The sequence below is a fragment of the Myotis lucifugus genome, unplaced genomic scaffold (genome assembly GCF_000147115.1).
Source record: "Myotis lucifugus unplaced genomic scaffold, Myoluc2.0 scaffold_549, whole genome shotgun sequence".
Lineage (NCBI taxonomy): Eukaryota > Metazoa > Chordata > Mammalia > Chiroptera > Vespertilionidae > Myotis > Myotis lucifugus.
Window position 1 is genome coordinate 147029 of NW_005871597.1, and position 72089 is coordinate 219117.

General features: G+C 41.2%; 1 protein-coding gene across 3 annotated transcripts; it reads left to right on the forward strand.

Annotated features, from left to right (window-relative positions):
• Positions 1 to 6579: 6579 nt before the first annotated feature.
• DCUN1D4 (defective in cullin neddylation 1 domain containing 4) lies at positions 6580 to 51647 on the forward strand. Of its 3 annotated transcripts, XM_023745481.1 has the most exons (11): positions 6580 to 6598; positions 6876 to 6946; positions 7123 to 7162; positions 14757 to 14871; positions 17905 to 17996; positions 23503 to 23573; positions 26787 to 26878; positions 33267 to 33375; positions 45959 to 46063; positions 48106 to 48208; positions 48300 to 51647. In XM_023745481.1, exons 4-11 carry the CDS (start codon positions 14801 to 14803, stop codon positions 48353 to 48355), a joined length of 699 nt encoding a protein of 232 aa, XP_023601249.1. In that variant the 5' UTR covers positions 6580 to 6598; positions 6876 to 6946; positions 7123 to 7162; positions 14757 to 14800; the 3' UTR covers positions 48356 to 51647. The 3 variants fall into 3 exon arrangements, with proteins under 3 accessions (XP_023601249.1, XP_023601250.1, XP_023601251.1); XM_023745482.1 differs by lacking the exon at positions 45959 to 46063; XM_023745483.1 differs by lacking the exons at positions 6580 to 6598; positions 6876 to 6946; positions 7123 to 7162; positions 14757 to 14871; positions 17905 to 17996 and adding an exon at positions 21889 to 23128.
• The last annotated feature ends 20442 nt before the right edge of the window (positions 51648 to 72089 follow it).

Below are 72089 nucleotides of genomic sequence, written 5' to 3' on the forward strand. Positions count from 1 at the left end.
GACATTTGCAACCATAGTAAAACAAAGATTTATATTTTTGATATTTATTTTATATATTTAAATGCCATTTAACAAAGAAAAATCAACCAAAAAAATGAGTTAGCGTGTCACTTCTGACACACGTGTCATAGGTTCGCCATCACTGCTACAGTATTCCCCTGTTATCCATGGGGGATAATTTCCAAGACCCTTGGTGGATGCCTGAAACTGCAGATAATACCGAACCCTATAAAGGCTATGTTTTATCTTAGGCATACATGCCCTTTCACTTAAAGGAAGCACTTTACAGCTCCTCTTTGGCATATCTGAATTTCTAGCATCACTGATCTTGAGCTTTGGGGCCATTATTAAGTAAAATAAGTATTACTTAAACACTAGTACTGTGATACAGGACAGTTAATCTGATAACCAAGATGGTGGCTATTACGTGACTAACGGGTCATGAGCTTATACAGTGTGAATGCACACTAGACAAAGGAATGGTTCACATCCTAGGCAGCCATGAGATTTCATCACACTACTACTCAGAATGGCACACAACTTAAAACTTATAAGTTGTTTTATTTCTGGAGTTTTCCATTTAATATTTTTTGGACTGTGGTTGACTGGTCAACTGAAACCACAGAAAGCAAAACCATGGTTAAGGGGGGACTACTGTGCCTTTATATCAGGCAGTGGCAAACTACAGCCCTTGGGCCAAATCTGGCTCACCACCTAGTTTTTTGTTTTTTAAAAAAATATATTGATTTTTTACAGAGAGGAAGGGAGAGGCATAGAGAGTTAGAAACATCGATGACAGAGAAACATCAATGAGCTGCCTCCTGCACACCCCCTATTGGGGATGTGCCTGCAACCAAGTTACATGCCCTTGACCGGAATTGAACTTGGGACCCTTCAGTCCGCAGGCTGACGCTCTATCCACTGAGCCAAACTGGTTAGGGCGTCCATCTAGTTTTTTATAAAGTTTTATTGGAAAACAGCCATACTCATTTGTTTGTGTATTGTTTATGGTTGCTTTTGATCTACAATGGCAAAGTAGTTGCAACCGAGAGCATATAGCCCAGAAAGTCCAAAATATTAATGATCTGACCCTCTATAGAGGGTTTACCAACCTCTGCTTTACCCTATATATTGATATCTGATAGGGCAAGTTCTTCCTCATTCTTTTTCAACAATTTCTTGGCAAGTCTAGCATGATTGTTCTTTCAGATGAACTTTAGAACCAATCTGCTAAGCTTGTCTGACTCCCTCCCTTTTCCCACCTCTTTCTTGGGGTGGGGAACTGGGAGGCACAAAGCATAGGAATTTGATTGCATTTAATGTGTAGTTTAGTAAAGGGAGATATGTTTGATTTACAATACTGGGTCATTCCATTTCAAGAATGTAATATCGCTACATTTATGTATTTTAGTAAACTTCCATTGTTTCTTCATTTGACTTTATATATTTAAGTTTATTCCTACGTGTATTATTGCTTTTTGTTGCTGTTATAATTGAGATCACCTCCCAGCTGTATCTTACAAGTGACTATGGTATAAAGGAAAGGTTTTGTTTTTTTTAAAATATATTTTATTGATTTTCTACAGAGAGGAAGGGAGAGGGATAGAGAGCTAGAAACATCGATGAGAGAGAAACACTGATCAGCTGCCTCCTGCACACTCCCCACTGGGGATGTGCCCGCAACCAAGGCACATGCCCTCGACCGGAATCGAACCTGGGACCCTTAAGTCCGCAGGCCGACGCTCTATCCATTGAGCCAAACCGGCCAGGGCTAAAGGAAAGGTTTTGATTTTATATGCATTCAAATTGTTTCTGACCCTCTTATGGAAGTAAACTTCTATTAGGAGTGTTAATTTTTAAATTTGATGTTTTTTTGGTTGACAGTCATTGTCTGAACTTATCCATAATTGGTTCATTTTGAATATATCTCCGTCTATATTGTGGGTAGTGTGGGGGAATGGACTTTGACCTCTCAGTGACATTCATTTTTTTCTTTTATATTATACTAGTGGCCCAGTGCACAAATTCGTGTACATTGAAAGAAAAATAATTAGAAGAAATATTTTAATATTGCTGTTCACCCTTTCTCTATAATAGAAGTATCAACAAAATTCACGATTGACAATGACAGATGGAAACACATGTGTGCGATTGGTGCCAGCAAGAGCTTTATATGTATCGCACATGTGTGAGTCAACTTAGCCTTTTATAGATATAGAATAAACTTGCTTAATTAGACCTGCTTTCTGATTTAGCTAAATTTTTTCCAGCCCAGTGAAGCACCCCAGCTTCTCGTACAGGTAATTATCAGCAACACAGCAGTAAATATCAATATGAAGCAGTTTATTATTATAGATCATGCAGGGAGAATAAAGGATAAAATATTTAACTGCAGCAGTGTTTGACTATATTCTGCGCAGTGAGAAAAACCTGAAGTCATTTTCAAGGTCCACCATTTCTTCTTTTCAGTTGGGTCAAGTTTCTAAGCTTTCTAAATCTCCATTTTCCAGCTAATAATAATAAAAAAAGGATTTCACTGAGTCTCCTATCTACCTACTCCAGGACTTCTGTGAGGATCAAATGAGATGAGGCACAGGAAAATGCTTCACAGACATTTGGTTAAAGTGTAATTGTTTCCACCTGGCTATAAAGCAAGTCGGGTTCCTGGGCTGAAGAAACTGCAAGGAGGCTAGTTGCTAGGGAGAGGAAGCCGGGCGTTGCTATGTGATGTCATTATCCGGCACCCACAGTGACCGTTTCTGGGCTGGGCTGTGGGCTGCGTTTTGCACCATGGGGTCTCGGCAGTGTCGGCTGCGATTTGGTGGGCTGTCGCTCCAGGGTGGTGGCAGGGCCTGTGTCCCACTTGGGCAAGCCAGGTGTTGTTTTGTGGGTGCCAGCTCCGCAGTGCCGTTTCTCTGTGCGCATCTTGGCAGCTCCTGCATTGAGCGTCTGCCCCCTGTTGGTCATTGTGTGTCATAGCGACTGGTTGGAAGGTGGGAAGGACACTTAGCATATTAGCCTTTTATATAGCTAGACTAGAGGCCTGGTGCATGAATTTGTGCAACAGTGGGGTCCCTCGGCCTTGCCTGCGGGATCGGGCCGAAACCGGCTCTCTGACATCCCCTGAGGGGTCCCAGATTGCGAGAGGGTGCAGGCTAGGCTGAGGGACCCCACTGGTGCATGTTCGGGGCCTGGGAGGGACACAGGAGGTTGGCCAGCCGGGGAGAGACCATGGGAGGGCTCCAGGGTGTGTCCAGCGGGTCTCTCTCAGTCCTGATCGGCCGGACCCCAGCAGCAAGCTAACACCTACCGGTTGGAGTGTCTGCCCCCTGGTGGTTAGTGCACATCATAGTGACTGGTTGACTGCCCACTGGTGGTCAGTGCACATCATAGCGAGCAGTTGAGCGGCCTTAGCATATCATTAGCATATTATGATTTGATTGGTTGAATGGCTGACCAGACACTTAGCATCTTAGGCTTTTATTATATAGGATAGATCACAGCAAACGGTAATAAAAATAAGCTAACAAACAAGCACTAGAAACTTTATGCCCAGTCAGCCTTTGTTGGATATTTAAAAAATACCCAGAAAATAATTTAGGCAAGCTATTTATCAAGCAGACTGTGCCTTTTTACAGAGTCATTTGTTGCTTTTAATACAGAATATAGAGTTTGCTTATCACACAGGAGAGTCAAGCCCAGTCGCTGCTTTCCTGTGGAGAGCCATTTGATCATGGAATAAAGTTGGCTTAGCCTAGCATTATCTTTCGGAATAGAAATATGAGCCAGAGATTTTTATGAATCAGTTAGTGCTTTCCTAAGTATGTTCTCTGTAAAGCATTTGCTCTTTACCCTTAACATCTATTCTTTGAGGATGTGAAATCTGTTTTAGATTTTAAGGTCTATTTACTTGCCCTAGCACTGAACAGATGAACCATAAATTTGATATGTGTTAACTTTTGTGGATTTATTTTTTAAGACCATTTTTGTCTTTTTTCCTTGAATTTGTGTCTCCTCCTACTTCATGAAACTAAAGGAAATTTTTTTATGTTGCTAGTTCCTTTTGTTTTGTGTGTGTGTGTGTGTGTGTGTGTGTAAAGTGATGACGAGATGTTGATGGTAGTTGACATCTGATAGGGAAGTGGAGAATTGCTGAAATATATTTTGTGATTTGTGAAATGAACCTTGTTACTCTCCTTGCCTGTAAAGTGAAACTTCATGTACAGAACCTGGTCTTAAACGCTCCTGTATATTTTGTTGTGGAAATTGTCATTATGAACATCATGGTATATGCATATGGCAATGCCACCAGAGGCCCTGGAGATGTACGAGGCCATGTGCCTCATTCACAGAGGAGAGAGCGCCAACTTTGAGTTTCTGAGATGGGGCTTTATTGGACCTATGGAAATTAGACCATTTTAGATAGATAGCTGTGTGGTGTGGAAAATGGTATAAACAAATATAGTGGTAATTGATATCTTTTATTGAGCACTTAGTATGGTCCAGGCATTGTAATGAATGTCTGTCACACCTAAGCTTTGTAACCTCATTTTACAGACGAGGACATCAAAATTTAGGTTAAATAACTGGTAGACCTAAGATTCCAATGAGTTGTCAGAGTCCAGAGAGAGGTACTAAAGCACAGTAGTATTTGGGTAGGAACTGTGTGTGTGTGTGTGTGTGTGTGTGTGTGTGTGATTACATGGATGTGTGTGTATGTGTAGAAGGATTTAGCGATTTTGTTTAGATTCTCTTATGTGAATTTTGACAGTTGAGTTAACATCAGTGGTGAAAAAATTATAGCATGGAGCGGGACAGGGCCTGGAAGCCACATTGCTCTATGATCTTTGGCAAGCCCCTTTCTCTTCCCTCCTGTGAGGCCTCAGTTAAAAAAAAGAATTCAGATCCTTGAGTTTTCTGTCTTTGTTTTTGTTCTTTTTTTGGGGGGCGGGGGGCAAGAATTTAACTCAGGATTTAAGTTCAAGATGATAATAGAATGTATCATTTGTCTTCCTGTTTTTAAATTGGGAGTATAAAAAGGGGAGTTTGGCTCAGTAGTAGATGCAGGGGGAGGGGTTGGTGTATGGTTAAGCTCCCCATGGCCTCTTGCAGGCCAGGAGAGAGATGTTGCTTCTAGCTTTAGAGATCTCTATCCATGCTTATTAAATATAAACATAAGTAAGTGAATACCCACATGTACATATACATACACCCACACACCCCTAATACTTTAAAACTTCTCTGTGCAATGCACTAATTAAGATGGAGAAGGTTCTGTGCCACATTATGTCACCATTTACTTTAAATATGGCGAAGCTATTTAGATGCCAAACAATTAACACTTGTCTATATTGAGACCCCTTTAGAGCCTGGGGCCCTACTCTGCTTGTCTCTCAGCCAAAAACACTCATGGAGCATTCTCATTGGCTGTGACTGTGCTGTTAGGTGTTTGGCTGTGGCCAGGTGGGGCCGGAGCAGTACATGTGTAGCATCCATGTATGGCCGGCTGCTCCTGACAATGGAGTGTGAATGTCAGGGCTCTGCTGCCTGCTGGCCCCTCTGCCCTGTTAGGCCAGCCAAGACCTGGATTCCTGCCATGATTTAGAAAAGAAAGTAAAGCTTTCTAAATACTGGCAGGAAAATCAGCTTGCTTTCCAGATTCAAAGCAGCTGCCCAGAGTCCAGTCCCCCTGCACAGACAACTTGTATTGTAGTCTTCTCTTGGCATCCGATACATGTCCCAAGTAAAATGTGGTTGATAAAAAATTTAGGTTACAAATATTAAGGGTGATATATTTTCTTTTTTATCAGAATGGCATAATTTGGAGAGTTGCAGTATTTTTTCAAGGTTACTTTCAAGACTAACCTTTATGATAGTAAAGACAAGCAACTAATGTAAATCTTGATATTTTGTGAAAATACATCTGTTGATGCTTATGAAATTATTTATAGACTTCTAACTCACTTTTACATAGCTTAATATGTATGCAAGCATAATTTATAAAAGTCATTTGACATTAGAAATTCAAAAGCCTAACTGTTTAACTGAAAGTTTTATATTGTGCAGGATTCTAAGATGGAGCAACTTAATTCTTCTCGTATGTCTGACTTAGAGTGTAATTTTGCAACTGTAGGAGATGATTCAATAGCTGATGCATTCTTTGCTTTGGCTATGTTTCTCTGAGTGTGATTTCTGCTTCTGTGTTTCTGTCTCTGTGGCACATTGAATATTGTGGTACAAGTAAGCATAGATTCCATCACAGGGCTCAGCCTACCACACTCAGAGTTTGCAGGATAATTCTTTGGTTTGTCTGTGTTTCACTAATAGGAGGGGGAGGGGCTTAGATTCCTTTTTTTTTTTTTGCTTTCTCTGTTGTATTAGAGCCAAAAAAATAAATATACTGTAAGAACTCTTGAATAGTTGAGATGCTTTTCTATTATTTTCTTGTTGGGAGCTTGATGTTTTGCTAGTAACTCTGGGAAGAGAAAAGGAAAGAGAAAGCCGACACGTTTCATTTGAGATCTGTCTTCTATTTCTATAACTTGTTTAATTTGCTAACATTGTTGATATTTTTCTATTAAGTTTAGGTTCATTACTGGTAGGATTTTATCACTATTGAAGTATTTTGTTTTACCTTACAATTCACATGAAAATTTCATGAACATTTGGTTGGGAACTTAAATTTATTGTCAGACTATTTCTAGGAGATAGGTCAGTAGTTGCATGTCGTATTTTACTTAATAAGTATCAAGTTAATGGAGATTCAGTTGTATCAAAACATTTGTTTATCATTACATCTGAGCTTTCTTCTTTTTATAGTCTTTGCAGTTTGGGAAATAAATGACACTGAATTTTCCTCTTTTTCTTTTTTAAAGACTTTCAGCTGAATTCTCATCTCTCAACACTGGCAAATATTCATAAGATCTACCACACCCTTAATAAGCTAGTAAGTCAATCTTTCAATGACAAAACTACCAGCTGTTTAAATAGTTGTTTTAAATGTAGTTGATAAAAAAAATTAGGTTACGGATATTAAGATATCAGCTATTTATGAAAATATTGAATTTTAAAACTTGTTGTGATGGTGTGATTTCTTGGTAATAGTGAACATATTTCTTGCAGAATCTAACCGAAGACGTTGGTCAAGACGATCACCAAACAGGTATCTATAAATGCTAATACTACTTAATTTTAAATAACCTTCCTAATTTAAAGTTACAAAGGAGAAATACTAGCTGGGAATGCTCAACATGGTAATACATTCCATTAACAAGTTGCTACTTGGTTGAGGATTTTTCCAGTTGTGTGAGGCAGCCATTTACGGTTCCTTCTCAGTGGGAAATCTGTTCTGGGACTTGGCTATGACAGACTACTTCCGGCCCTTTAAAGGGGACGAGGATTCTCCCTAGTGGTTTCAAGTTGTCATTTCTCTACTGAAGTATTTTAGTTCATACTAAAAAGTCACTACAGTAATACAGTTTGAAAGGTATTCCATAAATGTTTGTTGAATTGAGATAAAATGATTTGATAGCTAGGTAGGGAGTATGTGTGTGTTGTATAGGTCCTGAGGATTTATGAATGGGAAAATTGAAACTTGACTATTATAAATGATTCTCTAGCCCTGTTAGCATTCTAATCACTCGGGGTGGGCTTGTTAAAACAGATTGCTGGGTTCCACCCCTAGTGTTTCTAATCCTGTAGATTGGGGTGGGGCCTCAGTTTGCATACCCGACAGGCTCCCAGAGATGCTGATGCAGGAGAACACACTTTGAAAACCACTTCTCTAAACTGTTGATAATCATAGAGTTTAGAACTTGCACTTGATCTGTAGTTTCTAAAACTTCCAGCACAAATTAAGTATATTTAAAATTTTTTGAGAATTACCACAATAATATATGACTATATGCTTGTTGGTGAATTTTGAATAGCCTAAAGGTAAATTTAGAAGTAAAAAGTGACAGTCCTCTCACATCTCCCAATCCAACCTTCCCCCAGTTTAATGTTTGTTCTTTCAGACATTTTTATACATGCATATATTTTTATAGTAGTGGTTTTTTTATTTGGCATCAATGAGATCATACTGTACATACTATACAGTACAGTATCATTCTTTTTTCATTTAACAGTGTATCTTGGATGTTGTTGGGATTTAGAACTCCCCATCCTCCCCTCCAAATTGGTTCAGAATTAATTGAAAATTAGGTGCAAGATGGAGATTGAAGTAACAAGTTTGTTGGAAAACACAGCTTAGTTGTGCAGCAAAAATGCAGAGGCTTTTCAGTATTTATATACCTGAATTACTATACTAGTCTTACATCAATCACCGCCACAACGAGATAAGCACAGGCCAGCATTCCCTCTGTTTCTTCTCTAAACCCCACTGTGACAGTGGAAGGAAGGGGCTGGACTTCTGTTGGGAAGCCCATCTGAAAGGGGCTCAGAAGGGCTGGGCCCCTCTGGTCAGTTCCTCATCCCTGGACCACCAGTGAGATCACAAACTCCTCCTTCCCGGGAAGGAGTGAGACAAGGGGCAGAGACTGCCAGGAGTGTTCTAGAAGGCAGGCCAGAGTGTCCCTTTATTTCAATAAATACAAGTCAATTCAAAGACAGTCAAAAGCAGTTTTCTTAATAATTGAAAAGCAATGTATGCACATGGTTTTAAAAAAAATGTCGAAAAGATCTAAAACAAAAAAATGAAGGTTTCTGTCCTATTTCATTACCCCATTTCCCATCCCCACTATTACTACACACTTGACTCTCTAGAGGTAACTTTTACATTCTTATATTTGTTTCCTAGATGGTGATGATGATGATGATGATATTGATATTTTTTACCCCAAATAACAAGTGTATATCTGCATGTGCCTCTTGTTTTTTGTCACTCAGTATATCTTGGAGATATACTATAGCGCATTTATAAAGTTTTTGCTTTATTTTTTAATAAATGCATAGTTTTCTAATTCATGGATATATCATGATATGTTTCTATTGATACACATTTAAGTGTGTTCAACTTTTAGTTATGACCAGTAATGCTGAAATAAAATTTTCAGGGCCAGTTTTAATAGTTAAGAGAAAAAGCACACTTCTCTCCTGTTTTGGGACAGTAGATTGGTAGGCTTTGGGGATATTGTTAAACTTAAGAGTTAGTGTAGTTTTGATTTTTAAAACGGAATTTTGTCTTTGTAAAGCCTTTAGGTTGTCCCCCCCTTTGCTAAGGTAATAAAACCTCTAAATTCTGAATCTTGTACATTATATAGTTAACTTTGAACTTCGGATTAAAGTGAGTGAGGTTACTATAGTAATTTCACATTTACATATTTAATTTGAATATGACAATTTAATAACAGTAAGTTAAAATTAAGGAAAATGAAAGTGGACAATGTATTTAGCCGCATGCCTCCTCTCTCGCCCAGTGGGCATAGTGGATATGTCTGGTGTTTGATGTATGACATGCTGTTGCAGTGCCTGGTACCTCGTAAGTGCCTGTCAATGTCAGTTAGTGTTAGTAATTTCTTAGAGTTGCCAATTTCATTAACATTTCTCCATCTGGTTATAGCATCACTTGTGATTACCATACCTATAATGACTGTACTTTAAAAAAGAAACAACATAAAATCTATACTGTTTGGAAATCTGAGAAAGTTAATTACTGTAATGTCTGTTTGAATCTCTTGGCCCAGCAATAGTCTGAGCAGTAGCTATAACAACTGTACGTGGAAGAGCCAAACTCTAAGTGCAAAAGAGGCTACCATCTTCCTGCTCTGTCTCTTCTATCACTTTTCCTTGGTGCTTTCAATCTTCCTCCCATCAAAAAAATAAAAGTCAGACAGACAGAGTTAATGTTGGAGAAGTAGCCCAAAATACTGGGAATGAGGGAAAAAACCAGAGAGGACAAAAAATGATGAAGGAAGAGGATACCTGTCAGAATCAATATTATTTAGAGAGAAAGGGATTTTTTTGCCTTAAATAGTGGGATAAAAATTGCTCATTTAGACACTAATAGTTTTAAGCAAGCAAGTAGTTCAACGATCTGTTCAAGAAAATGAAATAAAATATTAGGTACTGGTAAGGTGTCTAAAAATGCAATCTGTTTATCAACTCAAATTACTATATCTGTGACATTGTTAAGTCAAAAGTGAGGTTGAAATAGCTATCTAAAAAGTATTGAAGTGGCACAATGAGCCATGTAAAATGTTATTATGTGAAAAAGGCTGTATGATACAACAAAGTCACTAAAATGAAAAATTAAACAGTAAGATTTTTATATTGAAACATGAATTTATACTGTTTGGGAAATTCAGAAAAATTGTCTAATTTTATAGACCTTTTATTTGGAGATGACTAGAAATTGGGCACATAATTTTATGTGTTTTACTGGCAATGAATTCTAAACAGGACTTTTTTTTTATTTGAGGCCCACAAGTGAAAAGATTTTTTTAAAGAAGAGAGACAGTGGAGTAACTACTTAGCATTTATTGAGAATAGCATGCTTAGTTAAACCATTATCATAACAACAAGCTTGATAGTAGACACTAAAGGGCCTTAGGATTGAGGCAGGTAAACTCAAGTTGCTCTTTAAAATTATTTTCTGGGACCAAATATTAGGATAGATCTGTTGGAAAAAATTGGCAGTATTTCTAATTGTTTAATGTGGAAAGAATGGCTATATTCATTCAGTTCCGGATATATTTGAAATAAAGTTGGTTAATAGAAGAATTTATTTGTTCTCTTTGAACACTGAACCAAAAGGAAATAAACTTGAACTCAAATTATAACCTTTGGGTGAAAAATATAAACAATTTATATTGCCTTCCTAAGGATCATATAAATAGGAAAGCATGAAGAAAGAGCTTCTAATGATGGGAGAGTTGGGAGGGTTTTCACTCACTCTTCATCTAATACAGAAATAGACCAGAATATCAATCAAGATAGTAATATTAAGGAGCCTGAATCATAGTTTGGGATTAGTAGTTGGGATTATTCTTCTCATCTTCCTCGTTCTTTATTATTACAAAAAGGCTTTCTTCTTTCATATGTTTCTGCCAAACATTTCTTACCAGCTTTAAGGTAGCTTCCTAAAATCTTTTTATTACTGCGTTTCCTTGGTGATTGTCAGAGAATGAAAATTTGTAGCTCTGATAATTTCAAATGAATTTCTGGGTTTCTTAAAGTTTGTTAGTAAATTGCTTTTATTTGAAATGTCAGCTTTAATATTTTGCCTGTAATGTCAGATTGTTTGTACTCAAGTACATACTTTAAAGGGTTAAAGTAGCTCATTCTTTAAAGAAGATAAACATTCCATAGCATTCTTTATTTGTTTACTAAACTTTTTAAAGTTTAAAGACAGTTTAATTGAAGTAGATTATGATGCAAGTTCTGAGACAATAAAGTCTAAATTTAACTATACAAATAAATACAAATTTGTAAAACGTTTACTTAGATTTAAGTATTTTTATTATAAAAAGACATCACAGAGTTATTTTAAGATGCAAACATTCTAGAATATATGTTTTAAAACATCCTACCTGCCAAGAAACTTAAAGTCAAGTGCTTGTTTTAATGAGAAATGGAAAAAAATCTGAAATTATGGTGTATAATCTATTCATAAGTGTTTTATTTCTCTGGAAATGTACTGTGTTTTTTGTTTGTTTTTAGCAGAATTTGATTTACACATGTTTTAGGAATATTCAACAAACATTGAGAGTTTGATGTAGGACTCTCAGTACATGTATCTCATTATTACTACAGTAAGATACTTTATCAGCTGCTGTGTGTGCACCGGTGACCCAAACCGGGGCCCTGCAAACCAAGGTGTACCTTTGTACATGCAAGCAAGATCCTTACACATATGTGTTGCCCAGTACCTGGCACTGGGCAGGCACCCCATTCAGGCTGGAGTCTTGTTTTATAACGGAGTAGTGCTTTTGGCTGGTATTTTCTTGAAGCATATTATCCGGGTAACTTCGCACAATTGTGGAAGCCCAAGTATAAACTGGGATTTAGGTTCTAGTCCTGACCACAGGGTTGTGACTGTTAGTTACTGACATGCTCTCCCTGCCTTTCGAGTAGCTTTATAGAAAGAGTTGTCCACATTCAGTAAGTTTACTCCCTCACCTCACATCCTTCCCCAGCCCACTGCAATTTAGCCTCCACCATCACCAACCCATTACTACTGGACTTCATTGCTGAGTGCAGTGGGTGCCTTCACTGCTTCCTGAGCTGACTTCGGTGTGCAGTTCACCACTCTCTTTTCCTATGGCTTCTAGACATTATCCTCTCCTAGGTTTTTCTCTGCTCAGGTTTTTACCTTCTTTCCCACCCCTTGGCTTTCCACACTCCCCAGGGCTCTGTCCTTGGTTCTCTCTGCCTCTCAGCCTCTGCTCTTCAGGTTAGTGGAGGTGGTTGCAAGTGGTGGCGGAGACCTTGGGCTTCGCTGCTGAGAGCTGGGGTTTGACCTCTGACCTCACCTGATGCTTTCCGTCTGTCATCTGATCTCTGTGGTTCGGGTTCTTCATTGTAAAAATGGGCATGCTAACAAATTCCTACATTGTAGGGTTATGAGGATCCACTGAGCACTGAGGTCAGCCTGAGGCCACGGGCATACCTCCATTATGTCACTTGGAACATGTTTCTTTATATCCCCACCATCTGTCTACACACAATGTTTGGAACCTATTGAATGGATGTATACCACAGTTCTCATTCTTTTTTTATATATGTGTGTGTGTGTGTGTGTGTGTGTGTGTGTGTGTGTGTATTGATTTCAGAGAGAAAGGGAGAGGGAGAGAGAGAGAGAAACATCCACAATGAGAGAGAATCATGGGTCGGCTGCCTCCTATACGCCCCATACTGGGGATTGAGCCTGCAACTCGGGCATATGCCCTTGACCAGAATTGAAACCGGAACCCTTCAGTCCGCAGGCTGATGCTCTATCCACTGAGCCAAACCAACTAGGGCCACAGTTCTCATTCTTCAAATGACACACCAGAGACCCAGACTAGGTCAATGATTGACCGAGCCACATAGGTAGGTGAAGAGTGGGAGCTCATTCATTAACTGTGGATCATTCAAACCACCTTTTGGCTCTTGTCCTCTTGGGTCACTGAGAGCCCAGGGCCTCTACCAGTGGGCCAGTGGAATGAGTAAGATTTGTGGTCCAGAATTGACACGTAGCACTTCTGAGACCGTGACAAGTACTTGGATGCCTGAGTCTTAGTTTTTCCATCTGTCAAGTAGAGATAATTACCTCTGCCCTGCTGTCATTCAGTGTTATTGACATAGTATATCTGCTAGCACTTGTGCCAAGACGGAGTATTTTAATTTATATATATAAAAGCCTAAGTCAGTGGTTGGCAAACTCATTAGTCAACAGAGCCAAATATCAACAGTACAACGATTGAAATTTCTTTTGAGAGCCAAATTTTTTCAACTTAAACTATATAGGTAGGTACATTGTTATTAACTTAATTAGGGTACTCCTAAGGCTTAGGAAGAGCCACACTCAAAGAACCGCATGTGGCTCGCGAGCCGCAGTTTGCTGACCACGGGCCTAAGCGACCAACCAAATGACTTGTCGACCAGTCACTATGATGCGCACTGACCACCAGGGGGCAGACGCTCAACACAGGAGCTGCCCCCTGGTGGTTAGTGCACTCCCACAGCAAACCTCCTGTGGTCCCGCCCCCTGGGCCAGCTGAACCTCCCGCAGCCCCTACCCCTGCCGGCCAACCTCCTGTGGCCCCTCCTCCCAGCCAACCTCCCCCAGCCCCATTGGGCCCTGGTCGCCAGCCAGGCCGAGGGACCCCACCCGTGCACGAATTTGTGTACCAGGCCTCTAGTTATCTTATAATTGTGACACCACCCGGGCATGAATTTGTATACCGGGCCTCTAGTTATCTTATAATTGTCTCATAATTTATAATGTTTAAGACAGTCTGAAACGAGACTGTCAGGGTTTGAATCCCACCTAACTCTCTCTGCCTTCATTTTCTCATCTGCATTGGCAATATTGATGGTTCTTTTTTTATATGCTTGTTATGAGGTTAAGAGTTTGAGTTAATACATGTAAGTGTTAACAGTAGGACCTGGCTCACAGTAAGGTCTTTATAAGTGTTCCATGTTGTTATTGTCTGTTATTACATTTAAATATGTTTTACAAAGTGAAGGGTATGCTTCTGAAAACCCTGAGTGAAAGGGCAAATTCTTTTTCAGGTGGCAGAAACGAACTAAACATTAACATGGAAATTTTTGCTCAAGATTATGTCAGGCTTCTTCCCCAAAAATCCAAATCCTGTTTTTTTTAAACCCCAAACCCAGATGCCTCTTGAAGCTTAAGAATGTCGAGACTGCTACCCCTGTGTGTGTTTTGAATCAAAGTGACTGGCTGGCCTGGCCTTGCCGAGTGAAGTGCTTGCAAGAGATAGCAGTGCAGTTCCTTTCGAAAGAACACTGACATGCAGGAGGAGCTGAAAGCCTAGATGATTTATATTATTAGTGCTTTGGGGGAGTAAATTGAAGTTGTGATAACTTCTATTTCTGGTGTGGTTGGGGGGGGAATATTAACTTATTTGTGTGACTATAACATTTTCTCAAAGAGAAACTAAAAACGTTTGTTTTTTTTTCTATCTCATAGCATTTACAAATAACATTTAAACCATTTACAGTACCAGCCATGAAAACTTCTAGTTCGGGGGTATTATTTTGGAAGTGTTGGCATACCTTAATCTCGTGCCCTTTGACTCCTTGTTTTGTAGGAAGCCTGCGGTCTTGTAGTTCTTCGGACTGCTTCAGTAAAGTGATGCCGCCAAGGAAAAAGAGAAGACCTGCCTCTGGAGATGATTTATCTGCCAAGAAAAGTAGACATGACAGGTATGGCACAGACAGTAGGTCAGAATTGATGACACTGGTGTCATAGAAGCACGATGCTGCCTCATCCATGTGGGTCTCTAAATGGACAAATGCCAACTGGAACATTGTTTTGGTTCTGCATGGCAAACTTTCAAGGTGTAGTTATTTCATGTCACTTATTTTATGCGTGGGTTTATTAAAAAACACATTAGGTAATTTGACTTATTAGAAATTGTAGTTTGATCTTAATCCACTGATCCACCAAAACTGGTGTTGACTTCCTTTCCTTTTACGGGCTTGCTGTGTGTGCCTGCAGAGGACCTCAGCATTGGTATGTGTTTCACTAAACACCACCCCAGGAATCCCGTAATTGCCTTTGCAGGGGACCGGGGCTGACTGGCCAGAAAGCGGCCTGCACTGACTGCTCTGAGCCTGCCGGGAGTATTGGCTGTCCTGAGGTTTATTCTCAGAAGAGTGAGGATTTGTTAGAAACAGATTTGGTAGATAATTTTTTTCAACCACTTCTCTTTCAAACAAGTGAACTGTTAATTTTGGTAACTCCAAAGGTCTGTTAGACTTGTTTATTTTAGTATCATTTTTCTCCTCTTTTTTTAAAACTGAACAAACATCAGTTTTAATCCTTTCTGCCTTTTTTCATCTTCCTTTATTCTAGCTCTGTAGGTCATTTCACCAAAGGGCCTGAATTCACATCTATAAATCAAGGAGATTAGATGAGACTTTTCTGTTTCTTTTTTGCTGTGATACTTAATATGCTATACCTCAGTTGGAGGGATAGGGAGATGGACTCTGAAAATGTGAAAATAATGTCCCTGTTCATATCCCAAATGGGTAGAAAATATTATCTAAAAGAAGGTTAGTAGTGAGTTAGAAGAAGCCAGGTTACTTTATACTTCTGAGTGGTGTAAATGTGATTATCAAGGTATTGCCAAATTCTAATAATCACATTGCATTTTGGGACTATCTATGGTGTTTATTTATTTATTTTTTTATATATACATATTTTATTGATTTTTTCACAGAGAGGAAGGGAGAGGGATAGAGAGTTAGAAACATTGATGAGAGAGAAACATCAGTCAGCTGCCTCCTGCACACTCCCCACGGGGGACATGCCCGCAACCAAGGTACATGCCCTTGACCGGAATCAAACCTGGGACCCCTTGGTCTGCAGGCCGACGCTCTATCCACTGAGCCAAACCGGTTAGGGCTGGTGTTTATTTTTTCATCACGGCCTAATAAAATTTAGGATGATAAAGCCATTTAAAAACTGCTGGTGGAATTGCAGAAAGGTGTGGGAGACTTATTGACAGCATTGCCATGGCCACCCAAGGGAGAGGGGGCTATAGCATTATCTGAGTTTCATCCTTGTTATTTTTTTTTCCATGACATTTTTTACATACTATAATGTTCATCCATTTTAAGTGTACAAATTCAGTGATTTTTACTAAATTGTTAGAGTTATGCAACCATCACTAAAAACCAGTTTTAGAAGATTTCCATCACCTCAGTTAGATCCTCAATGCCCATTCACACTCACTCCGTTTCCATTCCCCTACCCCAGGCAATCATGAATCTACTTTACAGCTCTACAGATTTGCCTTTTCTAGTCATTTTATATAACTGGTCTTTTGTGTGTTGCTTCTTTCACTTAGCTTAATGTTTTTTGAGGTTCATCCATGTTATAGCATCTATCTTTTTTTAAATTTTATTAGCTGAGTGTTATTCCATTACTCTTTTTTATGTAGAGTATATTTAAGCAATTCAAACATTGTCATATATAGATCTCTAGACTATTGACCAATTAAAGACTTTTGAGTTGAGAGAGGAATGTTCAGGACTAGGACAGGAGCATATCTATTTGAACCTTTGGACAGTGTCCATCTTTGTTTCCAGGTATTATGGCTACCTTTTATTGAAGAAAACAAAACTGGTGGTATGCAGTTTAAATATCTTCCCACCCCATAACCATGTCTTTTTTGGTATTGAAACTCAGAATCTCTAATCAGAGGTATATACATATATTCTGGTGAATGTGTGGGTCATGAATAAATGCTCATTTAAAAAGAATTATATGATTTTTATATACTATGTAAATGAAAATTATATTCATAAATATTTATATATACCTATTTAGGCAATTTATATATAAATGAAGGGTAAGAAAAGTATATACTCACAATTTTTCTATCCAAATCACTATTTGTAAAGATACTGCCTCCTCTCCCCTCCCCAAGTAGGGAATATTTCAGTCCTTAGCCCCAGGTCATTATGAAATAAGAACTTCTTGCCGAAGGTCACAGGGTTGGAGGAGGAGGCTGCTGTGCTTTTGGGTTCGGTTTTTCAGCCTTTGCTGGCTATTTCCACAATAGTAGGGAATGATGAGAGAATGGCAGAAGCCAGGGGTTCTCTAAACTTCTCCTGAAGTTTTTAAGGTTATCCTAATGAAGAAACCATTCAAGAGACTTTGTGTGATCAACTATACACCTTATTATTTTTTTTTCCTGGAGGCTTGGACATAGTTTGATGTTTCTTTTTATTTTCTTATGTTCCCTCGAGGTCTCTAATATTGACAGGTTCTTTCTTACACTGTGCTCTTTGCCCAGCCTAACTCATAAGGCACAGAAGTCAGGAGAACCTAGTGTGAGACAGGAGTGAGTCGTAGGGTCATCAAAGGTCTATGGTGTTAGACATTTCTTGCAGTATCTCACTATCTTTCTGTACTTAGTAGTTCTAGTAGTGAGGTAGAAGGGGATCTATAAAATACCTGTTCTATTCAGTTCTTACTGATGATTTGTTAATCAGAGAAAAACCTGTTAAGTATTTACCATTTAATTTTGTATTGGGTGGGACTGTGTTTAAAACTGTAGTTATAAAAGCTTCAGCTTCTAAATTCAGGAAGTAAAATATTTAAAATATACTTGAAATACTGATTAAATAGATGTGTGGTTTGGTTAAGTGAATAAAAACTATCTGCTACTTAAAAAGAACTCAGAATCTTTACTTTAACTAACTTAAAACTGCCTTCTCAATTTCTAGCATGTATAGAAAATATGATTCAACTAGAATAAAGACTGAAGAAGAAGCTTTTTCAAGTAAGAGGTGCTTAGAGTGGTTCTATGAATATGCAGGTAAGTAATCACTTATATCATCTTAGACTGATCCTCCTGAAAGTAGGGACTACCGTAGAGGAGATTGGGAAATTAAGAAATATGTACTTTTCGAATTTGGTGTGTGTGTGTGTGTGTGTGTGTGTCCCTGTTTGAGGGCGAGAACATCATTGAAACAAATCATCAAATGTCCTATTTATAGCCAGCAGCTAAGCCAAAGAACTCAGAACACTAGAAGCGAACTGAAAAGATGAAATGCACTTGGGAGAAGTACTTTGGATTGCTAGGAAACCTATTCAAATGCTGGTAATGGGTGATTATTTGGTTTACACATTGAAGTTAAAAGAAGCTTTGCTGCTTTGAACCATTATGCAATGCAACAGAATTTCTTATATTAAGTGTTTCTATTTTGAAAGATCTTTTGGCAGAAAATGTTTGTTTTGTCATTTAAATGTGATAAATTCAGTCCCAGTTTTGCAACTTATTATAATTGGTTGGCTGGTGTAATACTGAAATCTAAGGTTTGGTTGTTTTTGTGGCTGTGTGTGGTGTAAAAGAGAGAAAGAAAAATTTTCAGACAAGTTTGAGCTAGAGGTTCTTTTTCTCATTCCTAGTTCTAACTTCCTATCAACTTTACTATCCCAGCATTCTTCAAAGCAACGTTCCTGTCATCAGTCCACCCTGCCCCGCCCCATCTCACAAATCCCTGCTGCCTACGGGATAAAAGAACTAGTTCCCTGTCTGCCCTTTGTCTGGAGTGCTTTTCTCCATTTTTCCATCTAACAAGATGCTCTGTACCTATAAAGCCCCCTAATTAGCCTAATAGCCCTTGTACTTCTCCAGGGCATTGTTCATCACTAGTTCTGATACCATTTTACTGGGTATCAAAGTGAGGATTCCCCCTCTGGCCTGATCTTGCCACCCTCCCTCGCCCTACCCCTTTTCTGGTAAGAGCCTTGCGCCTTTTGGCCACAGAAATTGTTCCAGGGGCTGACAGATAATCCAGGCCTGGCCAATCAGGCAAAATTTTCTGGGATTATCAGGAAGCTGAGAGAAGAATCTTTCTCTTCTGGTGTGGACTTGAAAGGATGCGATCCTGATTCCTGTGGTTCATTGGAATTTCGTGAGCTACCCCAATGTCTTTCTAGTGAATTCGCCTTCATTACTTGAACTAGTTTCAGCTAGATTTTGTTTGCAGGGCATAGACACTAGTACAAAAACTAACTTAATGTTAGACTTTATCTGTTTTCACATTTATGACAAAAGAACATGAATCTCTTGAAGACATTTGTCTTCCTAGTAAAAGTGTTTGAGCCCTGGGCTCAGTGGATAGAGTGGCAGCCCACACACCAAAGGGTCTCGGATTCGATTCCTGGTCAAGGGCACATACCTGGCTTTGCAGATTTGATCCTGCACTGGTTGGGCTGTGTTCGGGAGGCAACCAATCGATGTGTCTCACATCTCTCTCTTCCCTTCCTCGTCCCCCTCCCTCCCTTCTACTCTCTGTAAAAATCAGTGGAAAAAATATCCTCTGGTGAGGATTTAAAAAAATAAAAAAGGCACTTTTCCAGGTGTTTGGTACATGGATGCTGAATGAATGAAGAATTTTCTGATATTTGTATCATTTTGCTTTCTTCTTGGCTCACAATTTGTTGTTATGAAATGTATTATAAAAAGAATATTTTAAACATAAAAAGAACACTTAATCCCACCATCATAGCACAGCTATTTTGATTTTTTTGTGTGTCTTCCTTTACAAGTAAGCATAAATTTTTCCATAGTATTAGCCACACTTCTGTTTTCTTTAAAAAGAGAGCAAGCAGTCTACAATTTTCCTTCTTGTTTGCTTTTCTCTGGCCCAGAAAGATGACATTTGGGATAAAGCTTATGCCACATTCTTTAGGTTCCCTGAGGTCCTGGTTGGTTGGTTCCTGGTAGTCCATTCTCAAAAGGAGTTTCTGAGGGTGTGGCTAGCTCTATTTTTACACCTGCCTCCTTTCCTTCTTCTGTATCTTATCAGTAGGGAAAGTGGTTTGAAATTGGGAATACTTAAAAGTTCAAGTGGTATCTTTTTCACTTTTAAAATCCCAACTACATGAGTGAAAGCAATAGGTCAGTATTATTCAAGGATGACTTACAGGTTGTGCTGCAGAGTGAGTCTGTGGGAGCCCGTCTGTGAGGCCACAGCTCCCTGGAATGAGGAGGGCTTCACCACCCCTGGTGTGTGCACTTTCACTAGGAGCCAGCCAGCTGGTTTGGGCTGACTCCTGTACTTTAATCTGGAGAGGAGTGGAGGGGCAGCAGGGGCCTTGGTATGTAGTTGTTTCACATGGATGGACCTTCAGTTCTTTGCTGAGCTGTCCGTTTCACTCCTCACCTTGCTGACTGCTGTCATGGCTTCTGCAGCCTGAGCCCTGCTCTTCAGCTCCTGCCTGGCCAGTTAACCCCAGCACGTTCTATGATGTGGACAAAATCACTTTAAAGTGGGAGGGTAAGTGGGAGGACCACTTTTTTCTAGGTTATTGTCAGTATGTCTGCCTTCCAAATATATCTCCAGTATCTGTCACCTGGGCATTCCATAGCTTACTTTAGATACAATGGTTTTTTTAAACCATCTTCCTCAAACCCCACTTCTAACCTACTTTGTGTTAGTCAGTGGCATATTTGTTAGAATGTGATTGTTCAATTCTACAAGGGAATTGATAAATTCAGTATAAATATTACAATAATCCCAATGAACAATGTGATTACAGATAGATCTAAATAAGTTCATGAGAAAGATTAATGAGATGAAAGAAGTTGTTTTAAATAGGATTATGGGTAGCTTTTTAATAATGTTAATTGACAAGCTGTATTTTAGATTTTTTAGGATAAAATAATTACTTTTGGCAAGTCATACCATTGCAAATCCTACTGTTGAAAACTTGTTGCTCTTTCAAAACACACAGGGAAAATGCATACAATTAATATGACAGTGGCATTGCGTAAAATGTGGAAAAAAGGAAGAGCATGGGTAATTAACATTCCTGCACAGAGTACATCAGCAGACCTTTCTTTGAGGGCTTGCCATGTGCCAGGCTCGGGGGTGCAGTGAACAGAAGCACTGTGCTCATTTTCTAGTGTGACAAATGGACAAACTGAGAAGCATCATCTTTGTAATGAGTATTGACAGAGCGGGGAGGCAGTAACCAGGAGGGAGGGAGCAAGAGTCGGAGAGCAGCCTGGAGACTCCCAGGCCTGGTGCACAGGCACGGGAAATGCAGGTGGCTGGCCAGGCTCAAGAATAGGTTACAGTGAAAGAGCTTTTATAAAATCAGCCAAAATGGAAGCCAAAGAGATTAGAAAGTAACTTTTTATTTTCAGCTCTATGCAACCACCTTCCGTGAATCCTATTGGTAAATAACAAAAAGGCATCTTTTCCTAAAAACAAAACCTCTTAGCAAAATAAAGACAGATGGCTATTTCCTTGTGAGAATAATTATTCTTTAATCTTACAGCCTAAGTATTTTATAGTAGTAGAATGATGAACACACACACACACACACACACACACACACACGTTACACACATTACATTCAGTGGAGTAATGGAAAATGTGTCTGCTAACAAGAACAAAGTAGATGCAGAGGTATTCTCACAGGAAGATTTTCAGACATACTTAATGAAAAAAGCAAGATGTAGAATTTATAGATATAGCATGAACCCATGTGTATAGATAAATTTAAAACTGCTTTTATTGTGTATTTGCACATACATGAATACATAACAGAAAGGTCTGGGAGAATACACACCTAATTAATAAGGAAAAGGAGAAGGCAGGCTTTCTCTTTTTTGCAGCAAACTCCGGCGTTAACCTATGCCGCCATCTTCGAGTGAATGTATTAATGTCTTCTTGGTGTAACATATACATGAATGTGTGCATGTGGGTATATGGGCTCTCAAACCTAAAGCTAGCAAGGTATCAAATGATAAAAATGCTAATTGGATTCACATTTGAATCAAGAATGAGATAAGAAATTTTATTTGCCATTGTTTTGTAAGTTATTACATAGTGTTGTTAGATAAGAGAAAGAAAGAAGGGGCATAAATATTGAAAAGGAGGAGACAAAAATGATCATTTGTTGGAGATGAAATTATTAAATTATTGTATACCTGGAAAGCCAAAGAGAATTACCTGGACAAATTTAGAAACAGCAAATAAATATGTATGTAGAAACTTGGTTTGGGAAGGGTACTTAAAGGGATTCTTTAATAAATGGTTGTCTCTGGAGAGTACGGAGGGATTAGAGGGGAAACTTTTGCTTTTTAAATATTTTAATTTTTCGCTTTCACTTTTAAATGAGATTTTGTCTCGTGTTTATATGTTACTGTAGCAAAAAAGTAACTAAATTAAAAATTAAGTAAACTTTTATTTGACGCAATAACTTTTCCTCTAATAATCAAATTAAGAAAGTTGGGAATACATAGAAAAATATGTAAAATAAAAGGAGAAAAATAATGACTAGAAAAAGGTCAGAGGGGGACAAGGCTGTGGAATTAGGGTGATCCTGAAGAGACTGCTGGGGTAACCTCAGTGAAAGAGAGCCTGAATAGGTCAGTGCAGGATAGGTCCAATTAAGACATATTTGGAAGGAAAGAGTTTGAATATTGATTGGATGCGGAAAGTGGGTAAGGGAAGAATCCAGGGTGACTCCTAGGTTTCTATTTCTGGTGGTGCCACCAGTTGAGACAGAATACAGGAGGATAAGCAGGCTTGGCATGGAGAGATGATGGGCTCAGTGAGGTGATAGTAGAAAATGTGAAATGCAGGAGGAGTAGTTCGGGGCAGAAGATGAGTTTAGTTGTGTTAGTTAAAGAGGAGGTGATGTAGACAGCCCAAAAGTCAGGGGGAAAGTGTGGGCTAGAAAGAGATCTGGGTAGTAGTACCTGAAACCTCAGATATGGTTGAAATTTCCTAGGGAGAGTGTATAGAACGGATTAGGAGAGGTTTAAGGATGGAACTCTGCACATCACATTTTACAAGTTGGGAGAAGCAAAGGACCCAACCCATAAAGAAGTCAAGGAGGAGAGGTGGCAAAACCAGATGACAGAGGGCACTTCCAGAAGTCGTTGGAGGAGACAAGTTTTGTGAAGCGAGAACTTCAAATGGTCAGGTATCACAGAAAAATCCAGTAACATAAAGATGGACTGCTACATCTATTACCTTTGACAATTAGGGGGTTATTAGTGACTTTGCAGGTGACCTTATCTTTAGACATAAATTATGTCTATCATATGTCCATAGGTTGAGGGACATGGCAATGATTTGACTTAAATGATTGTGCAGAGTAGAATCCTTTAAAGATATGCCAGAATATTTTTCAATTTATACTTGATGATTTCTTTCTTCAGAAAGGAGTTCTAGTCCTTAATTGTTATTTGATTTTAGTTTACTTGGATAATAAATATTTTGACAATATAGTCCTGTCACAGTAGTAATAGTGCACATGGTTAGATTTAATTTATATAAGATTGCATTTCACCACAGGTACTGATGATGTTGTAGGTCCCGAAGGCATGGAGAAATTTTGTGAAGACATTGGTGTTGAACCAGAAAATGTAAGTCTAACTTATTAAGTTGAGTCAATCAGTTGATTGTTTTTCTTAAGTCTTTTGTCCCTTGACAAATAAAGCAACAATAAAAAAGTAATGGTGTATTTTTATGAAGCAATCTAAGAAATAGGTTTCAATTCTAATTTGATTTGTAAGTGAAATTTTTTGTTGGTATGGTGTACAGTCATTTTTCTCTCATGTTTAATTTCTTGTATCTAAAAGGTACAGTAGTAAGGTCGTTAAACTAGATTTTTAAAAAGTGGTGTGTGCATGTGTATCTACAGTGACAGATCAGCTCGGGGACCGGGCACAGCATGTATCCCTTTGTTTCCCTCCGCATTTGCCTCAGCCTCATGTAGTTTATCTAGGACTTTGAATAAGGGTTTTGCGGAGGTTGTAATTATCAAGAATTTTTCATGGCTCTTTCACTTCCATTTTAATTTACCTCAGAAAGTGATTGTTTTTTGGTGTAAAGGCCCTAAGTACTTCACTTAAAAAGTTTAATTAGAATTTATTTTATATGCTTAATTACTTTTGCCTAATTCTTATCACCATGTTATTGTTGAATATTTGTTCCTGTTCCCACATCTACTCTCTTATACTAAAATGAAAAATTTTGCTCATACAAATGCCCTGGATCATTAACTGTGCAGTTGAATATTACATTAGCCTTCAATTTTAACAAATACGCCTTAGATCCTAAATGAATTTATGACCTGGGAGTGATCTCGAGATCATCCCCTTCATTCAGACTATTTTCAGGATATCTGGTGCCCATGCATATATGTCATGCTCTTAAAGAAAACTAGGAATTGAGACTTCACACTTTTTTATTAAAACTTTTCTTTTTTTATCCTTACCATTTCTGTGTCTCTGTTCTCCTCCACGTCCCCCTAATAACATTTTCAGTATCCTAAAGAGCCTTTGGAATGTTGTTAACTTTATTACATGGATTTTTGTCTTGTATTTTAAAAATTAATGTGATCTAGTTCAGGTATCTAGATAAATTATTCAGCTTGGCGTAAAGGTTTAGGGACAACTGGGTCAGTAGCATTTTGCCTGATCTGGTCCATAGACACTCATAGACATAGAAAGTAACATTCCTAATGAGAGCTGCGTTGAGGGGGCAAGGTGTTTTTTTGAACAGTATGAGTGAGCTGGGCTTGAGAGAGGCTACAGAGATTCCACCAGAGAACATCTGTCCACGTCTGATCAGAGGGATGGGCTGCAAGGCCAGCGGTGAGGAGGTTAGGAGGCTGGGGTCAGGCTGCTTGTGTAAAAGGGATTGTGTGAGCAATTATACTCAGAGGTGGAAAGGCCTGTTGGTGTGAGGGAGTGCTGATGCTGGTTCTAACTGAAAAAGGGGATCCTCAGCTCTCCACAGTTCCTCACCTCCAAATAGCAGTACTCAGTAAAAGAGAGCTGAGTAATGAGTCCTTTTGGGGCAGTAATGAGTCCTTTAGCTCTCTTTCTGTAAAAATAGTCTTGAAATGTTGAATCATGTACATTGAAGACTCAAAGACCGAATTTAGAATATTTTAAAGTATTTATTACTGTACTTCAATTCTAAGATGCCACTAATAGAAGTTATATAAGTTGTATCATCACTAAGAAAGAAAAAATGTTGCCAAATAAACTCAGATATGCCATTAATTGGGGATACATTACAATTTCAGAAATGTTAACATTTGAAAAAGCAGCAAAAATAGTTTTTAAAAGGCCATTTGCATCAATGAGTAAGCACCTTAAAGTATTTAAAACTCTCACCTTGCCTGATATTTATAGCTTATAGAGTTGAAGCAGGTTGTAAAATTCAAGTCTACTTTCATTTACTAAGGTAACAGCAAGATCCTTTATTTAAGTAGTTAGCTTTCTTATTAGCCATTAAAAGAAAAGGTCTGTTTTGTGTAAAGAAATCCCCATGGCGAACGTCTGGTTTGGCAGTTTAGACACATTTCATGTGCTCTGTCTGTGTTCTTGTGTCTTCACCATTTTTTTAAACATGTTTATGTGGAATGTAAAAAATCTTTCTAATAGATGGTTGAATGTAGATATTGAGAACATACCAAGTTTGAATTTAAAAATGTGGGTTAGTTCAAGAGATGAGGAGAAAATCCTCTAATGTGTAAATATTTTGAAGAACATATAACTTCTTCTTTTGGGGAAATTCTTCTAAATAGCCCATCGGTCTCTTAAGTTACCATTTTTAACCTATTTACCAATCATTTTGTGAGGATGTACATAACAATGTAAAAGCATTGACTTACTAATCAGTCCTCATAATCTACCTAGTAATCTAGATTTTTGAAATCTAAAACACCTAGTGACTTTAAAAATTGATATGTACTGATTTAATTAATATTTGATGAAAGGAAATTTTAAACAGAAAAAGTACACTTAATCCTGCCATCATACTACAGCTGTTCGATATGTTTATATGGTGCCTCACAGGAAAGATTGGCCCTGCCGCTCCTCCTGGGCTCAGTCCGGGCATAGTGCTGTTTATGTGGGCCATTGGGCTACTTTACAATCATTCCCCCAGTCTACACAGTTGAATTTACAAACATTAATGTATTTGTGATACAACTCCACTGTATGTGTCTCAAGTGTGTATCTCACCTCCCACCTTTTAATTTTTTAACTCTGTCCTGCACCTTGCTCTTTTCATTTAATAAATCTTAGAGATTGTTCCCTATTTGTACCCATAGGTCTACTTTGTCATAATGGGGGCATAGTATTCCTTCATGTGGAATGTATTTGGCAAAGAAGTATGCAATAACTAGTCCCTTATTTATAAATGTTTGTTTCCAATCTTCTGCTTCTACAGATAGTACTGTGGTCAGCATTGTTGAATATACACGTTAATGTATATGTGCAGGTATATCTATAAGATAACTTTCCGTAGGTGGAATTACTGAGTCAATTACTGGTTTTAGTTTTGATAGGCACTGCAAAATTGCCCTCTGGGAAGGTTAATCTCTTTACACTTTCACCAGCACACATCATAAGAGTTTGTGTTTCTCCAAACCCTTGTCAGCAGACTAAATTATCCAACTTATAGATGATTGCCAATCTAGAACTCATTTTTTAAGTTACTCTGTTCATATTTCAGTGACTAAACTACCATGAACAGAAGCATTTGGTGAGATGTTAATGTATTTAATTGCTGAGGTCTGTTGTTCTGATTTGATTGGGCTTTCTTTTTTTTTTTTTAAACAGGTAGTTATGCTTGTCCTAGCTTGGAAATTGGATGCACAAAATATGGGTTATTTTACTCTACAGGAATGGTTAAAAGGAATGACTTCTCTACAGTAAGTCCTAAGACTGTACTGGGGGGTCACTACTCTCCCAAGCTGGTAGCCTCTTCTCTGGGATCTCAGGGAGCCTGGGTTGGGTGACTGGATGAAGGCCAGCTGATCTGGGCAGACTTCTACTGGGGCCATGTGTCATTTTTATATGATGAGAAGGGCTTTATGGTTGAATTTTAGCAATTAAAGTTTTTATGTGAGTGTATATTATTTATTTTCGTATTCTAGAGCAGCTCTACCCAGTAGGAAATAGACTAGCCTTTTCTTGTATATGTGAACTACATAGGTAATTAAAAATTTTCCAGTAGCCACATTTAAAAAGTGTAAAAAGAAACAGGTAAAATTAATTTTAATATATTTTATTTAACCCAAATTATTATCATTCCAGCATGTAATAAATAGTTTAAAAGTCAATGAACTATTTTGAATTAGCTGCATTTCAAGTGCTCAGTAGCCACATGTGTCTAGTGGCTACTGGATTGAACAGCCCAGGGGTAGAGCTTAAACAGCAAAGGCTTACTAGAATCTGGTTTATAGTTAGTGAGAAAAAATTGAGAAAAGTTTAACTTATAAGTGAAAATGTTTGATATCTTCTATTTTATATATTCTATATTAGCTTAGGGCAAAATTGGAACTTCATTACTCTAGTGATTAAAAAATAGTAATAATAAAGATTCTGTTTGTGTTACCTGGCCCAGAATAAGAAAAAAGTCAGTGGTTTTATGTGTTCCCTTTGTGCTTATGTGTATGTGTGTGTGGTGTGTCTGTGGATGTATGTGTGTGTGTTTGCTGAGAGTTTCATTCAAGAAAATATAAATTGTTATTCTATGTTATGCAATGAAGGATACAGTTGAGGTGGATGACTAAACATTTCAAACGGCTGGAAGATATATAGCTGTGATCTAGAATACTTGGAATAACTTCTCTTTTCTTTTTCACTTTAACTGGGAATAAGATTTCAATTTTTATTAGATTAAAATTGGAGTTGAAGTGGTTTTATTTAAATAATTTTGGAATTTTTGTCAACTTTTAGTATCATTGTCCATTTGTTATTGATAATAATGCTTATTTGTTTTGCACTTTAGTAGTTTATGAAGCCTTATCACTGTTTTCCCATGGCTATGGGGACAGTTCAGGCTTGAGCCTTGTGCACTTTACAAATAAGGAAACTGAGGCTCAGAGGGAATACGTGATTTGTGAAAGTAAGTGGCAGAGATGGGAAGAAAACCCAATACTTCTGATTCTGAAGTCACATTCTTCTTCTAACAACTGTTGGCTGATGGCAAATGAGTTTTAGGTAAAAGCCAAATCACCTTTTTACAAATACACTTTCCTATCAGCATATTCTAGAATTTTAGGGTTAAGTCTCTGAAATCTCTAAAATTGTGTTGTCATGTTGGCAAACTACTTATGATTTTAAGCCTTCAACTCTTTCATTGTTTTCCTCGCTGCCTTTCTTCGTGGCTTTCTGAATAGAGTACATGGTGGCTGCTCATTTGTCCTTTTTTTATTTTTTTGAAATATATTTTTATTGATTTCGGAGAGGAAAGGAGAGGGAGAGATAGAAACACCAATGATGACAGAGAATGATTGATCAGCTGCCTCCTGCACTGGGGTTCCAGCCCACAACCCGGGCATGTGCCCTGATTGGGAGTCGAACCGTGACCTCCTGGTTCATAGGTCGATGCTCGACCACTGAGCCACTCGGCCAGTTCCATTTCTTTTAAGAGAGTATAATATTTATTTTTTTATATAGCTTTAGATTCTTTTTTACATTTGCCTTTACAAAAGAATATTGCACGATGCCAGCCAGGCCTTGCCCATGTGTTTTGAAGGCCTCACCACCTGGGAAGTGAAATATGCAGTTCCTGGAAGAGGCCTACATGTATGTTGGGGGTGGGGAGCGCTTCACAGGCTTTTTGTTGAGGACTCTGCTTGGTGGCAGGTGGGTTCCTATAAAATGCAGGGTGTCGTTTCAAGCCTGATCCTCTAAGGGTGCTGAGGAATCTGCTTTCTTTTTGTGATATGAAACTCTTGAGACTGGTTTTCTCATCAGTGAGGTGGAGATAATTACTCAGAATAATCTGTAAGGTTCTTTGTAGTTCAAAAATAGACCAATTTCATGTTTTAAGAACCCCTCTCCCTGCTCCTTCCATCCTCCCTAGATTTATTATTTGTTCAGCAAATATTTGAATGATAGTGATGTGCCAAGCACAGTATTCTAGGTTCTGGGGAAACAAAACCCATGAACAAGACAAAGCCCATTCAGGGTTGGGGCTTAGAAGCAATGTTCAGGCAAAAGTAATAAGGTTAGTTCTCTTTATGCTACTTGAATTAACTAAATAAGTTCTGTATTTGTAAGGTGTGCACACTCAGTAAATAAAAAAACTCAAGCCAATCAGTTATATGCTCTAAATGGAAACTTTTGGATTCAAACTGGATTTAAAGTATGTATATGATAAAATATATAGTCACATATATAGTATATATATATATACATATGTATATATATATATATCTATATATATAGTGTCTATATACTAGTATATAATTTGATATAAATGCTTTTTAAAAAAAATTGTTGCTGTACAGTGGAAGTGTGCTAGAAATAACCCGTGGGTTTTGGAACCAGATAGTTTTGAATCAGTTCGGCTACTTCCTGGGTGTCTGGTAGCGTTTCTAAAACCAGGAAAGTGAAGTGATGAAATGTGGCATACACTTGGGCACTCAGAAACTAGCCTTGACACTGTGTAGACAGAGTTGTGGGTGTGGCCTCTCTGGTTCGGAAGAAGTGTCCCCACGCTCCCTAGGCCATTCTCAGTCAGGGAAGACACAGCTCTTGTTTTAATTGATGGTTTATTTATTGCCTTGTTCCAACATGCATTAAGGCTACTGCTGATGAATTAAGCTTTATAGTACTGATTTTCAACTGGTGTGCCACAAGAATTTTGAAAACATGCAATATCTGACTATTTAGTCAGAGGCACTGACCTCTTTTCCCTTTGATTATCAAATTTAAAAATGACAACAACCAACAACAATAGCTGCCCATTGTGAATGAATCAAAATTATACCTAATTTTTTTGTCAGATTGGGAAAATATATAGTTTTTGGTGTGCCACAGAATTTTAGTCATTAGTTTACATGTGCTGTGAGATGCGAAAGGTTGAAAATTGCTGTTTTGTAAGAATGTTTAAGCTAAAAACGAAGTGTGTTAGCGTGGTAGCTAACTGCATAGACCTGATGGTGGGTTGGGAAAATATCTTTGGGTTGACTGAGTAAAGGGGTGAAGGACTTTTCCACGAAATGGGGGAGAACTTCCTTTGATTTTATAACTTTTGAGGATTTTTGTTTTGATTTATGTTTACTCCGAATGTGTTTGTGGCAGTAAAACTCAAGAAATGATCCCACAGTGTGTGTATATTTTGTTTGGTAGCAGTGTGACACTGTCACTCTGCAGCATCTGTGTTTTCTTGTGCGTGGTTCACAGAAAGGGATTGAAGATGTGGCTGCTTCCTGAAAAAGCTCTGCTGGTTGCTTACTTTCTAAGCCTGTTTCTTCACAGGCCCTTTGTAAGAGCTGACACTTCTGCTAATGATCTTGTTGAGTGGCCACTAGATGGCAACCTCTGGTGACTCAGTGGCCTGGTGACTCAGTGGCCTGCTTCCCAAGTGGTTGGTCCAGAGGGTCTGCCTGACAAAGTCCTTTTTAAAGCAGATTAAATTCTTTGTTGAGAATATCATCTCTAACCCAGGTAACTATCCTTTATAGATATATAAAATTGAAATGTTACTTTGGGCATTTTGTGCTGTACACTCCAGACAAGATCTCTGGTCTTTGAAACACAGGGACATCTTTTGCCAGAGTGCTGGACTCACGCCCAGGCATGCTGCAGAACTTGACATTTTGCCTTGCAGCTCTACCCAAAGACTTGGAGCTTCTTTATTTCCTTTTAACTGTGTAGCAGTTATCTAAATGAGTGCTTCCTGTCCTTGAATCTGTTGAAACAAACAACTGCTCCTCTTCCCATTGAGCAGGACTGAACTAAATCACCCGTCAAAATCTGGCCAATTTCCTGTGGCTTTGATACTTAACTTTCCTTTCCACTGAAGAGCAGGGACCTCGCTCGACCTTATATGTTTTGGAGTTAGCATTGACCCTTCCCATATCATTAATATTATTTATTTATATACATAGTAATAAAACCATACTGTAGAGTGCCCAATGCAAAGTGAGCTCTGCTCCCACTTACTGCTTTCTTGTGTATCCTCTATTGTCTCTCAGTTGGGTTCTGGCCCTACATCTCAAATTAGGCTATCAGTTTTCCCCCTTTCTTCCAGAGTGAGCCTTTCAAAATGCAAGCCTGATCCTGGTCTCTCCCATGGCAGGAGGTGGCTTCCATTGGCTCTAGGACTCAATTAAAAAGTAAACACTTAGGCCACAGAAACTCTTAATGGTCTGGTCCCATCTCCCTTTCAGCCTCATCTTGTACCACTTCCCCTCTTACTCTACCTGGTCTACTTAACAATGGTTTTCTTTTCGTCTTTGGACTTTCTACACTCCCTTCTACCACTAGGCCTTTGCACATGCTGTTCTTTTTATCTGGAAAGCCATTCTCTCCAAAAACATTGAGTTTCTTCTTTTAGCTCTCAATTTACATGTTAGTTCCTTAAGCCATTTCTGACTTCTAAAATATATATATATATTCTTTTAGTTTTCAAACATTAGCAAGAAATAAAGAACATTCTGTTTTGTTGTAGACTCACAAATGAAATATTTACTTTCATTTTTGGCTTTTAGATATTTTGTCTCAGATCATGAGGACTTTTTTTATATTTAGCTTTCGCAAATGTATTGCTAAAAATAGATCAGTGTGTTCTATTATGAACTATATTTTCATTTATAAAGTATTTACAATATTTCATTGATAATACTTGTCATATGTATGGTCTATACTTAGTAGTAGATAAAAGCTCTACAGAGAAACAGGGAAATGCAGCATTGAAAAGCTTGAATATTGCCAGTGAAAGTAGGGACTTTTTGGTTCTCATTTTTTAAGAGCTAGATATTATAAACAGAAAATCAGTTTGTAAAAATAACCAATTAGTGTACTTCCTTAGAAAAAGTAAACAGTGTGTCACTTTCCTGTAAAAATAGGTTATCACCACCAGGGCTTTCTGGAGAAATAGCTGATTTCAAGTCTAAGGTAGAGAAAGTACAAAGTGAGCTGAATATCTTGTGCCAGAAAGTGAGGATGTGCTGAAAGACTGATGGGGGCATGTCAGAAGGACACTGGAGCAGCTTGAAGGGGCCATAGCTCAAATGAGAACAGTTTGTTCATCAAAAAGGATAAAGACAGTAATAGCTTATAACACTGAATGAAAAGCAAAAATTCCTTAACTCAAAAAAAATAAGAAAGGTGTTGAGTAGAGCTCTTCTTTTGAGAAGAATTCCAGCCATAAGTATAAAAGCATGATAGAGTTGGAAAAATCACCAATTTGGACCTTCAAATGTAGAATCAATTCAACCAGCTATCATCAATGGATGGCAAAACCACCAAGTGAAGGTTTTTGAGGAACAGGATTCAGAGTCTTAAGATATCCCACAAACTGTGTATTATTTCAGAGGGAAAAGTGTCTTTACCTGAGGAATCTAGTGGACACCACTTTATCCAAATGAATCAGCTCAGTGTCACCAGTGATGGGACAGAGTGACGTGTCAGCCTCCTCCTGGGCTGCACCAGGAAGGACTTCATGTGTAGTGTTCTTATCATACATGCTTGACCTAAATACAACTATAGGGACATTACCTGACAAATTGAGATTCTATAAAACAATTAGTCTGATCTCTTCAAAATGCTATTTTCAAGAACGACAGCAAAAAGGCAGGACACCCTTCCATAGACTAAGGAGATATGACAACTAAAAGCAATGCATGAGTCTTAATTGGATCCTGATTGAAAGAAAGCCACAGCTATAAAGAAAATTGGGGGAACAATTGGGAAATTGACAATGTGGGTTGTATATTAGCTAAGAAAGTTAACATTGATAGGATATTAAGTGTGATGATGGTATTTAAGTGTTTAGGGTGTCATTTTGTTGACAGCTTGCTTTCAAATGATTCAGAAAAAAGTGTGTGTATGTGAGAGAGAGCACAAGTGGGAGTGTTTATTGTGAACCGGGGGGATGGGTATATGGGTGCTTATTAACTGTTCTTTCATCTTTCCTGTACAATTGAAATTTTTAAAAATAAAAAGTATAGGAAAATAGGTCATTGTGGATGTGTCCCAACTCCGGAGTTTTTATTCTGTCTTTTGGTATTATGTTTTTATATTACTGCCCTAATTAAGAAAAAACTCAGGTTATAATTTGCCTTTATTCTGTTTTTCTAGATGTGATACAACAGAAAAACTCAGAAATACTTTGGATTACTTAAGATCATTATTAAATGATTCTACAAACTTTAAACTTATTTACAGATATGCGTTTGACTTTGCACGGGTGAGTTCTCTGGAGCCCATCCAGATGTTTCCCTCTCCTCCCTCCCCCTTCTGATTGCCTTTTGAGGATTGTTTTACATACTACATCTAAGAAGTTAAGTATATTACTCCCAGGACGCTAGTTACAGTTTCTTTCTACATGTACACTTTCTATACTAACTGATTCTGAGCAAAAATATAGTATGTTAGCACAAAGCTGTAGTGGCAGACCTTGAATGGCTCTTTCCATTGGCTTAGGCGTAATTTGTAAATGGGCATGTAATAGATAATAAACACTGTTCTAAGTATCACTTAGATAAGCTTGGAAAAGCTCTTCTCATGAAACAACAAACCTTCACCCATTGAGTTTATTGGAATGAGCTAATTAGATCTAATCTACTTATACTTTGGGTGCTATATTGTTTTAGAAATTACTTGACTTTTTAAAAAAAAATTTAAACCTAACCTAATTTCAATGAACATTATTCAAACATAATTTCTAATCATTTTGAAAAGTGATCATATTGTTACATAGTCAATCAGGTTCAAGTATGTGACAGTGGTTCTATTGGTATGAAATAAGGTTTTATTTTTCAGCCTGATAACCTTAGGTAGAATTCTGGGTCACTAGTTAGCATTGTGTTCATTCACACACAACCCACAGCTCATACAACTATACTTTATTTAAGGATGGTGTTTTGTGTTATGTTTGTGTGTTCAGTGGATTCAGGTGACTAGGCTTTCTTGATTGATTACTTTTTTGTTTGTTTTTTCGTATTTGTGGTTAATCCTCACCTGAGGATATTTTTCCCATTGTTGTTTTTTGTTTTTTAGAGAGAGAGGGGGAGAAGGGGGAGAAAATAAGAGAGAGAAACATTGATGTGAGACACATTGATTAGTTGTCTCTCACAGGCACCCCAACTGGGGCCAGGGATCAAACCCTTGACTAGGAATCAAACCCCCACCTTTAATTGCAGAACCTGTGCTCTAACCACTGAGCACATGGGCCAGGGCTGATTACATTTTTAAATGAATTTTTTATTAAAGCAGAAAACTCAGTTTTAAAAAATGATTTTTTCCCCCTACCACCATGCTGATTTTTTTCACATTTACCTGCTTTGACATTGCCGATTCAACACAAAAGATTTATTCGGTGGTGAATTCTGGTGCATCTACAATAATACTTTAGTAGTTTCCTGTGGTGTCTTCACTTGTGAATTTTTGCATTTATTGCAGCCTTCAAATAAAATGACAATATCCATAAAAATTCTTGTCAGAAATTATATGGTAAAATTCAGCTATAATGTTTTACTGAATAGCATTTGTATATAGAAGTGGTTTGCCACCAGATACTTTTAGACTAGATGCATAGTTTCTAGGATTAAATTTTTTTTACATGAGATTTTATTTTCCTTCCATAGTCAGCTGTTTCTTATTGTATAGGTCAAAATTTGTTTAGAAGCTTTACACCTAGAATATAGGGCTTATTTTCTAACTTCCGTTTGGGGGTCAAATTCTTCCACATGTCCACTGCTTTAGACCCACATTCCACTTTATTCCTCCCTGGCTTCCCATCCCATCCTCAGTCAGTCTCTGGGCCCATCTCCTGAGGGCTCCTTTGGTTGCCTCTTCCTTGGTGCTTCTCCTACAGCCTCGCTGGTTGAGGCCCTTGTTACTCCTTGCCTGCACTGCTACGCTATCCTTATTTCACGTTCTTCTCATCCAGCACTCACATCAGGAGGGTGTCATTCATCTTCTTTCAGCCCAGGGTTTCTCCGCCACGCTCCAGCTCACAGAAGCCTTCAGTACCCTCCCTCTGCCTTTGTGTCGCCTAGTGCTTCACCATGGGGTGGTGCAGTTGCTCCCACAGCACTCTGAGTGATAGACAGAGATTCTCAGTCTACTTCACAGGGGAGGAAAGTGGGCTTCAGAGAATGGAGAGATGGGACTATGGTCCCATTATTAATCAACGGTAGACCCAGGACTCACACCCAAGGTCTGGCTTCAAGTCCAGTCTGCAGGTCACTCCAGGCCCTTAACAGTCCAGTCCCAAGCTTCCTCTCTTAGGCGATGCCTGCGTTGTAGTGAAGTTGAATTAGCTGCTTGTTCACTGAACCTGCCACCTGCCTTTTGGCCTTTCTGCTTTCTGTTTTTTTCCCACTGCACCTCTGGCTAGAGCCCTATTTGTACTCACTCAGCCTCTGTATTGTGAGGCTTCTAAGCCCAAGCCACATGCTTCCCCCCTCACACAGCCTTGCCTGCTTCTCCTTGCACTGGAGGAATCGGTGCATTCACTTCTGTGGCATTTCTGTCTCCTCTGTCTAGCTTGGCTTTGGAGTTTAGGTAAAGGCCTTAATTTTAATTTTATCTGCCAAATTAAGGGACTATCCCCAGGAACAGCCAGCAAGATTCTTTGCTTTTAAGGAGAGGATCAGTAAATATCAGTGAATTAAGCTGCTTTTTGTAATGATGAATAACAGCCACTGTTCAGCTAAATTATGCTATGAGATAAATTTGTTACTGAATCCCTTTTTTGATTTGTTTTCTTTAGCTCTAGCTCTCATGTTTAGAGACACTGTATTTTCATTTGCATTCGGTTAAAATAGTTTCCCCTGTGATTTTTTTTTTTTTTTACTCTGGTTATTTCAAAGCATGTTGTTTATGTTCTTTTCCAAGTTTTTAGGATTTTCCAAGTAATCTTTTTTATTATTGGTATCTAGTTTAATTCTATTGTGGTAAGAAAGCATGCCCTGTATAATTTAAGTCCACTTAAGTGTATGGAGGCTTGATTTATAGTCCAGAATGTGGTCTGCTGTGATGAATGTTTAATGTGGACCAGACAAGAAGGAATAGTCTCTGCTGCTCGGCGGAGCGTGTCATAGACATCAGTTAGGTCAGGTTGGTGGGTAGTGTTCCGCAGTCTTCTATATCCTTATTGATTTCTGCCTACTTGTTCTATCAATTACTGAGAGAGGAATGTTGAACTCTCCAACTATAATATTTCTCCTGTCACTTATACCATTATTTTTTGTTTCATGTATTTTGAAGCTCAGATATTAGGTGGAGATACACTTAGTATTATTGTGTCTTCTTGAAGAATTGGCCCATTATGAAATGTCTCTATCTCTGGTATTATCTGTTCTGAAGTCTATAGCCACTCCAGCATTCTTTTGTTTAAGCTTGCAAGATATGTCTTTTTTCATCCTTTTACTTCTAACCTGTTTGTGTCTTTATATTTAAAGTGGACTTCTTATAGATAGCATACAGTTGGGTTTGTCTGACAATATCTGTCTCGGGATGCTTAAACCATTTACATTTAATGTGATTTATGGTATGGTTAAGTTTATATCTCCTATCTTGCTATTTCTACCCCCCCACACACACACACACATTTATCCCATATGGTTTTTGTTCCTTTTTTCCTCTTTTCATGATTTCTTTTGGATTGAGGTGTTTTTTTTATGATTTCCTTTTATTTCCACTATTGCCTCGTTAGCTATATATTTCTCTGTTTCATTTTTCTTGTGGCTGCTATAGGCTTTACAGTATGTATCTTTAAATTTTCAGAAGTTTTCTGCAAATAATAATTTACCACCTCATGTATAATGCAAGAACCTTTGCAGCAGTATGCTTTCATTTTGCTCTCCCATATTTTTGCTGTTATTGTCATACATTTTACTTATACCTATGCTATAAATCTGACAATATATTATATTAGTCTATTTAGGCTATCCTAACAAATACCAGGGAGTGAGTAGTTTATAAACAACAGAAATTTATTTCTCACAGTTCTTGGAGGCTGGGAAGTCTAAGACAAAGGTACCAACTGGTCAGACAGATTAGATGTCTGGTGAGAGCCAGCTGGCTGTAACCTTGCAATATTGCAAGGGAGGATGGATCTCTCCCGGGTCTCTTTTATAAGAGCACTAATCACATTCATGAGGGTGGAACCTAATTAGCTCCCCAAGGCCTCACCTAATACTATCACTTTCGGGGGTTAGGGTTTTAACATGAATTTCTTTTTTAAAAAAAATATATTTTTATTGATTTCAGAGAGGAAGGGGGAAGTAGAGAGAGATAGAAACATCAATGATGAGAGAGAATCATTGATTGGCTGCCTTTTGCACACCCTCTACTGGGGATCGAGCCCGAAACCTGGGCATGTGCAATTGACCAGAATCGAACCCGGGACCCTTCAGTTCGCAGACCGACGCTCTATCCACTGAACCAAACCAGTTAGGGCTTAACATGAATTTCTTATACATAGCATATAATTAAGTCTGTCTGACAATATCTGTCTTGGGATGCTTAAACCATTTACATTTAATGTAATTTATGGTATGGTTAAGTTTATATATCCTATCTTGCTACCCCCCTCCCCATTGGTCCCAAACATTTAGACCATAGCATATATTGTATTATCATTTTGGTAAAAATGTCTTTTATATTTACCCAAATATATATCAGTTCTGTGCTCTCCATTTCTTTTGTAGAGATAATAGATTTCTGATATCATTTGCCTTCTGCCTAAAAAATTTTCCTTAACATTTCTCATAGTACAGATCTGATGATGAATTCTCTAAGCTTTTATTTTTCCCTTCAATTTAGAAAAGTACTTCTCTGGATTAAAGATTCTAGGTTGATGGACTATTCTTTCAGTACCTTAATGATATTGCTCTATTGTCTTCTGTCTTGGGTCGCTTCTGATGATAAGCCTAGTGTTGTTCATTATTCCTTTGAACAGAACGTCTTGTTTTCTGACTGCTTTTATTCTCTTCACTGCTTTTCCCAAGCTGATCACAATGTGCGTTGGCATAATTTTCTTTATGTTTATTCTGGTTAAGGCTTGTTGAGGTTTTTTTAATCTGTGGGCTTGTAGTTTGTATTAAATTGGGAAAATTTTCAGCTGTTATTTCTTTTCTTTTTAAAAAATATTTTTATTGATTTCAGAGATAGAAACATCAATGATGAGAAAATCATTGTCTGCCTGCCTCCTACCACGCCCCCTACTGGGGATCTAGCCCACAACACAGGCATGTGCCCTTGACCGGAATCAAACCTGGGACCCTTCAGTCCACATGCCGAAGCTCTGTATCCACTGAGCCAAACCAGCTAGGGCCAGTTGTTACTTCTTTCAATATATTTTCTGTTCTTGCTCTGCTCTAGTTATACCTATGTTAGATGCTTGATATTGTCCCACAGGCCTCTGATGCCATGTTCAGTTTTTTTTCAGGTTTTTCTCCCTTTCTGTTTCTTTAGTAGTTTTGATTACCATGTTTTCTAATATTTTTTAAAAATCTTTACATGCCTTCTAATATTAATATTTTCTTCTGTAGTGTCTAATCTGCTGTTAATCCTAACCAGTATATTTTTCATTTCAGATACTGTTATTTTTCACCTCTAGAAGTTCCATTTGAGTCTCTTTTTGTATGTTCCATTTCTCTCTTCATCGTGATAATATTTTCTTCCTCCTGGAACATCCAGAACATATTTATTACAAGTGTATTAACAACTTTGTCTTCAGGTTCCATCATCCCTGCCATTTCTGGGTCTCTTTCTATTGGTTAATTTTTATCTTGGACATGAGTCATATTTTATAGCTTCTTTGCTTTCCTAGAGGTTTTTTATTTTGATTGGATGTTGGATATGATAAATGATTTGTCTTTTTTCATTCTTAAATAGCGTTGGATTTAACTTTTTTTCTGGTATATAGTTAAGTTACATGGAATCTGTTTGTTTCTTTGAAAGGGCTGGTTAAGGAAGATTGAGCCCCACTCGGAGAGCAGTGCCCTTTTGAGGATTCTGCTGCTCAAGGCCCTGGATTAGGAGATCTTTCCACTCTGGCTCGTGGAAATACAGACTGTCCGCAGCCCTGTGGGAGCTCTGGGAAATCTTGCTCACTCTTTTGCAGTGGTCTTTCCCTAGACCCAGATTGGGGAGACACTGCAGAGCTCCGGGTTTCTCTCTGTGCAGCTCCCACTTGGCTGGTATTTTGAACCACAGATTGTAGTCACCTTTGTCCCCTCAGACTCTGTCTTTTCCAACTCAGCAAAGTTGCCGGGCTGGGTTTGGGTTCCCCCTTCATGTCTGTGGCCTGGAGACCACCTCCACACAGTAAGCTGGTATCACTGTAGGGCTTACCTTATCTTTCCTTTTTCTCGGGATCATAGTCCTGTGCTGCCTGTTGTCCATTGTGTGAAGTGAAAAGGGAAATCTAGTTCCTCTAACTCCATCTTGGTTAGAAGCAGAACTCAGCTTTTTATCCCTCCAATCTCTTTTCTACAAAAATGAGTCCTAAAGGTGGTAACTAATAACATAACATCTTTGAAAATCAAACTTGTAATGGAAATGAAACTTTCTGATAGTTCACTATCCTAAATATTGTCTATTGGAAATAACAATGGCATATGTTAAATATTACGCTTTAATATACCAGGAAAGAAACTATAGTACAATACCAGAATATGATAAAATGACCCCTTTAACATCTCCACCCAGATTGTAGTTCTAAGGGCGTGATCATTTTTTTTCTTCGCTTTCAAATTTTATAGCCAATTAAAAATAGTATTTGGCTATCAAGTTATATTCTTTTTCTCCTAATATATTTTGACTTGCATTTATTTATAGTGTTATGGATATCATAGACTCTTGAAACTTTGCAGCTAACAGAAACCATAAGAAGTCATCTGGTCTAGTCTTGTCATTATGCAGATGAATAAACAGAGCCAGAGTGGAGGGGACAACATGGCCCGAGCTCTGTCCTTGAGGTGCAGGCCAGTGTCCTCTGCACAGAACCCACCTCACCTTCCCTGACTCACAACTGTCCCCATCCTATGGGATCTTGTTAAGAGGAAGATGGTGGGATATAAATTCCAGGGCTGAAATGGCCAGTTCTCTCATTCAAGTAGAATTTTGTCTCAGTATATTCATGCATAGGGTTTTTCCTCCCAATATAATTTTTATTTATTATGTAAATAAATATTGTTGTATGAATTCATTTAACTAAAACAGCCATTTTTTTCTTGATTCTCCTTTTTGAAAGGACCTGGAGAGTTTTAAGAATGGGCAAAGAGAATGATATAAAAGACTAAGTACAGTATTTTTTTGTTGATCTGGGGATGATTGTTAAATATCAGTTAAATTTGATTTGTTTACATTCTCTGTGTTAGAGGCAGGGTACTATGCTGAAGTCCCGGAGAGAGTTGAGACTTGGAATTTTGAAAAGGATAAATGCTGGGCTGATAGCAGCAGCATCTTGGCCCGGCCAAGAGTAGACACCATGAATTTATGGTGATGCTGCTCTTGGATTCTGTTCTAATGGTGTGGTCCAGCTCGATGCAGACAGGAGAGGATAATGGGATGGGCTGAGAGGGAGAAGTGTGTGGGTGGAGGGCAGAGGCGAGTTGAGAGGAGCCCTCCTAGAGTGATTGAGAGGGGCCCAGATGAAACGAGGAAGTGACGTTAGGAGAAGCTGAGAGGTGGAGAGAAAGGAGGACTTCAAGGTGAGCAAGAGGAGAATGGGAGACTTCTCTGGTTGCAGGGAGTCTGCTTTCTCCTTGAAAGCAAAGCTTTAGGAAGAAGCTGTAAACAGGGCTTTCTGGAGGCAGAACTCGGCCATCCCTTGGTGCACTCACTTCTCTAGCACTAGGTACTAGTACTGCTTCTGTTTCCTGTCTCTGAGGAGGTGTTTCTGGAAGATGGAAGAGCTCACTCATACTAAAGTTAATGAATTTTCTTTCTCTAAGTAAAACAATAGCTTAGTCATTTCAATTTAAGCTAAAGTGATTGTGGCTGTTACTCATATAATTTGCTAAGGAAAATCTGCTGGGTCTTCTGTTCATCAGAGAATTCTACCTGACTCTAACCTTAGTCTGTTACGACTATTTTGATTCACATCCTCTTCTAATTTGAGTCAGTTTCTCACTTCTTCACTACACCACACACACAGCTCTCTACTTTTTTCTCATATTTTTAGTTGGAAATTACAAAGGAAAGAAAAAGTAGGTTAGGTGAAGACAAGAGTAGGGAGAATATGGTCATCTGATCCCAGGTCTGTTACCCTAAAAACCTTGGCAGTTTTACCTTTAAGATTACTCTTTGTTTATAATGTATGTAAAGGTTGAATCACTATGTTGTACAACTGAAACTAATACAATATTGTGTGTCAATTATACGTCAATTAAAAAATTACTCTTAGTTATTACAGACACAGATTTGCTCAGCAATTACTTATAAAGCTAATTGGACTGTGTGTGTTTATATTTAAATCTCTTTTTCCTCATCACTTCTCAGGGAAGCAAAGTGGTCCACAATGAAGGTTTGGAATGAGACTTCCAGGTTCAAGTCCAAGCTCTACCACTTACTGTCATTTTAACCCCCTTGCCTCAGTTTTTTTATTTATAAATCGGGGCTAGTAATAATGCCTATCCTAAAAGGGTTGTTGTATTAAATGAATTTAAGTATAAGGCACTTGGAACAATTTCTGGCTCAGATTAAATTCTCAATAAAAGTTAACCATAGAATTAGAAATAGTTGTTCAAATTATTACTCACTAACATTACTTAGGTGCCTGCACAAAACCTCGTTATTTTCCAAGAGTAATGCTTAGTAATAGAATCTCTACCAAATAAAATCATGAGGAAAGACTGTGCCCATTGGCAGATTTTTTTTTCTTTTGTTAAGGAAATAGTTAAGCTTAATTAATTACCTTGCAAACAGTGTATCTGTAAATAATGCTGGGTACGTTCTAAGAGCGTAATTATGTAGATTCGTTTTTCCCACTGGGATGATACTCTTGGTTTTTATGACTTGTGTGGTTTTTTAAAATGTATATTAAAAAGGAAGAAACCCAGCTCTCATTAAAAAAACTGATTTAGCTCTAGCCGGTTTGGCTCCGTGGGTAGAGCATCAGCCTGTGGACTGAAGGGTCCAGGGTTCGATTCTGGTCAAGGACACATGCCTGGGTTGTGGGCTCGATCCCCAGTGTGGGGTGTGCAGGAGGCAGCCAATCAATAATTGTCTCTCATCATTGATATTTCTCTCTCTCCCTCTCCCTTCCACTCTGAAGTCAATAAAAAATATATTTAAAAAAAATTAAAAAAACTGATTTACTAAATTTTCCATTTTATAAACTGAATCACATTATTTAAGATTCAAGATAGAGCTCTCTATTTTTACCTGTTTGTTGACTTAGGGAGCTGTGTTTAAGGAGAACTGGATTTTCGCTATTTTTTGTAATCCCTGTGGTCTCAGATGGAATTCTGTGATGTATGTCATAGGTCTTCATTTTAGTCCTTTTGATTTCACATATCAATTTCTTACTTGGTTGCCACTGTGAATCATGGTCGCTTATATGTTTTTTGGTTTTTTTTTTAGTACAACTAATTCTTGAAAATCTTAGGAATGTTTTTCCTGTTGAAGATTTTTTTTCCCTAATGATTTTAATCATTAAATGTCCCCCTTTTCACATACAGGTCTTAAGTTATCAAAGCTTTGTGAAAATTGAAAATAGGTCATCTGAAATAGTTGGGGGCCTCTGAATAGCATATCTGGATACCTAGATGGTTAGAGGTTCATTTTTATAATATTTACATTTGCATACATACAGTTACCTATTTGTTCATTGTTTCTTAAGTCATTTGCACCATTTAAAGAAAAAATGCTTAGTTTTCACATATCATAGGAAGACTTATACTGGAATAGCCTTACATAAACAAAGGCAGTAATTTTTTTTTTCATATTAGAACTTCAAATCAGACCTTAGTAAAACGTCATTTTTCTGTACACTAGCTATTACTAGTCTTTAGCTGGCAGAGTGCATTTATTCCATATACAACACATAACTTCTTAGAATATTCAGAGTAGGATCCTTTGGTTTTATAGCTGTACCACTGAGAGGCCTGGTCTCATATGTAAATTAAAATTTATGAAATACATACCAGCACATCTGGAGTCAAGAGATGGACAGGGAGAAAAGTTCCATTTCTTCTTTGACCTTGATTGGCTTGCTGGGGATGCTGATTGACTCTTGACAGCCTGTCTCAAGGTTCTTCCTGCTTAGACTGACCTGGGAATAGGCGCCTGCCGCGGGGTCAGTGTTGCAGTACATTGCTGCGATTTCTTGTGAGGAGCTTCTAGATGGCTTTGCTGTACTCTTTGAATGAGTTATGGTGATTATCATTTTTTAAATGCCCTGCTTCATAGCATTGTGGGAGATTCATGTAACTTTTCATTGGGAACTCCTTGGCAGAGAATGCCATTAGGGTCATTGCTGTCAGAGAACCCCCGGGCGTGTCTCCATGTTGATGTTCAGTAGCTTTTTGTTGTGGGGTCTCTCGACTGTGTTGTTCCTAGGAATTTTGAGTGTTTCCAATTATGGACTTTTGCAGGTAGCCTCCAATCTACCCACCGGCAATGTTGGTTACCAGCGAGTTGCCACTGTTCAGATCTTGAGTGCATCCATAATATCTCTCTCTTATTTGCTAGGCAGAAGATGGTGGTAGTGATTGAGAGCTGCTGGCTGGCACCCTTGCAGAGCAGGAGTGAGTGAGTGCTGTTCAGCTTCCGGTCCTGTGAGTCTGATGCCTTTCTCCCTGTCTGGGCATCACTGCCAACCAAACATACATCGAAGTCCTTCATGATCATCAGTTTGTCAGATGATTATATTGTTGCAGAGTCTTGTCCAGGTCTTTTGTATCTTTTTTTTCTTTTTGTCATCTTGGTGTATGTTCATTGTGATGGGGACATAGGCGTTGATGATGTGGGGGAAAAGGCACAATATGTGTCATGGCAAGACCAGTGATTTTACATTTAGTGAATGATCACAAATTTTTCCAAGGGAAAACTTTTCCCAAGCACCAGTGCTGTCAGCCCGGTGCTGCATGGGCTGTTGTTCAACAGGTGAACTTCGGCCCAGTCCTGTGGTGCCACGTGTGTTTTCAGCAGTGCACTCATTTTTCATGTGGATTGCTTCACAGTATGGTGTGCTGTTGCCATCTGCTACACCTGTGTTACAGGGTGAGAGGAAGTTTGCATTTCTTGCACAGTGTGTCACAGAAGTAGAAGCCTTTGCAGTGCAATAAACCAATGAGGCTTGATTGGCAAAAGGTGGACAGTCTCTAGAGCACCTTTTCTCTTGTCCTCCTCTCCATCAGGACTAAGTACTAGGGTCCTGAGCAGGATGCTGTGCATGGCCAGAGGACAGGCAGAGAACGCTGTGGAAAGGACGCCCCACCTGTTTGCATTGAACTGTGGAATTGGGGCACCCCCACTGTCACCAGACTTAAGTTGTGTGCCTGGAACAGAGAAGGGTGATGTGGAGCCATCTTTCCTGGTCTGTTGGTGAGGGGCATTATGTTGTATGCCTGGGACCAAAGGACAGACCTATCGCACATCTTCCCGTATCTTCATCTATCGTGTTTGCTGTTGTTGAATGAGGCCTTACATTTGCTGTATTGTTTAAGTCCTTCACTTTTAAATTCAATGTCAAGGCCAGAAATTCTCTGTGTACTAAAGAGTACTTCACTGCTAGAGTCCTTGAATTAGTGCTGTATTTTATCGGGAGATATGTGTGGCTGCACATGTTGCTGACAGTGATGGTCACTGTGTCAGCCCTTAATTTGGTGTGAACATTTAGATGGGATAGCCAGGAGCTTTCTCCCGTTGTAGAAAAGTACTTTTGCAAATTTCCACTGAAGTGAGACACGGCCTGGAAGCTAGCTTTGGATATATGTAAGGCTTATGGCCCCAGGTCCTCTGTCCATTTACATAGAAACGCCCCACCTGTAGTGCTGTAATGAAAATTTGTAAGAAAGTGGAGAATGAGAAATTAGGATCCTTAATGGCAAGTATAAGTGGAATGAGCTTCACGTGCCCATTTCAGGTTTATGTACTACTCTTTTTCTGGTTTCTTTATGAAATGTTGTCTTTCCCTTGGTTGCTAGTTAGGGGTATTCTGCTAGGAGAGTTCACGTCCAACAAATCCAAGGTAAGAAGGACTGTAGTAGACAATTTTCTCCCAGAGTGAGTGGATGAATACACCCCCTTAGTTGGAGGGAAGCTCCACAGCCCCAACCTTTATTGTGAGCTGCATTTAATTCCAATGCTTTTTAGGTACAAGGAAAACATTTACCAACAAAATAAATTATTGGAAAAATGTTATTAAGGAAACCTGATTCCTAAGCATGGAAGTTTAAACCTTTAGTTAAATTAAACATTTAAATTATAGGCTTTGTTTGAGGTGAGCAATTATGATTTTGGTAATTATCGTAAATGTCAAACAGCAAGTGATTATAGATTTTTATTTATCCTATGAAATAATTGTAGATACTGTTACTACCTAACTAATTGATTTTTGCATTAGAGTGATCATTTCAGTTGACATGAGTCTTTTCACAGTATGTTTCTATAGTACCAGAGTGAGCAAGCCTTCCATTGTTTGATGCCTCCCCTCCCGCACCTCAGTCGTGACCCAGGGATTCTATGGTGTATGATAAATGGTCAATGAGCTGTTCACTAATGTCTTGTTGATGTGAAATAGAAATTTGGATTATTGGAATTTATTATTTGGGGCATCTGGCTCATCCTTGTTTTTGTTTGTTAAACAGGAAAAGGACCAGCGCAGCCTAGACATTAACACTGCCAAGTGCATGTTGGGACTGTTATTAGGAAAAATCTGGCCCCTTTTTCCAGTTTTTCACCAATTCTTAGAGGTACCAAATTGTTATTTTATGGAATGTATTTTTGCTTGCTTAGAATTACCAAGTGTACTTTATTTAACCATTTTATGTAATTTTCTGTTTGTTATACTTTCTGCCTATAGGAATTATGGTGACATAACTGCTGTCAATCAGCAACGACCTGTTCTCTCTGCGGGTGTCTGTGTGAATTTGTTGTGTTGCATCGCTCCCGGTACAGATGCATCAGAAACAGCTACTGCTCTGTCCTTTGCTCCTCTCTTGTCCCCATTTTAAAAGCTTTACTTTTGTTTAGATTTCCTGCTCTTTATAACAATAGTAAAACAAGATTTACTTTCCTTTGTGGCTTTAGGTGAATTTCCACTTTTATTAAGCAAAGATTAAAAAATAAGCATCAGCCTTTTTGTTAAAAGAAGTGTTTACTCTTATCTCCAAGTAACTTGGGGACCAGGAATTAGTTTGAGTGTTAGGCAAACTGACAAAATCTCCTTCAGTTTAATTTTTCTTCACATTTGTATTAGAAATGATCCAGCACTATACCCCATCATTGTTCAGTTGCTTTAAGGGTGAATAATAAATACCTTTGAGCTGCTGGTTATGAGGAGCTGGTTTGGATGTAATGTAATACGGTAGGAGTTTGAAGTACATGAGATGGAGGTTTGAGTTACTAGGGATGTCATATAGATAGCATCCTTCTTGTCCTCCAGCCCCAAACCCCTTTTTAAAATGTCCTCTGCTTGAAAGGATGAAGGTGTTGAGTCTTTGAGGAAATCCTGGGTCTTATCCTGACTCTGGCTTCACTCTTGAAATAATCTTTCTTACAACTTACTTTATGTAATTGTCTGGAAAAACTTCCAACTGATACGATTCTTTGAGGACTGTTATTTAAAAATCGCTTGTAACATTACTAACTGGAACTCCTCAAGAAAGGTATAAAAACTAGTTTTAATGTAAGAAGTATTTGTTTACATGACAGTTCACACTACAAGTGATCTGTTCTAATTTCTCTGCCAATCCGGGAAGTGTTAGCTTTATTTGGAAAATGAGTAGAAACAGGTTCTTGCTCTCAGAGAGTTTAGCGGAATTAGCCTGAGTGTGACGGGTCCTTTAGCCCTAGGACCTTGCCTGAAGCCATTTTGACTTTGCAGTTCCAGGAGCTCCACCAGCTGGTTCTTGCTTTTAGGTGCCTAGAAAGTGAAACTTGTAGTCTGCTTTGTTCTCTTATTAGTTTGCATTTTTCTTTTAAAAGGAGACAGTAATCCTTTCATTTTCAGCTGTTCTTGTGTTTGCATCCTAAAAACTATTGGATCAACTCTTTGCTTTTTGTCTGCTTGTATTGTTTTCCAGTGTTTCTGATATTAGTGGTTAAGATTAAAAAATTGTTGGATCTAGCTTTTATTTTCAAATGTTTACACATGAACACTATATTTTAAAATACACATATGGCATATTTCTTGTCTAAGAGGAATAGGAATCTACTCCGTGGCTATTCTGATTACTTTTATGACCAGATTGAAGTTTTGACTTATTAGAACAGTCATTTCTTCAGTGGCTAGAGCACCTAGTCTGAGACCTCCTCATCGACTGCTGTGTGTACTTGAGCTCAGAGCTTGACACAGTGCATCCTTGTCATATCAGGGCTCATTCATGGAGCTACGCTTTATTTAGCACTTCCTGTGTGCCAAGTATGAATGAAGGGCTTTACGTAAGTTACCTAAATTATCTCTTAATCTTTGCAACACCTCTATGAAGGAAGTGTTACTCCCATTTTATGTAAAAGGGCCTTTGCAGTCTAGAAATTTCACTTCTAGGTTTATAAAATTGTGTTTCTTTGATGTGCTTGTCATTTGTGTTGGGCCCCATAATATTTTTGTAATGAAAGTTGTCATCTTAAGTTCTACTCCTGCTCTCTCTCACCGTCCTCCTAGACTGGTACTTAACAACCCAGTGGAAAAAGAGTTAACCTTTATGAACTGTATCAAGTTGATTCATCAGCAATTGACACCGTCCCATTTGTTAATTATGTCAGTAATTCCTATTACTTTTCCCTCCATCAGCAATCAAAATATAAAGTTATTAACAAAGACCAGTGGTGCAATGTGCTAGAGTTTAGCAGAACAATTAACCTTGACCTCAGCAACTACGATGAAGATGGCGCATGTAAGTACCAGCACGGGGTGTCCTCTCACTCTTCACATTGTGGCACATTCGCGCGTCCTTCTCAGCTGTCTTGTTTTCTCTTTTTCTCCAGGGCCAGTTTTGTTGGACGAGTTTGTGGAGTGGTATAAAGACAAGCAGATGTCCTAGGACTTTATGCATAGCAGCGCGAGAGTCACTGTTACCACAGTTATGTCAACCATTAGCCATAAATTGCTGTTTGTATCAAAGCGCATGCTGCTTTTCTTGCACTGTCTCCCTTTTGCAGGGACGTTTTGGTGTTTGCTATTGAATGGGCCAGCTCTGCCTGCTGTGTAGCATTATTCTCTTGGAAGGCTGCTTTTGCAGTTTGTATTTACACTACAGATTGGTGAATTTGCCAACGTCCTCACTGTGATGATGTGTATATTGCTGTTTAAATTTTGTATATGTGTATAAAAAGAAAAAGCTTCACCTAGAGATTATTTCTGCAAAAATGTATTGTAAAAATAATTTTTGTGGCATATTTCTAGTCCCTTTTTTCAAATGAACCAATTATACTTTACTTGGTCTCAAATGTAGCATTTCAAAAAACAGAAGAATTTTACCATACGTAAATGTTGCCAGAATTCACCTTATTGTTCAAGAGGCCAACTTTTGGAAGGAGGTGGGAGTTCTAACTTTGCAGAGGCATATGCCAAATGTAATTGGTTTACCTGGATATTAGCATTTTTAAATGATGAAACTATAATTATTTGAACATACAGACATGTACCAACCATGTCACCAATCATTTCCACCATGCAAGGTATAGGTTTTTCTTTTCTAATGTTAAAAAGCTGTAGTACTTTGAATATAGGTACAAATGAATAAATTAACAGTGCACTTTTTTTTTAAATAGAATAGTTCTGAACTCTTGTAAACTTGCTTTAGCAGATTTTTCTTTCTCTTTTGCATTCTTCTTGGCAGTGTTTGGTCTGCTGATGCTTTCTATGCCATTCTAAGTGAAGTTGGTTTTGCCTCCTCCATGGAAACCCAGTGGTTTACTGGCATTTGATAATTGCAGAGCAGTTTTAGTTGTGGCTTGAATTTTTAGTTAAGCTTTCATGGTGTCTAATTTTCTAGGTTTTTTTGAAAAAGAACTCTATTATAAGTGAGAGGGGTTTTATTTTCCTTTTTGTTTCTTTCATGCTAGGCTTTTCCTGGCAGAATGTCCATTGCAGGCAGTGGATAGGAAACCACCAGCATTGCGCTAACTGTTACATGGTAGGACTTTCCCCGGAGAGGCCGCTCGTCGTTCCCTGGGTCATTTGTACAGAAAGGTGATAGCCATTATTTATGTGGGTGAGGAACTTGTAAACAGGACGGAACTTTTAGGTTTGTGTTTTATGTTTTTTATTTCCCTCCCCTTGCCTTACCCTTTAGGAACTGTGTAGATAACATGTTTTCCCCTCAACTATCTGGTGCTATTGAATGACTAATTTAGTCCCTAAAGTTTTGTGAAAACAAAAAAAGTCTAATGATTTAAACCAAGTAAAAAGCTAATGGTGCATTTGAACCAGTGAATGCTACTGTGTGAGCAAGATTCATGATTGAACATGTCATGATTAGAAGAGGCTTGGATTATTTCAAAATCTGGCTGAAAAATCTTTTGGATTAAATGTGAACCTTTAAATGGCATTCAATGAGAGAAGCACACAGACAATGCTACTCTTAACCACTATTTCACAGTTTCTTTGCAAACAGTGTTCAGATTTTCATATTATTTTTTTCTCTAACTGAACCACCAAAGACAGAAATTTGTATGTATATACAGTGTGTGCACATACACAAAATCATGATCTGGTAGAATTCTTTTTTCTACCTATTAGAAAGGTTTCGTTTGCTGTGAAATAAACCAGAAGTTTGAAAATCCCTGTAGTGATTAAGCATACTTAATCATTCCTTGTTTAGGAATTGTGGAGTCACTTCTACCTTATAAATTCATACCAGTTTGCACAAATTAATACCTGGAAAGAATTGGAGATGTTGATGGCAAGCACAGCTCATGAGACCAATGTGTTGAAAGGGGCTCCATTCCGATGGTGTCATTCCAGTGGCAATTGGCCGTAGGTTCAGTTCTGTGGAGAACTTGATTCATTTTCAGAGGCATCCCATGAATTAAAAAAACAACAAAAACACTGTAAAGTCAACAGTTCTTAAATTTGGTCAATAAATCAGAAATGTACATATAAATATAAATCACAGATGAGAGTATTTTAAAAGTTATTGTTAGAGAGTAGAGACTTTAAAACAGCGGTCGCCAACCGATGGCCGCAGACCGCTGGTGGTCCGTGAGGTCCGAAAGGTAGGCGACTGCTGTTTTAAAGCACTAAGCACAGTCAATCCTAAAGTAAGTACAGGACTGTTACAGGGCAGGTGTTACATTTCATCCACAAGAACGTTTTGATGATGGGGGAAATCCCAGCTAGAAACTTTCATGATGTATAATATGAAAGTATTCTAAAGAGATAATCTTGCATATGTAGACAATTCCAAATCTTTAAACTTCCTTGAAAAATAAATCTCTTTGGCCCTTGGTTTCCTTGGCTTTCTGCAGTTATTTTAAGGGAGGAAAAAGGGTCAGCTAGTATAATAAGGTACCTTTTCTTAAAAGCATCCCTAAGTTACATAAAATTGAGCAGTCATCAAACACTTACTTACTGGCTAATGTTAAATAAATTAGGGTGCCTTCTGGTTTTTCTTTATCACCCAGTCCACATCCTTTCTCTCTCTCCACTGTTTTGACCTCCACCTTGCAATAGTCTGTTGTAACGGACACTACAACTTCTAGGTGTTTACTGTTGCACTAGGTCAGAAAGCTTATTATTTGATTTGCCATAAACACTCACTGTAAATTCCCTGCAGCTCTTTTGAAGCATGAACTCTGAATTAAGTTTTTTCTAAATCCGACTAGATAAACCTTCTGGTTTAGCAACAGGTTTCTGTTGCCTCTCAGTCTCCTTTTAATAGTGCTTTTGAGGTTTATACGGAAAGCTTTAAAGGTTTGTTTGTGCCCTTGGTTTTTAATCTTACAACTGCTAAAATACCTCTGTAAGCCTTATCTTTTATTCTTTCATATGTTATGTTGTATAATAAATGTATAGAATTCATTGACCAACTAAAATGTTGGATGTCTGTAAATGAGACCAAAACGTGGGTTGCTTTTTTTCATGAAATAATTTCTATAATTTCTCTTGGGGGCTACTGTCAAATGAACAGCAGCTAACCTATAACTGTGAATGCTTCGTGTCGTCAGTATTTGCATTACATTCATAAACGTGTGCAAGTCCTGTGACTCCCAGCTTAACTCAGATACTGTTATGCCACCTAACTTGAGTACAGCAAACTGGTTTTAGGTTTTAATGGAATTGATGTAAAATGATATCTCAGAAATAAAAAGTATTTGTGTTTGGTTTCAGAACTGAGTGTGAATTATTCTTCTCTGGCTTTTCTTCTAACACTGCTTACGGTAGATTTAAAGTGTTCTGTTTTTTATTTATTTTCTTTTCCCAACTTTTTATATTGAAAAATTTCAAAGCATAGGATAATATAATGCAAGGATAATATAATGAACACCCATCCATATACCTATCCCCTAGTTTTCCTGTTTTTAACCTTTTGCTATCATTCTCTGCCACTCTGAGTGTATTTCTCTCTATAAATAAGATATACTTTTTTTCTGAACCACCTGAGAGTAAATTACATTCTCACACCTTATACTTAATATTTCCAAACCAAGGGCATTCTTATAACCACAATACAATGATCACATTCAAGAAATTTAACATTGATCCAGTGTTATTACCCAACACACAGTCTAGATTAACATCTCCCCCTTTGTACCTATGTGCTAGCTATTTTATTTTTAATCCAGGGGTAAGCACTGCATTATGGGTCATGCCTCTTTAGTCTCCTTCATCTAGACCTGTTCCAGATACAGTGCAAACACTCCTCTGCCAAATAGTGATTTAAAAAAATATACTAGCACACGCTGTGTATTTCTAAACATTGAGCTGAGAGCTGAGTGCTTACTAGGTGCCAGGAGCCATGCAGAAATGACCATTTTTCCTACCTCCATACCACCACCTGTTAGGGTCGCTGAAGGAGGAACGCACAAGGCCAAAGTAATGAGGGATTGTGAATTTACTAGAGGCCCAGTGCACTAAATTCATGCACGGGTGGGGTCCCTAGGCCTGGCTGGCGATCAGGGCCAATTGAGGCCATGCCCATCAGGGCCGGGGCACGGGAGGTTGGCCACTAGCCCTGAGGAGGGAGTTGGCCCTTGGCCCCCCTGGAAAAGGGGCTGCATCCACCATCACCCACTCCCGGTTCCCCGTCCCAGCCCAGGGGCCAGGGGGAGGGACCACAGGAGGTTGGCTGGCCAGGGAGGCGAGGTTGGCTATGGGAGCACACTGACCACCAGGGGGCAGCTCCTGCATTGAGCATCTGCCCCCTGGTGGTCAGTGCATGTCATAGCAACTGGTTGTTCCGGTTGCTTAGGCATATATATGTGTGTGTGTGTGTGTGTGTGTGTGTGTGTGTGTGTGTATATATATATATATATATATATATATATATATATATATATATATATATTAGAGGCCCGATGCATGAAATTCGTGCAAGGGGCTCAGCCCTCGCAGCCCCAGCTTCGTTTGGAAGGTTGTTCAGCTGTCCTGTCTAATTAGCATATTATGCTTTTATTATTATAGACTAGGGGCCCAGTGCACGGATTTGTGCACCTTGAAAGGAACTGTGGGCCGTGAGGCTGCAGTGGGCACAGGGGCGGATCTCAGCCCATCCTTTGTGCCCCGCCCTGCTCCTGCCGCCACCGCTCCCACACGCTGATGGGACCAGACCCAGGCACCTGCAGCAGGTGTGAGTGGCGGCTCTGGCGCTGGCTGCAGGTGCGAGCGGGGCCGGTGCCAGCAGCGGGTGTGAGTGGCAGCTGCTGCCCCGATCACCCCTCAGGAGCAGGAGGAGGTGGAGAAGCCCTGAGGGGCGATCGGGGCCGGTAGCCACCGCTTGCACCTGCTGACGGCGCCAAGCGATCGGGACTGGTGCTGAGCACCAGCAGTGGGTGCGAGTGGCAGCTCTGGTGCCAGCTTACTGGTGCAAGCAGGGCTGGCGCCAGCAGCAGGTGTGAGCACCAGGCAGGACTGCAGTGTGCAGGAGCAAAGAATTTTCAGTAATCACCAGAGGCTTGCCTCGATGACAGTGACCAGCGCCCCGCCTTGGTCTGGCGCCCCCACTCATCTGCTCTACCATCCCGCTGCGGCCAATGGCCACCATGTTCTGCGCACGCCGTAGCAACCAGTTCGGTTGTTTGCATATTAGCCTTTTATTATACAGGATAGATTAGGTCATCTGGATACCTAATGGTGCCAGCACCCAAAGAGGGGGAATCCGGTTTTTAAAGGACTCTAGGTGGGCTTTTTCTGGTTGGAGAATTCTCTGTGCAAGTCCAGATCCTGAGAAGGTCCGGAGGGGAAGGATAATGGTCTTAGCAAGTGGAATGTGGTCTAAGTGAAAGAGAATGTCCGTTGTGACGTGGCCTAAAGGCCAGCTCCTAAGGGGAGGTGGTATCGATTCAATTATTTGACCAGACCAAACACCACCCACTTAGTCTGTAAATGTGTTAGCCCTGCTGCCTACTCCCTCAAGTTGTCCTGTGCTGGAACGTTGGCCCCTGCCGACAGGACCTCTGGCACAGCGGGGATGCCCAGCACATGTACATGGAAGAAAGCAGGTAACAGAGTTCACAGGTGGCAAGGAATTGTCAGTACCTGAAAACCTCATGTAAAGATGAGTGAACCCAGGAAGGACCGAATTTTAGAAAGAAGGTAAAAACAAGATTCCTGAAAAACAGAATCCGGAATCCAGGTGCACGCCGTTTACATTGGTGGTTCTTTCAACTCTAATTTGAGCCAAAAGCTAATAATCAAGCCAGGAAAGTACTCTTTCAGACACCCACGAAGAGAGGAGGTGGGTGGTGGGTGGAGATACAGGAAAAGGCTCAATCCTAACTTGACAGAAAAGAGAGGGAAGTGACAAACAGATTCTTATAGATGGGATTCTGAGCCTGGGCTACAGCGAAGCAGAAAATAGCAAGGCACTGTTGTTATTGTGTGTTTCTATTACTCAGTAATAGAAAATAGGAACAAGAGATGTATTCTCGGGGCAGTACTTAGAGTTCACATAAAAATTAACAAGAGTTGAAGTTTCCCAGCGATGTAATTGGACCTGGGAGAGAACAAATCACCTGTGTCCACGCAAGACAAAAATCCCTGCCGAGGTGCAGGGTGTCAGTTACAGGAAGGCTGCGCTAAAGGAAGGGCATTTTTGAAGATAATGTCCTGAAATAATGGGATGAAGAGGAAAGTGAACTGAGAAATGAAAAACATTACCCACAGGAAAGGAAGATCCTTGGTCAGCCCTGGGCTGCAGGACTGAGGACAGATAACCAGCTACTTTTTTCTAGACAGCCACTTTCTAGATTGGCTTGAACCTACAGAAGTAGGACGTGTTCTCCACGGTGCTGTAATGCCTTGCATCGTATGTAGCTGACTCATTTGAATGTTATCCCCAAATCCTGATGTAAAGAATAATTTTTATGCAGAAGATCAGAGTAGAGCTTTTATGATTCCTTTAAAAAGAGTTGCCTTTGGAACTTTGTTATGACTAGAAAGAAAAAAGAAAAAACTCACATGAGGAAATAATAGAAATAATACATCTAGTTCTCCTGCCCTATCTACTTATCTAAGCCTGTAGAGCAGAAAATAATCCAAAACAGGGCAGCTGACCACTTTTGATAGGCTTAGCAGAGACTATTTTTCCCCCCACTGAATGTGTTCCTGGCATTTATATTCAGTTGCCTTAACAAAAAACAAAATCCCATGTATATAGAAGTACTTACTTAGAAATTATGGTAAGTAAGTAGGCCATGCTGAGAATAGTAATTGGGAACAAACATAAAAGTTGACTGTAGTAATTAAGTGGAAATTTTTTAAAAAACGTCATTTAAAATGTAAATCCCCTCTCCTGATGAAATGTATTCAGTTCTTTGAAAGAGATTCCTTTGCAGTCACTGAGGAATGCAGATCTCCATGAGCCCTGGCAGGGAGGAAGGGAGCTGGCAAGGGTTGTTCTTCCCTCTGGCACTTTGCAGCAGGGCAGCTCAGAATTGCCTGAATTTGAGTAGCTGAAATTCAAACTGGTGTTCTCTAGAGATCTTTCCCTAAATGAGGATAAAGAGCTGCAGCTGTACTCTACCAACGAACTAAGTCGTTAAAAAGTTTTGGGCCTGTTATTGGTGGTACATATATTGAAAGCCACTGTACTAGTATTTTGTCTCTACTTGCTTATTATTATTATTATTACTAGAAGCCCGTTGCACAAAGTTTCGCACAATAGGCCTTCCTTCCCCTGGCTGCCAGCACCGGTTTTCCTCCGGCACCCGGGACCCAGGCCTTTGGTCTGGCCGCAGCAGAGAAGCCAAGCCTCTTCAGTCTTCAGTCTTCACTCTGGCCGGAGCCTTCAGTCTTCGCTCCGCACCTGCGTACGCAAATTAACTGCCATCTTTGTTGGGTTAATTTGCATACCCATTCTGATTGGCTGGTGGGCATAGTGGAATGACACCAATTTGCATGTTTCTCTTTTATTAGTGTAGATGATGATGATGATGATTATTTGGTTTCATGACCTGTGGTGGCTCCTAAATACTCACATCTTGAGAGTAGGACTTGGACAAGGGTTATCATCCTATCACAGATATACCCCCAAATCATTGAGTAATATATGAGATGCCTTATAGCAACCTATTCGGCATGTTTGGTGCTCATAAATCCTTCAAGCACTGATCCTCCTACAGCAGGGTTGGTTTTCAGATTCTCCGTGTAACCATTGTATCAGCAAACTAATTGTGTGTTAGGCAGAATTCCTGTGTGAAATTGGAAACACGGGCATTAAGGATGATAAACTTGCAGAGAGGGGGCTGGAGTGGCTAGAAAACAGCCTGAGGAATTAAGAAGGGCCCCTGATGGGAGGTCTGGTGCCTGTCAGGTGTGCGTGGCATTAGCCACTTATAGATAGTGGACCAGAAAGGAGCTGAGAGTTCCTTTTGGAGAAAAGGGCATCACGGGGTAGACGGGGACTCCGTGTAAGACTCCTAGAGAGTGCACGCAGACAGCGACAGAGGCAGCAGCGAGTTTGGGCTTTTGAGGACAGAAGAGTGTCTGGTCGTCTCCAAGAGATGGCAGTACAGTTGATGAAAGGATAACACGGGGACTCTAATGAGCAAGGATGTGGAATGTACTGAGGCAGCTACATAAAGCCACTGAGAAGGCATGTTCCCTGGTGGACGAAGTGCTTCCCTGACCCCCGGGGTTCCCTATGGGAGCGCCCAGCTGCAGCTGAAACCCCACCCACACAAAGCAAGGATTCTTCCAGGCAGGAGATGCTCACTGTGCCCTTCTCACAAGGGGTTAACCTCTGCTGCCCTCAGAAGACTTGGCCCCAAGCCTGCCCACTCACCAGCAGAGCACCCAGCTCCTTCCCCGCAGGAAGGGGGACGAAGGTCAGTGTTGTAGGAGCACCCTCCCCAGGCCCAGCCTTTCGGCATTTTTGTAAAGGGGAGCTCACCCACAGGAGGAAGACCCCAAAGATTCTGGAAGGGGAGTGGGAACTGTAGGTGCTGGGAGGTGAGAAGGCCAGGCGTGTGGGGCAGGGAGATTCAGTGGAGGGGAACCACAGTGGGGAGAGACCAGTGAGCTGGGCTGAGGTGTACATGAGAGGACTTAGCTGGGAGGACAGAGAGAACAGGAAATTCACCTGCTAACGAGAATGTTTACGGATTGAAAGCTCATGTTGTGTTTGCATCCAATCTCCCATCCAGGGGGCAGTGGCTGCCAGCATTCAGTTCCTGGGAGAGCTTGCAGGCTGGTGGAGACCTGTGCTCTCTCCTCTCATCAGAATTGACACCATTTTCATGCAGCGTTTGTTTTTCTGTGCAGTTACACTGTCAAAACCTGTGCAGCTAAGCATTTTCATTGCTTATGTCTCCCTCTATCCTCCCCTCCCCCCACTCTCTACTGAAAGCTACCTGGAGCCATCACCCGCTTCCTCCGTAGACACTTGGAGTTAAGGGAGCAGACTTTAGTGGGTCTTTTTAGGCAAGGTGCTTTTTGAAATCTGACTACTATGAGATGACATTGCAGGTGACAGACTCAGGGTACTGATCAAGAAAAAATTAGACATAGTTCTTTCTGGTTCCACACGGTCATCTTCACACTTCAGCACATGGATGTCACGTGCATACCCATGGATTTGTTTTGAGAGCCGGTTGCTGGAAAGCTGTAATGGGTCCTGGGGATGCAGTCAAGGAGGTCAGTTAGTGGCTTATTGGCATCTTGTAGCTCCTTTCGGAAGAGAAGACAGCCAGACAGCAGGCCACGTGCTTGATCCTGATCACCTTGAACGGCGTTCAGCAATCATGGGAAGGACATGGAGGAGACTGAGGTACCGAATGTTTAAGTCACATAGCTGGACGGTGGAAGAGCTGAGGTTTAAGCTCAGGTGATGTCTCCACCCCTGCAGGTTACTGGGGAGCCAATCATGTGGGGACAAGTTGGCCAGGAGAGGGTTGAGGCATGTAAGCCCTACGAGTACTGCTTGGTTCTCTGGTGGATTTTCCTGGGTCGCTCTCCTGCTAATTTTATAGTTTTGGGGAAACGCGGAGTTCAGGGATTGGCTGGTTTTCAGAAGTGGGAATGTTTAGGGATTGGTTAAGCTGCAGCCAGGGAATGAGGTCCCTGGAGTGAGGCTCTTGCTGATTGGCCAACTTTCGGAAGTGGGGCGATACTCTGATGCCCTGTGTGCTTTCCAGCAGCACCACACAATTAACTCAGCTCTGACACTGCCTGGAGAGAGCATCCGACCCCAAGGTTAAGGCCTCAGTCCCACAGACTGTGCCCTCTCCCTTCAGATGCCGCGCAAGTCGATTGTTGCCTGTGCCTCTCACCAACTGGCTATAAATTGGAGGTTCCCACACCCCTTCTGGGGTTCAATCCATTTGCTAGAGCGGCTCACAGAATTCAGAGAAACATTCTGCTTCCTAGATCACCAGTGTATCATAAAAGGAGATAATACGGGAACAGCCAGATGGAAGTGATGCATAGAACAAGACACGGGGAGAGTTTCAAAGGAGGCTCAGTCAATCAACACCCTGAGGGACCTCTCAGATGTTCCTCCTCCGCTGATGGGTAGAGGGCGCCTCACGGATCACAAACAACTGCGACATGGAAAGTTCGAAAATAATCGTAGGTAAGATCTGCTCAGTGCTTTCCACGAGGCAGGCCCATCCTAAGCTCTTTGCAGACAACTTACTTAGTCCTCACTATAACCTTGTTATTCTCATTACACAGGTGAAAATACCTGAGACACAGACTGGTTAGGCATTTCTCCCAAGGTCACACAGTTAAAAAGTGAAGAGGCAAGATCTGAACCCAGGCCATCTGGCCACAGAGCCCATACTCCCCCCCCCCCTTTTTTAAAACAGAAAATCAAGTTTTAATACGTGCTCACAGGGAATTAACGGGCATGAAATTTCCCAGCTTCTTCACTTCTGTCCACACAGCTCTGAGGCTAATTAGCAGCCTTCCAAACGGCTCCGGCACATATGGCTCAATAATGGCACAGAAGATACTATTCTGTATGCTCAGGAGGAATGTTCTTCCCACCCAAAGAAAATACAAGTTTGGCTCCGCTGGCTGTGGTCAGAAACGCTCTGTGTGCGGAAAGGCCTTGCTTTGGCAGCTTTGCCAAAGAGAACTCCTCCTAGTCCTGGGGCAGCTTGGAGTGAGGGAGGCTGCTGACAAGGAGAAGATGCTCCTGAGCTTGGGAGGCTTGGCGGAGACAGCGAGGGGCTCCCCGTTTTTGGAAGCAGAAGGAGTCCTCTCTCTGCAAAGCCCTGTTCTGCTCAACACCCTGCCGGGTTCCAACACGAATTCCCCAGGAAGAAGGAAGATTATAGACTGCGTATCATACTGTAATAGCAAGTTCTTTTCTCTGGGACCCCATTCAGTATTGGCGGGGGGGGGGGTGTCAGAGCTTCTTGGTTTTTATTTATCTGTTGATTTGAAGGTACAGGAACGTATATGAATTTATTATTTGTTTCTCTGATGAGCAACTGGGCCCATGTGGGAACCAGCCACACAGATTTTGACACCTCCCCCTCCCTCCTTTAAGCGGTTGAGAACACAAACTTTCCATTTCTGCTTGACCCGACTTCATCTTATAGTAAGCGGAAGCCAGTTACTTCTTCAAATTGGGTTCTAAGCCACTAAATGGAAGGGGCCCAAGGAATTCACTAGCAGCTAAAACACAACACATCATTTCCCATGACTCATTTCTTTTCCGTAAATGTGATTCTGGAAATCCTTAGTTAAAGCAAGAGCTTCAGGAGAAGACAAGTAGGAGAACCCTGCCTGGGCTCAGCTTGTGTCGGGGTGCCAGGCTGTCTGGGAACGCTGTGGTTCCAACCCAGGCAACTGTGGGTGCCAGCAGATGGCAGCGGGCTTGTTCGCTGGAATGAAGCTCGGCTGAAGCCAAGTCGAACTGCAGTGTTTCGGCTTGTCTGGGCAGCGGTCTCACACGTGAGGCCTGCTCTGCCCGGCTCCTCGCGTGCAGTTTGATTATCTGACACTAATTTTAAGGACACTCTTGGATGCCGACGTGGTGCTGCAAGCAACTCAATTTTTTTTCAGTCACTGAAGAAGTTAAGACGAGCCATAGAAACGCCAACTTTACCGAGAGCCAGTGCTTCCCGAACTTTAGTCTCTGTTTCTTGGAGACGAGCTGATTCAGATTCTCTCAGTGGGTTTTGATGTGTCCCCAAACTGGAGCAACAACCCACCACATACAATTGGGATGCTTCGCTTACTGCTCACGACTTAGCGGTCAATAAGATTGTGTAGCCTTAAACTCTTTTTTCTCAAAGCCACGCATGGCCGTGGTTGTGAACTGCTTAACTCAGAGAGGATTCTGATGAAGATCAGCAGTCACCTGCAGTGCTCTGTCCCAGCTCAGTGCACGCCTAATCGTGTTTTTAATGTCCAAGAGTTTTCTCTTGTTATTGGATGATTGGTTCTCCAGCTTATCTGTTTACTCCTGAGTCATTGTCTTCAGTCAGTTCATCATTTTACCCCTCAATCAAGTGATAATCTGCCAAAATAGTCGCAAATTCCCAACTTCTCTTGAACCCGTCAGAGAGCTGAGATTGCATGTAACCAACCAACTCCAAGTCCAAGGAAGCCAGGAACACCCAAGGAGGAATGGGCTGTGAGCACTTACTTGCTTGGCCAGGGCAGATGCCTCTACATGCCCTACAGGCTGGTAAGAAGAATCCAACCAAGATGTTTAATGAGTTGCTGAAGGCTGAGTGTGACTAACGTAAGAGTACAGAACCCCATGGAGCCCCACGATTTGCTCCCTTTGTAGGTTCTTCCCTGGGCCTCCCGGGTGCTCACAGGAAACACTGGGGAAGGCGAGGATGCTGGGTCATGGCCCAGGGGCACTGCGTTTAGGGCCTCACCTCTTGCACAGCAAGCCTGCTCTTTGTCTGGGGAAGGTGTTACCTCACCCCTCAGTCTGCTCCCTACAGACACAACCCTGACAAGTGGCCAGGAAAAGGGGCGAGAGCCTTCGTGGCTGGCACACCCAGTAGGAACTCGCAGGGACCCACATCCCCACTCCAACACGGTCAAGAACCAGGCTCTGAGGACCCAGCCCAGGGGTTCTTCTCTGAATAGGGAAGACCCCCTTTCTGCCCATGGACTTGAGGACTGGCGGCTGTGAAATGGTGGAAGGGAAAGGTAGGACCCTGCCCCTCCTGGTCGTGAGGGATTGGAGGAGGTGCCAGGAGGAGGCAGGGAGGGAGGAGCACACTGGGGGTCCATGTGACCAGGAGCACGCTGAGAGCATCAGGGACTCTGGGAGGGGATCACCTGAGATGCTCCCCCCGTTCACTGCCCTGGGGCCCCCAGAGCCAAGCAGACTCAGTGGTGTGGCCCGGTTAGGAGGTGGGACTGGAAGGTAGTTTCCAGAGCTGCTCTTTGCACCCCTGGGGAGTGGCTCAGACCCAGGCAACCCGGCAGTGACTCAGAGGGGGTGAACTGGCCCTCATTTATCTGCCTCTGCAGATTCCTTTGGCCACGTGCTCCTGGGCCCAGTGATGGGGTTGCTGCCAGCCACACTGGGCCTTCCACCCTCGGCTGCTCTTGACTCCCTGTAGGCACCTGGGACAATAACTGTGACGACTTGGCCGGCCTGCAGCATGCCCCTTGCCCAGGCTGTGCTGGTGACCTCACCCTCTACCTGTCCGCAGTGTGGCCCTAAGGGAACCATTGCTGCGGAAGCCAGAGCCCCAGGATTTTCAAGTTCAGATGCAGGGCTATGGGATGGATTGGGCTTCTCCCAGTGCCACCAGGAGGGACAGGGAACACGCCCAGAAGTACAGAAGAGTTGGGGTGACGTTTGAACAGAGAAAGACAGGAACCAGGAGAAGCGAGCAGACATTTCTTACCCCTCCTCCCCTTCCCTCGACCCCACCTCCCGCCTCCTGACTCTTCTAAGGCTCAGTGATTCCACGCAGCCTCTCAGGGGTGTCCCTGTGCCAAAGCCACCAGTCATTCCCCTGTGTGTCCTCGTGTACCTCGTGTATTTGCCTTCCCCCATCCCCTACTGCAGTTACCGTTACCTCTGACTCCCCTGGAATTGCTCCTCCCCATCCCTCTACCCATCATGCACTGGCTTTTCCCTTTTACTGCAGACTGTCTTCCTAGGGACCCAGGCTCAGGCAGCAGGTATGGAGTTAGTTGAAGGCTTGCCTGGGGCTCTTGTCAAAGAGGATCACAGAGAGGGGACAGGGCGGCCTTGAGCAGGGCGACAGGGATGGGTGTGCAGGGGCGTCAGTCAGACCCCGGTGCTGTGAGAGCCCAGGTAGGGTGGGTCAGTTCGGGCAGATCATCCAGACAAGTGATAGCTGGACAATGACAATGGGCAGCCCCTGGGCAGCCCAGGAGCACCTCCTGCAAAGCCTGATTTGAGGACCCTTTCTCCCCAAAGCCTCGAAGACAGAGTGTGGCCCTCATACACCCAGACACCTACCCGAGGAAAATAATGGAGATGAGGCCAGAATCTGAGATGTGAAGTCATCCCATGAAAACTCCTTAAACCAGTCCTGGTAGAATTCAGTTAATTTTCAACAGACTAAAACCCTAAACAGCAAGAAGAGCCCCAGGTTGGAAGAGATATAAATATTTTTCTGCTCTCCTGGGAAGAATATCAGTTATAGTTGAAAGAAAGAAATTCCATTTGCTCTGCAAGGCTGCGTGCCTTGTGAGTGACTCTCACTGGTGTGAGAGGGGAGAGCCTTTGCCAAGATGATAGGGACAGTCCAAGGAGCACTAGGAATGGCCCTGGACGGACAGGCAGCCGGGAAGCACTACTGTTGCTCAGGTGGGAACTGTGTCCAATTGGAGACTGTTTGCCCCTAGTCAGGGCAGCCACGGCTCAGCTGCCGCAGAGGAGAGGGTGCAGTGTTCCCAGATGAGACAAACCCATTATTTCATCTCAGGCTCCCAATAACCTATGCTGGAGGGACTGTCGCATCCCTATGTTTCAGATGAGGAAAATGACTTGAGTTGCTCTGAGTGCTAAGGCACTGAGGTCAATAAATTGAAGGTCAAACAAGAGAGTGGGCGAGCGGGGCTCAGACTCAGGCAATCTGGCTGCGGAGCATGCCCGAGAATGACAGCACAATTCTGCTTCATATTAGTCAGAAATTGATATTTAAAAATATTTAAATCTCCCAATTTAAATATTCAGAGTAAGTTTTGTTGTTGTCAATTGTCACCTGAGGATATATTTTCCATTGATTTTTAGAGAGAGTGAAAGGGAGGGAGGGAGGAAAGGGAGAGAGAGAGAGAGAGAGAGAGAGAGAGAGAGAGAGAGAGAGAAACATCAATGTGAAAGAGACATATCGACTGGTTGCCTCCCATACATGCCCCAACTGGGGCAAGGGATCAAACCTGCAACCCAGGTATGTGCCCAGACAGGGAATCAAACTTGCAACCCTTTGGTTTGCAGGCCGAAGCTCTAACCACTGAGCACACCTGCCAGGGCAATATTCAGAGTATTAAAAAAAAAAAAAAGACTCTGCAAGGCGGAGAGAACCAAAGTGTGGTCCAAGACATGGCCTGCGAGTGACTAGCTTGTGTTGGGCATTCCAAGGGAATGAGGTTTTTGCCTCTGTTTTGTTTTCCCCAAAATATTCACAGCAGAATTTAAACTCGCAGGTTCTCCAGAAGAGTCAAGTTGGACACCTCACACTTTTGCCATTGCTCAAAATATTTCCGGAATTCCTCTGTTGGAACTGCCTTCAGAGAGGGTTACATATCGGCTCTATTATTTTGCAGCCATATGTCTTTTTGTTGATGACAAAAGCATTTCCCTGCGTGATGCCAATCGTCTTCACCAGATGCGGCTCTGAATCACTTCTAGTTATTTCCAGGAATCACGTCCATTCTGAATGCATGGCGATTACTGCCTGGGGAATCATTCAAAAGAATGTGTTCAAAAATCATTAAAATACATATATGGCTTTCAAGGTAATGGCATTTAAAAGGACACGCCAATTCATCTTTTCACATTTAATAGAGTAGTTTAAAAGCCAGCCTCTAATATAAGGCTTCATATCATTTATTTTATCTGGGTTGGATATTTTGATCCGTGCTGGGATATAATTCCTTGTAAATTCTGCCATAGAAAAGCAGCCCTCCCCCGCACCCCCTCCCCGGAACAGGGTGGGTGAGGCAGATGCTACTCCGCAGCTTCCGATATCCATCTGCTGTCCCACTTAGATTAGAGCTTGTAGCACTGGCTTTGAGCTGGGTGATGTTATTCTGTCTCTGTTGCACCTGTGATAAGATCAATTTATTTTTTTCTTTTTGTTTTTTAAACACATTCTCTTCTTACCCCAAGGAGGTACTGGTGCTTTTGCTGCTCTTTCCTGCCCAATGGTTTCTAGACTTGGATTGCATGGTCTGAACATTTCCTTTTCATTGCAGGGACTGACACAGCGATGTCAACTTCTAATTTTTTCACGTAAAGAATATTTAAAATAAAGGAAGCCTCTGTGATGGCCATCACTTGATGAAAGAAAGTAGATTTTAACCTTTGAGAAAGAATGAAAAACATAATCCTATAATAAAGGACAATGGAATAGATTTATCTTTTTCTCACCATACATGATCACACCCACTAGAATAGCTGCTATGAAAAAAAGAGAAAATAACAAGCGTTGATGAGGCTGTGGAAGTATTGGAAACCTTGTGCACTATTGGTGCGAAACAATAGAATGGTTCCTCAACAAGTTAAAAACAGAACTACCTTATGATCCAGCTTTTCTACTCCTGGATATATACCCAGAAGAATGGAAAGCAAGGTGTGAAGAGATATTTGTACACCCATATTCCTAGCAGCATTATTTACAATAGCCAAACAGTGGCAGCAGGCTAAATGTCCATTGACAGATAAGTGGATAAACAAAAGATGGTACATATTATACCACACTAGAGGTATATGAAATTTGTGCATGGGGGCGGGGAGGGTGTCCCTCAGCCTGCCTTCACCCTTTCCCATTCTGGGACCCCTCGGGTAGGGTCCTTAGGCCTGGCCTGCGATCAGGGCGACAGACATGGGGTACCATCGCTTGGCTGGCCTGCGTCTCCCTCTGCGGGGCGGCTGGCTGGCCCCACACAGCCGCCACAGTGTTGCAGGCTGGTGGCCTGGGCCTCCCTCTGTGGGGCAATTGATTGCCAGGCTCCGAGATTGATGACTCCGCAGAAGGAAGCCCCGCCCACCTACCACAGCACCGCTGGCAAGGTAGCCAGGGCCTCCCCCTCGATAGATTGCCTAACAGAGTGAGGCCCTGCCCACCCAGCTGGGGCTCCGCGATGGATCACCATGCAGAGGGTGGCCTGGGCCTCCCTCTGTGGGGCAATTGTGGGGTGATGGCAGAGCCCCCCAACCAATCGCATCACACCCGCCTTGGCTGGCCTGGCACCATGCGTGTCAGAGCGTGGTCGTCCGGAAGGTCGTCCTGACGGTTGTTCTGCTGTTCGGTCGTTCAGTCAATTTGCATATTATGCTTTTATTATTATAGATAATCCACATCATATACAGGTTGGGCAAAAGTGGGTTTACAGTTGTGAGTACATGAAACACAAAGTTTATTCTTGGATTACTTATTATGATTGTATTATTTTCCATATGAACAACTGTTAACCTACTTTCCTCCACCTTGCACATATTAAAAAGGAGTGAACAACATAAATGAACCTTGAGGGCATTATGCTAAGTAAAATAGGCCAGTCACAAAAAGACAAATCTGTCCGATTCACTTATATGAGATGCTGAGAGTAGTCCAACTCATAGAAACAAGTGGAGTGGAGCTTACCAGGAACTGCGGAAGAGGGGTGTGGGGAGCTGTTGTTTAACTGGTACAGAGTTTCAGTTTTGCATGCGACAGTTCTGGGGGATGTGTTACCCAAATATATATATATATATATATATATATATATATATATATATATATCTCCATATATCTCCAGCAACTGGAATGGCAGGATGACCAGAATGACCCGTGGCTATGACATGCACTATGGCAGCCGACCAGTATGATCTGGGCCCTGATTGCCCCCTCCCGCTGCAGCCAGTCCTACCCCCAATCAGCCCCCAACACCCCAGTTGGGGGCAAGGCTGACTGGCCAACTGCTTGCAGCCCTCCCCCCACCAGACTGGCCCCGATAGACCCCCATTAGGGGTGGGCCAGCCAGACCCCACCTGTGCACGAATTCGTGCACCGGGCCTCTAGTGTGAATATATTAAACACTACTGAACTGCATACTTAAAGATGGTTAAGATGGAAAATTTTGTCATCTGTTGATGGACACTTGGGAATACTACTTGTCCATAAAAAGAATGAAATCTTACCTTTTGCAACAGCATGGATAGACCTAGAGGGTATTCTGCTAAATGAAGTAAGTCAGACAGAGAAAGACAAATACCCTATGATTTCACTTACATGTGGCATCTAAAAAATGAAATAAAATAGAAACAGACTCATATACAGGGAACAGACTGTGCATTACCAGAGGGGAAAGGGGTTGATGGGCTGGGTGTAAAACGTAAAGGGATTAAGAAGTACAAATTGGTAGTTACAGAATAGTCAGGGGAATGTATAGTCAATAATATTGTAATAACTATGTACGGGCCAGGGGGGTACTTGAAATATCAGGGGGACCACTCTGTAAAGTATATGATTGTCTAACTACTATGTTGTACACCTGAAACTAATACAGAATAATATTGAATGTAAACTATAATTGAAAAAAAATATGGGAAATTTTGTTATGTGTTTTTCATCACAATCTATATATATAAAAGCCTAAGCGACTGTTACAACCAAATGACTGGAACGACTGGAATGACTGGTTGACCAGTGCTATGACACGCACTGACCACCAGGGGGCAGACACTCAATGCAGGAGCTGCCCCCTGGTGGTCAGTGCACTCCCACAGCCAACCTCCCATGGCCAGCCAACCTCTCGTGGCCTCTTCCCACCGGCTGGCTGGCCCCCCAATAGGCCTCGATTGCCAGCCAGGCCGAGGGACCCCACCCGTGCATGAATTTGTAAAAAATAAAATAAGGGAAGCCTTCATTCTCCTCCCCATCATATGGGCACTGATCCTCAGTGGCCATTTGAGAATCGCTGGGCCAGGAAGCCTCATGCAGCCGGGAGAGAGCCCAGGTTTGTGCTGGAACACATGTCTGTTTTTATGCCAGTGCCATACTGTTATAGCTTTGTAGTATATTTTGAAATCAGGAAGTGTGTGCCTCCACCTTTGTTCCTTTTGCTCAAGGTTGATTTGGCTACTTGGGGGTCTTTTGGTTCTATATGAACTTTAGGATTGTTTTTCTATTTCTACGAAAAATGCCATTGGAATTTTGGTAGGAATTGCTTTGAATTTGTAGATCACTTTGGGCAGTATGGGCATTTTAACAATATTAAAATACAATCCATAAGCACAGGATATATTTCCATTTACCTGTGTCATCTTCCATTTCTTTCATCAGCGTTCTATGGTTTTCAGTGTACTGATATTTCACCTTCTTGACTAAATTTATTCCTAAGTATTTTATTATTGTTGATGCTGTTGTAAATGGAATTGTTGTCTTAGTTTCTTTTTTAGATGATTTGTCAATTATAGAAATGCTACTGATTTTTGTATGTTGATTTTATTTATTATTTTTAACAGGTGTTTTTATATAGAAGATCATGTCATTTGCAATGTTTCAATATCGTAATAATCAGGAGGATCATACTGGTGAATGCCAGCTCAATGCCCTTTAGGTTCTTAAAGTAAAAACATTCCGTCTCTGCGGTACTGAACTGAGTGGGAGGAGATTTGTCTGCATCCAGAGCAAACCAGTGAGGGAAAGCAAAGTGGCCTAGACCTGGTTTATGGGCTTGAGAGAGGGTCAGGGAAGAGCGATGGTAGCCGCAGGCCAGCTAGCAAATCAGGGCAGAGTTAGGTGAGCTGTGGTAAGGATGTGGGCAGAAAGGAGCAGTTGGAAAGAGCTAGTGGAAAAACACTTCTCTCTTTTCATTTTTCAAGGGAGTGTGCAGAACCCTGACTAATTAACCCTGCAAACTCTAAACGTAAGGACAGTTCCTAGTTTCATCTTCCTCCCACTACTCCGTTGGAGCTCAGAGCCCATCACAGAGCAGATTTTCCAAAGCCAGCAAACCAATACATAGCAAGTGAGTTCTGGAAGAAGTTAGCTTTGTACACATTCAGGCTCAATAGCTTTTTGGCATTTTGTGGGCACAGTCTCAGTGACCCTCCTTTTCCTTCTTCCATCGGAAAGTGATGATAATGACAGACAAGAAAACCTGAAAGCCAAGCAGGAAATAGAAAAGGCAACACAATGCCTGGAGGGCACCCCTGACGAATGGAGTGGCGGTGACATCCATTGGAAAAGATTGTCCATCACAATTTAAAGCTCAGAGCCCTCCCCACACTAACGTGGGGGTGGGGGTGGGGTGTGCGCACACACACAGGTACATCTGCCCAGGTTTTGCTGATGCATAAACAGAGGCATGGAGAGAATGTCACATTTCCAGGACAACAAAGAATTAGTGGAAGATTCAGGAACAAAATCCAGTCCCTGACTCGGTGAAGCAGGAATTCAGTGCTACATTTACTCTATATTTCCCTTCCTCCTACTCACATCCCTGTCCTCCTCTCCCCCTATTCACAGAACCTATGGTCCAGCCTAGTTCAGCCATATAATTGGGATTGGGGGAAATTATCGTAGACAGTAGGAAAGAATGGGAAAGTGACGTAGAGGGATTTACCTGGACCATGGCTGGGCTATAATATTGGTTGAGTGAGTAAGTAAGTGATGGGCTAGAATGGAAGTAGCTTGGAGGTATGGCACCAACACTGAGCACTCCGTGCCTGAGGCTTTCTGGGCATTTACATGCGTTGTCTTATTTGACTCTCACAACGACCCTCTGGTGCAGGACTGTTGTCATCCCCATTACCTGGATGAGGAAACTAAGGCTTGGAGGCAGTGATGTGCTGGTGAGTGGGTAGCATGCAGCTTGGGGAGGGAGAGGGATGACAATTTGTAGTGTTTGCCCATTTCCATGGTATAAACATCGCCATGGCTGATTTCACACTATCAACCCGACGTTACTGAACACAGAATTGGGAAGAGGTGCACACAATTCACTCCTGTGTGGAGCCAGCTCTTTCGAGCCTCAGCTTAGAGGCGTTCAATAACTTCCCCCCCACAGGACCTCCCTGTGCATTAATGCAACCTAGTTCTCACCCCAGAACTATCCTCTTCACCATAGTACCTGGGTGTTAAGTCACCCAGCAAGGAAAAGGGAAACAATGAATGCTTTTCCTTTTTTATTTTTCAGCCCAGCAGTCAGAAAGCCAGAGTACAAAGATCAATGACTGATTAATATCCAGCTACTGAAAGAGAACAGCGCTTTGGCCTTAGCAGACAGTCACATACACTCTCTGTGGACAACAGACTTCTTAGGGAGAGTTCAGAGGCGGTAGAGGCAGAGTTCACTGGGAAAGAACGGAAAGGACTCTCCTGTTGAATCCCTAGAACTCCAGTCAGGGCTGGGGGTGGGACGCACAGAGGCCGGGCTCCACAACCGCTCTGGAGGGAGTGGGACCAGAGTCAGGTTCCTAGAGGTGTTCCAAAGCCAAAGACAGTGGGATCGCGGTGGTGTTGAGGTCATTTCCAAATTAGTCCATTATGCCTCTGGGTTGCCTGTGGGACCCCAACATGGTGTGTTCTGGCGCTGAGCGAAGCCAATCAGGAGACTAGCAGGTGCGGAGGCTGTTGGGACAGGAAGCGGTGTATGTGACACCCGGGGGCGGGGGGGGGGGGGGCCGAGGATGGAGCTGATTTAGGTTTTCTACAGGACAGAGATGTGATCTGGCTACCAGGTGGGAACTGTGTATGTCCCAACCATGTTTCCATGGAGAATAACAGAAGAGCAATCTATGCATTCACTTCTGGGTCAGGGTTCACATTTTGTTTAAAAAAGAAACAAATCATGTTTTGTTTAATGGTCATGGTATCCATTAGCATTTAGCATTATTAGCATTTCTTTCAGGGTGTGGAATTTTGCTTACATATCACGGTTCATAGCATATGGAGTCAAAGACAAAAATGTCCACATGCTTCCAGATTTAGACCGTCCAAAATGGCTGGGCCTTCATCATTAACTGTAAATTGAATCTTGCTCATGCATTTAGAAATTGTATTTTTCCTCTACTGACCCACATAGGGCTATAGCCCATTACATTTTAGTACTTTTGGATTCAGTGTAACATCCATTATTTAGATATGTGGTCTAAATGATACATGGACATTCCCTCTGCACCCCTCCTTAAATTACTTTATGATATGGACATTTGCATATTTGATACGATATGCATATTTCCCGCCTCCCTAGCTTCCCACTCCTACCCTCTCACCTGCACTGTTCCCTTCCCAGCCATGGAGCTGATTCCTCTGGACAGTTGTAGACACCTCTGTCGTCGGAGGCTTATCCTTGTGAGTCTCTCTCTCTGGAGTCTAAGCGCTCTGAGGGCAGGACCGTGTGGTCCAGCCTGCACCCCCATGCTCCCTCACACCCCACATCCCACCCTCACCCCATAGCTGCACAGCAGTTTGCTCATGAGGCATTCAGTTCAATTGAGTGGTAAATACAAGCAAGTTTCTGGGCATATATGTGTACCAATACTAGCCAAAGTGGCACAGTATTTTTTAAAAAGATTGTGTATTGGTTTTTTGAGAGTGAAACATTGATATGAGAGCGAAACATCAATCAGCTGCTTCCTGCATGCCTCCAACTGGGTATTGAGCCTGAAACCCAGGCATGTTCCCTGACCAGGAATTGAACCAGAAACCTTTCAGTGCCCGGGGCAATGCCCAACTAACGGAGCCTCCTCCAGGAGCACTTACAGAATTTTTAAATGTGCCACTGAGTTAACGGAAAGTAACGCACTCCAGGCTGCGGAGTCGGCCAAAGTAAAGCTGGTGCAGGTCGGCACGGTGAGGTCGGGCCTGGGCGGAGTGTGCGTGTGAGTGGGGTGGTCGCTTGCGGAGCGGAAGGCCTCAGGACCCTCTCCTTGTAACGACAAGCTTCAGGTCACCCACTCTCCCTACGACGAACTGCTTCCCTGCACAACCACTTTCGCAGCTACTGGTATTTGGTTTGGTCGCGGTTTATTTTGTTCCTTCCTTGGCAACTGCAGGCAGGACTTGCTGTTCTGGGTGTTCTTGCCCCTGGATTTGGGTGTGAGTGAATTTCCATGTTTACTGTTTTGTAAATCATTGCCCAGGCTCAGAGGGAGGCACTTTTGCAGGCAGGGGTGGCACGTGCTTAGTGCCTGATGCAGACCATGCCAGCCATCTAATCGCTTCTCTGCTGCAGCAAAGGGAGCTCAGCCATGTTTGCTCCAACGGCAGGCCCTTCCAGTCCCTTGCGTGGAAGATTTTCCAGTTCATTTTAGTGTTTGAACACTAACATGGGGTTGCCAGGTAACATCCTGTCACCCTGTTAAATCTGAGTTTCAGAAAAACAACAAATAGCATTTTACTATAAATAACCCCCAATATTGCCGTGGCATACTTACATAGTAAGAAAGTACTTGTTTACCTGCAAGGCACACTCAACTGGGCATCCTGTGGTTTTATTGGTGAAATCTGGCAGGCCTGGCTGAACTCACAGTGCCAGCCAGCACTGCCAGCTGACACACTCCCTCTGTAAATGGGGAGACGATGGGTGAACATCTCTCTTTTCTTCAAGGTCTTGGGCTGTGCCCAGTTGGCCTCCCCCGCACCCCGCCATTCCCCTCCCAGGGGGAGTGAGGTCCGCAACCTGCAGCCCTGTATGGCGCTGGGAGGAGGCTGGTCTTAGAGTGAACTGGGGCCGCGCCTGCTGGGACAGGAATGTCCACAGCTGAACAGGTCCAGAACGAATGACACCCCAGCTGCTGAAATGTGGAAAATAATCTACACTAATAAAAGACAAAGATGCTAATTGACCGTACCTTCACCACACCCTAATCCATGCCCACCAGCCAATCAGAGCGACTATATGCAAATTAACCCATCCAAGATGGTGGCCAGCAGCCACAGAGCTGGAGCAAGCAGGAGGCTTGGTTGCCTGGGCATGGAGAAACAAGCTTCCCGACTGCCCTG

Excerpts from the sequence above, each read along its gene's own strand:
- DCUN1D4 (XM_023745481.1), top strand. The coding sequence starts at position 14,801 with ATGCCGCCAAGGAAAAAGAGAAGACCTGCCTCTGGAGATGATTTATCT. Across the intron at positions 23,574-26,786 it reads TTGGTGTTGAACCAGAAAAT|GTAGTTATGCTTGTCCTAGC; the intron begins GTAAGTCTAACT and ends TTTTTTAAACAG. Across the intron at positions 33,376-45,958 it reads ATGCGTTTGACTTTGCACGG|GAAAAGGACCAGCGCAGCCT; the intron begins GTGAGTTCTCTG and ends TTTGTTAAACAG.